This window comes from Polistes fuscatus, unplaced genomic scaffold (assembly GCF_010416935.1).
Source record: "Polistes fuscatus isolate 324 unplaced genomic scaffold, CU_Pfus_HIC Scaffold5, whole genome shotgun sequence".
NCBI lineage: Eukaryota > Metazoa > Arthropoda > Insecta > Hymenoptera > Vespidae > Polistes > Polistes fuscatus.
The window spans coordinates 11,042,740-11,114,828 of NW_025113129.1; the positions used below are offsets into that span (position 1 = coordinate 11,042,740).

Here is a 72,089-nt window from a genome sequence, read left to right on the forward strand (position 1 = left end):
AACTCTTTCATCCTGAAAATAAAGAATATTCCTTTACACGCATATATATGTAAAATAAAAAAAAAGGAGCAAAAAAAGATACAACAAATATAAATTCGCATACGTATAAGTTGAAAGGGGATCGTATGTAATCGAACTTACAAAAAGTTTACGTAAAATATTTAAAAAAAAAAAAAGAGAAAAGAGGAAATATTCTTTTACATTCTTCTTCGCACTATATTACGTATATCGTTTTGCTTTGGAAATCATCTACGACGAAGTATACGATGGTAAATAAGTATTATACTTACTCGAACGCGTATGAACGTATATTGTGGGAGGGAGTTATATAGAATGTGGTCCAGCATGGATGATATCCAGTCCCTCGTGGCAATTTAATCGAATATTCACTTTCTCTAAACGACCTACGGTCTCTCGAAGATTTCTTCTTCTTGTTTTGTTTGTCTTCTTTTTAACTTGAAACTTCTTAAAAAGGTTTGCTCCCATCGCAAAGTGTGAAAGTATACGTTTCTCTCTCTTTCTTTCTCTGTGTCTCTTTCTCGCTCTCTCTCTCTCTCTCTCTCCCTCTCTCTCTTTCCGTTTCTCGTTTACTAGGAACAACAACGTGTGGTGGATATGTTATAGAACGAGTATGCGATCTCTTTCGCCCATAGCTCTCGCCACCACCCACGGAAGTGTTTTCGAGTTACGCGATCGCATGCGTGAATTACGTGGGCGAGACTGTTTTGTACGATGCAAGATCAAGATGGTCTCTCTTTATTTCTTTTAATTTTATTTTTACATTTTATTTTATTTATTTATTTTTTTATTCCCTCTCTCTCTTTTTCTCTCTATCTGTCTTCGTTGTACTCTTCGAATTTAAATGAGGTAACCGTCACGAAAATTTTTCGAGAGCAAAGCACGTGCGAATTTGCCATGCTCAATTTTCTTATGCTAAAAAGATAGAGAAAGAGAGAGAGAGAGAGAGAGAGAGAGAGAATCTTGCAACGTAACTCGATACGACTCGAATTTACGTAGGTCGATTTCTTCGTTAATATTCGTGTTGGTATAAGTATCTACTTATTTTTTTTTCGTAATCTTTTGTTTTTTTCATTTCGTTTGACAGATCCAGAGTGGGTTTAAAAATATGGGCAAGCTCGTATTTTCATTTAATATCTACGAGGTATTTTTATTTAACGTGTTTGTATATGTCCGAGGATTTAATTAACAAATTATACGAAAGATATTTCTTAGACATTAATAGCGATTGAAAGGTTACCGGACGATTTTCGAAATAGAATAATTATTTTATATAATAATAATAATGATATACATTTTTATTCGTTTACAAACAACAATTGTATTTCTTTTCGAAAATGATTTTTCATTAATTTTATAAATAATATCTAAAGTATAATATGATTCGTCAGTTTTCGTAATAGTCTAATGACTTTTCGGCCATTCTGTATTAAAAAAGTGTTTTATAAATTAATGTTGGATTTTTGTAGGATTTATTTTCTAAAATATTTACGAAAAATTTGTTGTTTCTAAAGATCAGAAGTTTTATGAATCCAGGTATCGTGAAATTGCCAGAAAGATGGCAACTCACACGTAATAGAACAAAATAGTCAAATATATTGCAGATTAAAGTTTATTCTTTGTACAAAAAATAGTTCTTTATTTTAAAGTTAAAAATTTAATTTTAAAATAGGAATTTCCCCAGACAATATAAATATATTTTTTTTGCAATGATTTCTTTTTATAGAAAGAGAGGAAAAAAAAAGTGTTGAATGCATCAATTTTGTAAATATGTGTATATAAATTACACGAATAAGCTGATATATAAGATCGATAACTGACATTGAAGAAAAAAGAGATTTATTTATTTATTTCTTTTTTTTTTCTTTTTCCAAAGAAATATCGTACGAAGTAAAATAAGAAGTTTCTACGCGAGAAAAATGAAGACTAAGCGTTATAAGATATTTAGTAATATAAAAAAGAATAAAAAGAAACCGATATCGACTCGGTTCGATCGTATTCGTGTGCTCGTATTATATATTTCTTGATATTTTTATCGTTCCTTGTTTTTTTCCACGACGACGACGACGACACAGTACTTTTCTTAAAAATGAAAGAAAAAAAAAATAAAAAACAATTTAATACGCGTTAACATAGAAATATTAACATAGATAGATCTTTTATTACATTTTTATGTCTTATATTCTATATCTATTTGTTCCAATTTCTTTTTCTATTCATCTAGAAAGAGAACAAGGAAAGAAACTGAATCGATATCGTCTTAGTGTTGGTTGATGATATACGTGATTTTTTACTTTAAATGAAAGGAGCAATTCAACGATGAAAACGTTCCTTTTAATTACCGTAGTAAGAAAAACACTCTAATCTGTATCGTTGGATTCAACACTGGTGTTGTTCTTCAGTTACGTGCGTTTTATTGAGTTTTGAAAAAATAAAAAAAGAAAAATAAAAATAAGATAATATGAAACAAAATGTAACATGTAACAGTTGAAGATTTGATTATTTGTTTATTCAAACATTTACGGGAATTACCCATTGTTGCATAGACAATAAATAATACAGAATAAATATTAAAAGATAAAAATAATATAAAGATAATATAAAGATAATATAAATATTATAATGATAAATAAAATATAAAAAAGAGAAGAAAAGAAAAGAGTATATACAAATAAATGTAAATAAATAGGTAATATATACATAGAAATTAACAATAAATAAAAAGACAATATAAATATATTTACAAAATTAATGAAGATTTAAATAAAAAATATACAATAAGTACTTAGCAATAAAAACGATTAAAGAGAAAAAATATTTTATTACTCGCATAACTAACGTCTATTTCAATTTCATAATCAAAATTACGTTTGTGTGTATATATATATATATATATATATATATATATATATATATATGTGAATATGTGTGTGTGAGGATGCACATTTCAGATTTTACCCATACAAACTGCATGGTAAATGCATATCTTCGGATATCGACACTTTCACGATGTAGTAACGATGTAGTCACGATGTTGCAAAGAAATCGTACCGTGAGATTTTTACGACTTATCATCCTATTCATCCCATATTTTATTTCGTCGAGATTATTTATGGGAAAATTTTTATGATTATTGTTCCTCGTTAGAAATAGATAAATAATGTTATTTTAGTTGCATTTATTTGTTTCGGTATTCTTTTTCGAATAAATAATTGACGTTATATATGCAGAATATATAATGGTGTGGTGTATATCTATATTGTTATTTTTTTATTCTTTTGTTTTCTTTAATAAAAATAATAACTTGTGCCGGTATATATATTTGTAACATTTGATTGAAAATAATGATCAATTTATCGACAAATATTTAAAGAAAAAAAAGATAATAGACAAAAACATCGAGCTGGATAAATATCGGCCGATATTTATACACATATTTTGACAGTAATTGGAACATATTTCTTTTTTCTTCCAAAAAATATTTTCGTTTTTCTTTCAATTCCCGAAGAGAAGAGGTTTGAATTATAGGGTTAAAAAAGAAAAAGAACGCACAACGTTTGCTGCTCAGGTGCGAGTTTTCTTACGGAGCGGCCTAACAATATTCACTGCGTAAGAAGTAAACGAAGGCGAATTATCAATTAGCGATAATTAATGCTTCAGATCGAGAAATAAAAGAAGAAAAAGACAAAAAAAGATGGAGGGAAGGATGGAGGGAGGGAGGGAGGGCAAAATGGCAATGACGTCACTTCCTGTCGTCTTTCGAACGGCCCCTTTCGAGTTTCAACGTGCGAATCCAGCCGGTGCTAATTAGCGATCGGCAATAATCAGCAACGTGCCCGTGCAATTTCCATTCTATGCATGTATACGTACATATATATGGGTGTCTGTGTGTGTTTATGTATGCATAATTACATACCAAAGTAAATAATATATATGTTAGAGAGTACCATAAATACATGCTTATGGTTAAAAAGCTCGTTGAGTACAAGACGACGAAGGTTTTCAGATCGTACCGTACGATTCGACGTTTATCGCCATGGTGGTCGATTAATTTTCTGATTCTCGTTATCCCATGCGTGTATAATATAATATAATACCAAAGAAGAACGTTTGCTACGCGTGTCTCTTTATCACCGATCGTTAGTTCAGTTTTCCTTTTAATTTCATCGTGCGCAAGTGCATAGCGTGATACGCTAACTTTAATGTCCTTTTCAATTATCCGATTTATACTAATGACAATTTTCTTTCATCCCCGATTATGTTCATTCGTTTTTATTGTTATCCCCCTTTTAAAATCACGACGATTATCGTATCCATTAAAATTTCTTTATTTTCTTTTTTATTTTTATTACTAATCAATTTGTTTTCTTGTTTTACGGCTGAATTATTTCATCGCAATAATGAAATATTTTATGGATTACATTACGAAACTCGTTATCATTTGCAATCGGTCACACGTCTTTTTGTAATGATATTAATTTGAATATTGTTTATATACCTGTTCCCTATACCTTTTTGAATATTTATTTTCTCTTTTCTTTACAAATTTTATTACGTGGATGCAACACCGTAACAAATGTAGAATTATGAAGAGAGATCATTGAAAATCTCAAGTAATGGGATAGAGAAAGAAGGAAACGTATGAATAAGAGAGAAAGAGGAAGAGATTGTTTCATTAAAGGTGACTAGAAGAGAAATTGCTTGATCTCGATCTAGATCGAAATGAAATTCCACATATTCTTCGTACCTTTCTCTTTCACACCTTTTTCTGTCGTCGACGTCGTTCGTTCAATTTCTTTTCTTCATTTATATTAACAATAAGAACTGAAATGTAAGAACAAAAATTATTCACGTGTTCAAATTGAAAAAGTGATCGATCATTTCGTCTCGTACATAAACCAAGAATTATTCGATATTTTATTAAACAATAAATTATCTACAATTATATTAATTCTTTCAAGAGAGTAAAAACAAACTAAAATTCGAAATTTGCAATTGTTGTTACAAATATCGAGAATAAATTAAGAAATTTTCTGACTACGGAAATTTGACTTTCATTTCACAAATTTATGATCGAATTACGAAGAAGTTACTTTCCAAATTCGAAATTCTCTTTAACGAAAGTTAACTTACTACCGATTAGAAAAACAAAAGAAAAATAGATGTTAAATTTTCTACGTGAATCGTACGAAGAAAAAAATAAGACAAAAATGCAACAAAATGAAGAGAGAAAGAGAAAGAGAGAAAGAAATAAAAGAAAAGTAAGACGAGAAAGAAAAAGAAAAGGAAAAAGAATTGAAAAGATTCGTTTCGCTTGGAACTCTTAAAGGTGAATTTAATGAAACGCCAGGTTTTATGATGGACGCGAGTAAGGATCAAGAAAAGGAGATATATTTTCCGTGTGTATAAACTTCTCTCTCTCTTTATCTCTCTTCGGCATTGTGAAAGAAGCAAAATAAAAAAGAATAAGCAAGAAAAAGAAGAATAAGTAGAAATGAAACATATACAAGAAGAAGAAGAAGAAGAAGAAGTAGTAGAAACCGATCGTGGGAACTGTCGGGTTAACGTCATAAATTTACTCGCGATGGTTCAGCTATCGGTGCATCCATATTCCACTTCCTGCAGTATAAGAGTTAACGTAGTCTTTAAGGCCATCTGCCATACTTCGATCACAGGATCACGTTCCCCTTTTTCTTTTTTGTTTGCTTTTTAGTTTTTTTCTTCTCGTTCTTATTCATTCTATCTATTCCTGAATCTTTACACAGAAGTTTCGCTGTCTCCGTTAACCTGCAAAATGATCCCAAGTTGGTATGTCTCTTCTCATGGTAGTCTTATGTGGTATATAAGTTTAGCTTTTGCCAGGTGAATCACGTATTATCCATGAAAAGTCCTTCTCTCTCTCTCTCTCTCTCTCTTTCTCTACGTTATACCGAACGAAAAGAGAAAGAAAGAAAAATAAAATAAAGAAAAAAAAAAACAAAGATAAAGAAAGAATCCTTATTTCTCTCTACTCGCATTGGTAACCACCGACATACCTAATACGGCTAACTCAGACGACGAGGAAGCTTTAAAGAAACAGGTAGAGGACGTGTTCTCGACCCAGTAAGGGCATCCTAGCCCTTTCCGACCTTTTTTTCTTCAACTTTGATCCTTCCACACCGGGAGACTGCAAGATCTTATCGCTTCCATTCGCGAACGGGAACGTTCGAGGCTTTCGTCTAATAAGATGGGACTCTAAGTGCGAAGAGATGTAGATAAGAAAATGCTAAATGCTTTAAACGAATTACATGATCAATAAAGAGAAAAACGAGAGAGAGAGGGGGGGGGGAGAAAGGATGCATAATGATATCTTTCAATCTTAAATTAGTACTGGTGAAAGCGATTATTCGTATAGATAATTTTCCCTCTATAAGTTGTATATATTTATTTTATCATAAATTACATTTATTTATTCGATCATTATTATTTATGTTCAAATTAATGATCTGTCTATATATTAAGTCGTCAGAAAAATTGGTTTCCATAGTATTTTTTTATTTTTATTACGTTGCTCGTGTGTGTTTCACGCAAGTTATTTTATATGTTACTTTATTGAATTATGTACAATACGAAAGAAAAGGTGATAGCAGCTGAATTGATGAATATAATTCAGTAAAATAAAATGAAAAATAATGAATATTATCGAAAGATAATTGGTTTCTATGTTATAGACTGGAAACTTTCCAGCTTATCACATTTCAATATTTTCTTTTATTCGGAGAGTAATTCGTATATGAATATTTTATTAAAAATAAAACACAGACCATACATTCCCCTATTAAAAAATAAATAATCTCTCGAGTAATGCAATTTTTGATACGACTATCATATTATATCAAACGATATAGTTAGAAGAAGAATGTAACAGCGTTTTGACGTAGTTGAAAGAAGAAATACGAAGGCGTGTATTTGTAAGAGAGTAGTTTAGTACGTGAGCGTAATCTTAAATATTGAATGATAGTAATTAGAAATTCCAGACGACATGGTCGTATCGTCAACTTTACGAGACATTTATCGACTTCGAAAGACGATCAACGTCGCCAGATCGTGATCCTTATTTTTGATTTTTGTTCTTCTTCTTATTTTCATTTCAGTCGTTCAGCCATGATAATATGACACTCGAGTGAAACGAGCTCTCTGTAAGCGACGGACAGCAGCAGCAGCAGCAGCAGACATCATGAGGATATTACTTCAGCTTCTGGCCGTCCTGCTGTTGAGCGTCAATGCCAGACGAAGGGACGGCGAAGGGCCTGCGGACGACATCTTTGGTGGACAACGTCGTATCACTCAACACAAAATTAATTATAACACCAATAATAACAACAATAATAACAACAACAACAACAACAATAATAATAATAATAACAACAATAATAATAATAATAATAACAATAACAATGGTCAAGCATCGAACTCTCCATACTTGCCATATCAACAACCGAGAGAAAGGAAACCCAATATCGTATTGATCCTAACCGATGATCAAGACGTCGAGCTTGGTGAGTTTAACATTATCATCTATAAATTTGATTTATCTTACGATTAAAAATCCCAATCCCATGTGTTTGGATAAACTTATCGTTCAATTTGAAATATATTTGGGATAAATTTGATATTTATTGTGAGATTACTTTAAAGAATAATATTACTTTTTTTTTTTTAAATATTAGACTTATGCCATATACTCCCTAACTCTCTGTTGTGTTGTTCTTTTTCTTTCTTTCATCTATCTCCCTCTCTCGTGCTTGGTCAAATCCCTCAGGTTCGCTGAACTTCATGCCACGGACCTTAAGGCGAATAAGGGACGAGGGAGCCGAGCTGAGACACGCATACGTGACCACTCCCATGTGTTGTCCAAGTAGGAGCTCCTTACTGACCGGCCGTTACGTTCACAATCATGAGGTCTTCACGAACAACGACAACTGCAGTAGCCCCCAGTGGCAACGAGATCACGAACCGCACTCATTCGCCGCTTACCTGAGCAACGCAGGATATCGTACCGGTGAGTTGTTGACTCTCTTGTTCTCTCTCTCTCTCTTTTTATCTTTCTTTGCGCTACCGTCATTCCCCCCGAGATGAAGAATTATTCTAACTCATCATTTCTTTCCGTGATAGAACTCATCTTACTTTCCATGCATTTCAATGAGATCGATTTTCAAGGTCTACATTTCAATTCCATCGTCGATCGATCATTATACCACGATCTTGCAAACTACCACATCAAATACTAAAATGAATCAATAATTTTCTATAATGTCATGATTTTGTTGTTTCTGTTGTTGTTGTTGTTCTTGTTGTTATTAAGTGTAACGTCGAGTAATCGTTCCATTAGCATTTGCGATTTTCTTCCTGTCACAATTCTATGGTGTTTGAACACGCTACGGTTGTTATATTTTACATTTTCATTTGAAAAATACAGCGAACAAAATTATTCGTTTTTTGTGTCGAATCGAAGATGAAAATTTACGTAAAAATTAATTTCAATTCATTGTGTATAATAATAATTTTCTGAAATTATAAACATAAAATACGAATACGAATAAATGAGTATTCGACTATACAGTTAATAGAACAAAAAAAAAAGAAATACTATGAAATTGTTGATAGTTGTAGACTTCATTAATATCGGACGCATCCTGAACGTGTTAGGTGTCTATAAAGTTGATCGTAAATTTTCTCTTTTAAAATCAATCTCTTAAGTGTGCTTCTGTTAGTCTCATACAAAAGAAATAAAGAGGAGGTAAAAAAAAAGAAGAAAAAGAAGAAGAAGAAGAAAAAAGAAGAAGAAGAAGTTTAATTGACACCGGACGTAAAGGAATAACGAGCGTAATTTGTATCGTTCTTAATGTTCTCCACTTGAACCCTCTCTTTCCTTTATCACCAGAGCACGTTCATCTCTCCCGTTGAAAAGAGAAAATGAATTTCTCTAGGTGGATTTCTCAGGTGCTTCTTACTTACTTAAAGAAAATAGAAAGAGAAAAATAGAAATAGAAAAATAGAGAAGCATCGTGATGAGGTACGCGAAGTTTAAGCACGCGGTTTTACTACACACGCGGAACGTCAAAGAAGATTTCTTCTGACGTGAAGAGCCGTGCGGGATTCTTACAACAAAACACGAGACATGGGGTCTCACGTTTAATGGTCGTAAGCGGTCATAGAGTTACTATTTGTTCCCTCTAACACACACTTACACATACACATATATATACGTACACATACACTACAAATACACGTCTCGAGTCATCCTCTTTCTTTTATCTGTCACATTCGCGTATATGTGTATTTTGTGTGTCTGTGTCTGTGACTCGAAGTAATCTGCGCGTTCGCCGTGACAAATCCTTGTTACATAAACAATTACCCGAGAAAAGGGGTTCTGAATAGGGTATTTTAAAGCGATAACCTCGAAAGCCTTTCGGCTTCGCTTTAAGGAAGCATTGATAATGCCCTTGAAAGAGACCCACGTAACGAATCGCTCATTTTCCGCATTAACGTTTGCACGATGCCTCCTTGTTGCTGGCTTGGTTAACTTCAGTCAATCGTGAACAACATCCTATTAGGATATCAATTAGAATTCACATATTATTTGTATTCCATAAAAAGCGAACGGAAGATAATTATTTCCAGTACACAAATCATTTTTTTTCTTCATAAGATCTATTAACCAACGTAGAAGACATAAAAGAGATTGCGTTAATAAAACAAGACTGTGTTATATGATATCGCGTTGATGCAAGAAAAGAAAACAAACAAAAAAGAAAAGGAAAAAAAAATTAATTGCAGCTTTTAAAGTATCGAATGTAAAAATTTACATAAGTGGCAGTAATTACGATAGCGTGTATTGAATCAAATAATTTTATGATTACATAATCTTGATATAAATTAAATTATAAAAGTCATGTTTTCTTTTTTTCTTTTTTTTATATGTACTTACCCTAGGTGGGTTGAAAAGTTTGGAGTCTACCATAGAAACCAATTTTATTTCGTCTCGAGACTCAATACTTTTCAACCGCGTGTGATTTAAATATCAAAAGAAATAAAAAGAATATTATTGTTATTGCACCGAGGTGATATTTGTAACAACGTTGGATACTTTGATTGCTTTATTATCCAAATATTATTGGAGGGAACAACTATCGGTTAGGATAAAATCGATTTCAATATCTAAAATGACTTTGGTCCGGGATGTATAGATACCTTCGGTGTCCTTTTCGTTATTTAGAAGGGTAGGGTATACATGCCAGAGAGTAGAAACTCGCGTTTCGTAGTACAGTTGGTGAAATAAGAGAGAGACAGAGAGAGACAGACAGACAAACAGAGAGAGATAGAAAGAGACTAATATGGGGATGCATTCCCTCGGAATTCTCCGAGATTCGATCTTGTTGGACGAGTTCGTCCGGCACGATCGACCACAATTGCACGATCCCTTCTTGCCAGACCACAAATCTTCGCCACTCTCTGACGAAGTCTCCTCCTCCTCCTCCTCCTCCTCCTCTTCCTTTTCCTGCACGTTTCTTCGTACGAAAGTCCAAAAAACATCGCTAGAGAGTCTAGAGCAAAACGTAGCTTTGGATCCAGGTAATCTCGTGTAACGTTGAAACGATCGATCTTCGAGCGAGAGAACAATGCCGATCTTTCCAGAAGACCTTTTCTATCTTTCTCTCTTTTTCATTCTATTACATTATACCAAAGTTATATCCTCGCGAAGGAATAGGATACAGAATTGTAGAGTTCTAGTTTCGTGCTTGAACCAAGAAACAAAGTCCAAGTAGCAGTCAGTTTATAGTCACGATCATCCCTGAGATACATTTTCAATGATTTCGGTGTAAGATTTGAAGGGACCCTTAGTTAAAATGGATAGTTTTGTTCAGTCCTGTCACGTTCGAATAACTTCTGTATTATTTCTCTTATAATAATCTTCTAACTTTCTACTATGGATTCCTTTGCACTATGAATCCATCGATCAAATCATTTAAGATAGCAAAGGAAAATGACATGTTATGATCAATGACGTAGTAGATGGTTGGATTATCTGGAGTATATGTTTGAACGAACATTCCATTGGGATTAAAAGAAAGAGAGAGAGAGAGAAATTCTTAAAGGAGATAAGAAAGTTAGTATTTTTCTGGTGTGAGTCTCTTTGATTTATCATTGGTCTATTTCGTTGACTTTTATTTATTTGATTGATACGTAAACGTTAACTTGTTAGTATTTTAATTAGGTGGTCAATATTTGTAGTAGTAGCAGGATCGAATTAAAGTTTAATCGGGAGAGAGATTATAATATATTAATAAAAGGTACATACACACACGAATATTGATCATCATGTTTAAAATACAATTCTTGCTTTAAAACTATTCGTAATAATTAATGATTTATTTAAAGCACTATTGATAAATAATGGCCCAATAAATAATTCTTCTTTTTTTCTTTCTTTATTTCTCTTAAACGTTTTTGCATTACTTACACGAGCACGTTCGTAATTTGGAGAAGAGGGTTAAAGGAAGGACATTGCTCCCTCTTTCCAAGAGAGAAAAAGAGAGAGAAGTTCAGCCAGGTTTCTTCTTCCTCTGTACTCCGCATCCGGCATTGGATTGGCGTCCTTCCAAAATTCGGAACGCAAAGAGACACACGAGATAGCCTTCTCTTCTTCTTCTTCTTCTTCTTCTTCTTCTTCTTCTTCTACTTCCTCTTCATCTTCTTCCACGTTGTCGTCCATGAACATTTCCTCCGAAGAGGCCTTTCTATCTTCCACAACTCCAGCAGTCTGTTTTTCGTCTCGAATGAACAGACATCTCGAATCGTTGGTTGAATAATTAACGCTCAAATAGGTTTTGCTTGTTCCGTTCGAGCGAACGTTTGACTCACAATCATTACAGAAGTATAGCTAATGGATATATTTTTTTCGAGGAGTATAGGTCAAGGATAATAAAAAGATGATATTCCGATTTTTAAGATACCTTTTTTTTTCTCTCTCGAGAACGTAAAGGAAGATGTCCTTGAATACAAAAAAAAAGAAAAAAAGGAAAAAAGAAAAGAATCTCTTACCAAAGTTAATTATAACTCAAAAGGAATGAATATGTAGGGATATATGTATATCGATGTGACGAGCGTTAAGATACTTTGTAAAGTATATACCCACATGGGAAGATTGATATCGTTAATTACTCTAACGTCGATTAATCTTCTCTCGATCCTTTCAAGGAAAATTATAAAGATCCAGTTGAAGTGGTCGTTAAATATTCAAGCCTGGGCTAACTAATAACGTCGATGAAGGATGAGACGATGAGTTGTCGGATGCTAGTACTATGTAATAATTATTTACAAAAGTAAGTTTAAGCTCGTTTTATGCTCTCTAAACGAGAAGGGATTCGCAAAAGAGAGGAAAAGAGGCAAGGAGATCGATGACGAAAGGAAGGGTACAGAAGGAAAGGGAAATGAAAGGTAAAATGAAATGAAAGGAAGGGAAAGGATAGGGATGAAAAGAGAAGAGAAGAGAACTGGTTTCTTCGTTATCGTTCTCTCTGTTCTACTCTTATCCGAGTGGTGTCCCTGACCAGAATACTGGGACTGGTGCACACAGTCCAGGCGACAAATTTTCTTTCCTATCTTCGCGAGAGGATCTTGTCACGCGCGCATACGTTTATCAAGTCTCACCTTTAAGCCGCGTTCGTGACCCTTTCTTTCTTTCTTCCCTTCCTTCCTTCCTTTCTTCCTTTCTTAGCCATACAATTCTACCTAACATCTAACAAACTAATAAAACATAACAAACCAACCGAATATATTAGTACCTTCGAAATTCCATTATTTCCATCCTCTTGTGAACTTTGTCTTTCAATAATTTTCATATACTAAATTTTATAATATTTTTGCATTTTTATATTGAAATTGAAGAACACGTAAATTAAGATTTCGTATCAATATTTAATAAAATAATAATAAATATAATAATATTTAGCACAAGACGCTACATCTATTTTGGGATACAGTAGGTCTTTGATTAATCAACGTGATCAAGGTACAAACGATTCAATTAAATCAAGTTTCCTAACAAACGTAAGACGACAACTGATAACCCAATACTTTAATCGATATAAATAAGGTAACGTTAATCAAAACATATGTTTAAAATTGAGAGAGAGAGAGAGAGAGACACACACACACACACAAATATAATAATATATTATATTATTTATAATAATCTTCGTCATCGGGTCGTCGCATATACTCGAGACGTTTAAAAGTGCACTCCAGATAAATCTTATCAGAATGTATAGACACGATTCATAAATTTTCGATCGATGGTAATAAAAATGGTAGGTAGATAGATAAGTAGGAAGTTAGGTAGAAAGGTAAGAAAGGTAGGTAATATAAATACGCTTAGATAGGATAGGATGAGAGAATCGGTTCGCGTCGCGCTTGCTTTTCTCTCTCGTGCAGGTGAGATTATCTAAATTTAAATCGTGGCTCAGCCTCCGGTGCTTGGAGGAGCATTGTTCGGCTCGTCGTTACGCCTCGAGAGGACTCCGCCGCCAGTTTTTCGAGTACTCGTGGGATGGTTGTGGCAGTAGTTAGGTAGGCAGGAAGAAGAAGGAGAAGAACAAGAACAAGAACGAGAAGGAAGAGGAGACGGGGGTGGGGGGGGAAGAATGAAACAAAAAACTTTAAAAAAAAAAGGAAAAAAATAAAACGAAGACCAAAAAGAGGGAGTCGCGAGACGATCGTGAAGGGGGACGCACGATACCACCACCACCACCATCACCACCATCATCACTAATACCAGTACGCACCCACACACGTTGAAACTAAAAGAGCCAAAAAAGGGTTACAAAAGGGCACCGATAGAGACTGCAGGTGCTCTCCGAGGATCGCTGCATTTTCATCGAGAGTTGTTGCGACCCTCCTCAAGATGTATTCTCTCCGAGAAGACCCTTCTGATTACTTTCGAACGAGCCGACGAGTTTTATGCAAACTTCTAACTATCTCTCTCTCTCTCTCTCTCTATTTCTTCCTCTTTACGTCTCCTGTTTGGATTTTTAAACGTTTCTTCTCACCGATAAGAAGAATACTTCTCGAGAATCTGTTGAAGTTAGTTTTTTAAGATGTTTATTTATATCCATTTAATAGCATTTTGAATTATTTTCATTTTACGATTAAATACGAAGATTAAAATTCGTTAAATAATTTTAAATCCTCATTCTTCTAAATTATCGTAATTATTTTTTAAAGAAAAATAATCATCAAGTGATGAAACTAGGTATATGTAAGTAGTTACTTTAAAGATATTTTATTCGCGTTCCACCAGCATCGTGTTCTAGATGATCACAAACGATCATAATTCGTTTGAAATAGAAAGAGAGAGAGAATAGAAGAGAAGAGAGTAGTAGTAGTAGGAAAACTCGTGCCGATCGTTAAACGTTTCGTGCTTCGAAGCGTGCTATGATACGCGTTTGAAATCGTGCGAAGTAAGAACGAGCTCGATGTACTTAACCGAGGAACCAGGGCCCCTGTTTTAAACCATGTGCATGCAAACGTATAAACGATCGGCGGAGAGAAGCCCCCGTCGAGCGTTTTAGAACTCGAAAAACGGGTTAATACCCCTGCTGCACGAAACAACTTCCTTTAGAACTTCCTCGTGTAATCCGGAGTACTTCTAATATAAACTTTTGATCCTATAAATATACACATATTATACATTAACTAGAAATTATTAGTTCTACAAATAATACTATAACGTTAGAATAACTAAATATTCACGAATAATAACAATTATTAATTATATTTGTTATTCAATGAATAATATCCAATCGAATTTGTAAAAGGGATTGGTTGAAAAATTTCGAGTCTAAAAATAAAAATAAAATATAGAAAAACTTTTATTTGTTTATATATTATAAATAATTAATATGATACCTTTTTGTAGTTTATTATAATCACATAAATAAAATCATACATCCGAGACGCGTAATAAATAATAATATTCGTTTTAATATGATTAAATAGAATTATTTTGGGATCATACATTTACGTAGTAAATATTTTACAATTATTTATGAAAAATGATCATTGTCGATTGGATCGATGATCGATCCTCGTGATTATTCGACTCGGAGGATTCGCGTTCCGGTCGTTGACACTATGCAGCTACACCACATTGGTAGCAAGAGTGCACTTTACATGGCGCTGATTTAGCGCCAGCCTAAAAATAAACCCGTGCCACCACCGGGCCGGCCGTAAATATCAATTAAATTCTTATCGCGCGACGCGTTGCATTAGGAAGAACACGAATCGATCAAAGCGTAACGGGCCTCGGCTAACGATCCATGTACATATTCCATTTATGTATTGAGAGAAAGAGAGACAGGGAGAGAAAGTTAATGGATTTATTTGAAAGTGATTGGTTAAACGTTACGTCGACTTAACAAACTTTGACCGATTTTATTCTTCTCGTTGAAAAAAGTTGACCCCAATCAAATTTTCCAAGACATTATTTTTCTCTCTTACTTTGACGTATTTTAAAAAATAAAATAAAATAAAAAGCTTAGAACAAGCAGTATATTGTAAAACAAATTGTGAATATGTTATAACAGAAACAAACAGAGAGAGAGAGAAGTGCATTAGTAGAGTTGCACATTAACGCATGATAATATTTTATTACAAAACACACTGAAACAAATTTATTTAAATTCGATAAAAAGAGAAATCGTATACTCAGAGCCTTATACATAAAAACAAATTATTTGTTGGATAAGTATAGGCTCATAACTTTTCAACCCACCGATTATGCGAGAACAATTTTAACGAAAAAGAAACAAAAAAAGATAATAATATATGATAAAAAGATTTTAACACTGTTTGGCATTCGTGAATTGTAAGAACGAATAATCCTGCCAAAAAGATCGAATATCACTCGATAGGAATCCACCAATGACGTGGCTTCGTTTTTGGTGGATTCGCTGCAGTGACCTACATATGCATACGATATATGTGTACGTAAGTACATCCGCATCCGTATAATCCTCGAACGTTGTCATCGTCGTTTTATACGAGATATTATTCGTTTTGTTCGTTCCAACTTTTGAGTTGGTCCCGCGACTGGCGCCAGGACATCGTGGCTCCTTCACAACATCCTTCATCCTCTTCTTCTTCTTCTTCTTCTTCTTCTTCCTCTTCTTCTTCTCTTTTCATCTCTACCTTTTTTTTATCTCTTTTGTTGGGACCGGGGGATAAATTGTTTGGCTTTAACCTCTCGCAGATTTTATCTTTTTTATATTACTTTGGAATGAGTAATTATCCTTGCATTTTAATTCGGATCTCTCCATCTTTCGCATTCTCGTTCACTTTGATCATTTTTATTCTTTTTTTTTATCTTTATTTCTTTATTTCTTTCTCCTTCTTTCTTTCTCATTCTCGTTTTAGTCACGAGTCTCTATCGTTTCGTAAAGCAACAGGTGCGTCCAGAGATCGTTCGATTAAATCCCATTATAACACGAGATTTTGATTTTATTGTCAAATTCCATGAAGAAACCGGTCTATCATCCCGATCCTGTTAAGTGAATTTTTACAAACCTTTCTTTCTTTCTCTCTCTTTCTTTCTTTCTTTCTTTAAAGATTAATTGGCAAAGAATGAAATTACGATGTAAAATAAGATGCCGAAGAATCATCGATCGATCGGGAACATCGATATTGAGATGTCATCGTTAAAAATAAAACGACAAGTTAATACGATCGTTCTGCCACGGTGGTCCACCTCTTCCTCCTCCTCATCCTCCTCCTTCTCCTGTTGACCACCCTCTCGCAACCCTCCGTCGTTGTAAAAAGTTGTCTCGACCGAAATCCCTATCCCGTGTAATTTTGTCGGCGAAGAAAAAAGAAAAGGAAAAAACAAAAAAGAAAAAATACATACACGCACATACACACATGTACACATATTATCGATACATACATCGAACATACGTTATACTTTCGAGCGTATATAGGTACAACGAAGCCTAATAAATATATACGAGCGGTCGTTGCAACCCAAAAGAGGCGACCTCGCGTACTACGTTTGAATTAATTATTTCGTAGCGATCTCCCTTTCTCAGCCATGAATAATTCAATTCAATAAACGAGAGAGGAAGAGAGAAAGAGAGAGAGAGAGAGAAAAGTGTGGGAGGTCGATGATTATTCTCTTGACCAGTTTTATCGATGCCACTAACAATAAGTGCCAAATTAAATACTCCTTTTTTATTTTAATATACCAAAAAAAAATGAAAAAATAAATAAAGAAAAAGACAAAGGCGCAACCCTGACGCGACTTAACGAACATTTTTTAAGAATATTTTTTGTCGATAATAAAAATTAATTGTCAAAATAATTTAATTAATATTCTCGTTTTTTTCTTTTAACGCAGCATTAATTTTTCTATTTATTTATTTATTTATTTATAGGAAGGGAAAGGTATTAATAGTTGATTGAAAATATCATTGATAATTATAAATGATAAATGATTGATATAATAGTGACCTAATAAAGAAGAAACATTAATTAACAGTGTTTAACGCGTGTTCTCTCTAATACAAATTCTCTATCTTCCTTTATCCTGTTGCAGGATACTTCGGTAAATATTTGAACAAGTACAACGGCTCGTACATACCGCCGGGTTGGCGGGAATGGGGTGGTCTGATAATGAACTCGAGATACTACAACTACAGCGTCAACATGAACGGGAAGAAGATAAAGCACGGCTTCGAGTATAGCAAGGACTATTATCCAGATCTAATAGCGAACGATAGCGTTGCGTTTCTACGGCAAAGCAAGCACAATTTTGCCCGTAAACCGGTAATGTTGGTTGCAAGCTTTCCGGCGCCACACGGACCAGAAGATTCCGCACCACAATTTTCTCATCTCTTCTTCAACGTCACCACTCACCAGTAAGTATACACGTGCATATATACAAATATATGTGTGCATACAATGATCTTTCTTCTTAAAGTCAACACCGAGAAGTTCAATCTTAGCAGGGTGGTCGGAACCCTGATTTTGCAAACATTCGTGTGTGCTAACAATTTTACTGATATTTTTTTTTCCTTCTTTTTCTTCTTCTTCTTCTTCTTTATTTTTTTTCCGTTTCTTATTGCAGTACGCCGGCTTACGATTACGCGCCGAATCCAGACAAACAGTGGATTCTTCAAGTCACTCAAAAGATGCAGCCTATACACAAACAGTTTACAGATCTCTTGATGACTAAGAGACTCCAGACTTTGCAAAGTGTCGACGCAGCGGTCGATAGAGTGAGTAATTTACATATGAATACGGAAAAAAGTACAAGCAAAATGATAATGAATTCCGAAGAAAATTGAGTTATTTTTAAATCTATAGATTTATCAAGAATTAAAAGACTTGGGTGAATTGGATAATACCTATATCATTTATACGTCCGATCACGGTTATCACTTGGGACAATTTGGTCTTATCAAAGGCAAAAGTTTTCCATTCGAATTCGACGTGAGAGTACCTTTCCTCATCAGAGGACCTGGTATAGAACCTGGATCCGTGTAAGTTAGATCAAGCAATTATTTCATTCCTTCCTTTGTAATTTTATTAACGATACCAAGCTGGAAAAAGAACAAGAAAAAGAGCAAAATCTGAACTCTCCTTTTTTGATCATCGAACAAGATTGTCGATCGTTAAAGGCGTAAGATCTATTTGTTCCGTAATTCGTTAGGTCGATCGGATTGCCAGGCACACAGTATACATTGTATATATATATAGACATACACATCGAGAAGTACAATCTGCTCGTTCCCTTAAACCTTTAGCAAGATTTCACGGCAATAAATAGAGCACTTGCACGTAAGTGCCCGTTGTCTGGAACGTCTTCTGGAATTACGGTTTCGCGGTCCGCCATAAAGAGTCTTGGTACGCTATAAATTATCCTGCTGGACCGTGAAACCAAGCGATGAGAAAAGTGGTCAGCGACTGGTGTGTGTTAGTAGTAGTAATCGTAGTAATAGTAATACCCAATATACGTACACATATTGGGTTCAGATGCAGTAGCATCAGCAAGAATATCGTTTAACTTGTTACATATATGTATATACAGATACATATATACTTACATCCTTTGAAGTATAAATCCATGTCGAGTTGGACTCTTGGATTCTCCTTGTGTCGCGTTGTGTTACTCCTATCTCCATCGGTTTTTGCAACTAATCGTTGTGGAAATTGACTGAGAGAAAAAGAAAGAGTGATAGAGAGATAGAAAGAGAGAGAGAAATTGAGGAGAAATGGATTCAACGCACGTTCATCCTCTTCTTCATCTTCTTCTTCTTCTTTTTCTTCCTCATCTTCTTCCTACGATTGAGTAATGGATCTTAGTATATAAAGCAAATACCCCTAAGTGCTACCTTTAAGCATCGAGTCGCGATAGAAGGTCTATGTAACGTTCCAGAGTAGACGACATAGTTTTAAACATTGATCTGGCGCCGACTTTCCTGGACATCGCTGGTGTTGAAACACCACCCCAAATGGATGGACGATCTTTCAAAATGCTATTTCTTAAGTGAGTGATTTTTTTTTTTGGTTTTTATATAGATGATTTAATTATCGTTTACGCGATGTGTTTTGGTTGGCCAATAAATTGTGTTGCGGAATTTGAAGTTGTTTTATATTGAAATAAATTGAACTGTTAAGTATTTTTTAATTGAAACACTTTTTTAGTAATTTATATCTAATTGTATTATAAATAAAAAGCATTAGTAATTTTGTATATTGGCCAACTCCAATACGTCAAACTTTATTCCCGTCTTTTAAATTATGTTCGTCGAAGTAAAAATTGTATAACAGAAATTAGAATTGTAGATGAGATCTATTAAAAATATTTTGTTGTTTTATTTTTAGTAATAAACGTAGTAGAAGACCAAAAATAAAATGGCCAGATACATTCCTAATCGAGTCTTCGGGTCGTCGCGAGACCCCAGAATCAATCGCGGAATCAAAAGCACGAGAAGCGAGGAAGCAGAACGCGACGATGACTAAGCATCAAACTCATAATTCACCGAACGAAGAGGTTGATGACATCGCCGAAACCGAGGATTCTGAAACCGGTCGATTTATAGAAAATGATACGGGAAGTGATCAAGATATTTCCGAGGATGATTTTGACGAATCGATTATCGACGAAACAAGTATACAACAACATTTTATTCTAAATATCATTTTTATATATATTCTAACAATAATTTTTCTATTTATTATATTTCATTTTATTACACGACGAACACAACAGTCACCAAAATTCGAATATTAATCTCTAATCAATAAACTTTGTGTTTAAATCAAAGCTCCGGATTTGCACTTGGACAACAGAGTGCATCCAGTTCAATCACCATTTGCTTCGAAACACGAACGTCTCGCAATCGAATGTTCAAGACCGGAAGCTCAGGCCGATTGCGTGCATGGTCAAAAGTGGCGTTGCGAGAGAGACGGTCATCGTTGGAGAAGACACAAATGTAGATACACAATGCCACCACCTATACTAAGGACATCGAAAAAGTGTGCATGCTTCACACCTCAGGGATTGATTTACACGAGGTTGGAAACTAACGATTACGATATGTCGAGATACGGGTTTGGAAGAGATCGAAGACCTTCGGATCCTTATGGTGAAACGAGTGGATATTTCATGAAAAGAGGTCAGTTTTATATCAAATATAATTTTAAATATTAATAATTAATTTTTAATATCGAATAATTACATAATATAATTTACTAAATGAACAAAAATGAATGAAGGTAAAAGAGAAATATCCGAGGATGATGAACTGGAGGAAGAGGAACTGGATGATACGAGAGATCGACGTGCGATAGATGAAGAAGATGACGAGGAATTCTTACAGGATTTACATATGCTTAGACAACATTCCCACGAGGGAGACATGTTATTCAGGTATCTAATTAGACGCTAAATCAAACGATAATTGGATTATCCTGATCTTTCGTTATGAAACGCAGGTAAACGTTGCTTTCAGAAATGCCTATTGTAATCGTACGTCGGTAATGCGGATCAATGATGATGATGACGATGATGATGATAATGATGATGATAATAATAATAATAACGAGCAAAGAAGCAATGAAGAAGAAAACGAATCGGATGATCGTTTGATGTCAAGTTACACGATTAACGATTTCGATCCTAGTTTAGATAAGATCGTAAAAGGTCGATTAAATGTCGAAGATGTGATCAAGAGACATAGAAGAGTTAGAAGAAGTGCAACGAAGAAAGATACGATTGAACATGTTACACAAATAATGGAAAGTATAGAAGAGGAATTAGACGATTTAAAAGTACGTTGTTAATCATTTTTGTATTTTTACTTTAATTAATCTTTTAGCTACTACGCACCGCTACAGCGCGATTTTCTACTAATTTATTTTTTAAACAAATCGTCATATTGGTTCACTTTTGGTTTCTTTGTTCATTTCTTATCAGAAATTTCTAAAGTATATTCTACGGAATTTTGGAATGCTACGAAAACAAATGTAATTTACAAATGTAATGATTCCATGCGATGATCTGAATTGTTCGTTATTTTTTCTTTCTTTTATTTCACAGCAAACACACGCACGTCATTCAACCTCACCGCGAGTTACTTTGCCATCAAAGTGTTCGGTGCTTCCCGAAGGTGGAGTTAATTGTAGCGAAGCTATTTATCTGGATCCCAACGAGTGGAGACTATCAAGGCGAAAGATCGAACAACAAATAAAAGAGATGAGAATGCAGTTAGAAACTCTAAAGGTGTGTTAAATTTCAATCATTTTATAGTAATTTAATATACATTTATTATGAATATTAATTTGTAATTAATTTTGAAGGAAATACGTCGACATTTAATGATCAAACGTCCCGTATTTATTCCGGATAACGAGGAGGAGCCTTCCGAGTCGGAGGACCCACATGTTTCTCATAAGCCACATTATCATACTTCTAAGAATCACACCAGTAGGCATCATAAAAAACACGAGAAAGGGTCTCATGCGAATTCGATTAACGTTACCACTACTACGACCCATCGATCTACTTCAAAGTCGTCTCAGTTCGCTACTGTTGAAAAAGACTCGACGATTCGGGAAGATAATTTCAATAAGTATAACGTTACTCGTCCCGAACTTTCGACTCATGAAAGAGAATCTACTTTGGAATTATCCAGCACAACGACCACTATGTTACCGAAAGCCAAAAAAAATCCACGTCGACAAAAAATCAAAGAAACATTCAATAATACTACAGATACTGAAGATAATAAACAACAAAGACGTAGAAAAATTCCTTATAATCGAAAGAACAATAATACTCTGCTTACAAACAGCGTTCACGACGACGTCCCACCAAATCATAGCGTGAATGAAAATACTGGAACTGCCGCTCCTACTCAAGAAAACGTAACTTTCAATCAAAAATCACAATATCAGACAGATAAATCAACGAACGTTCCAATCGTTTTTACCACTGTTCACGATAACACTCAAGAAGATAATTATAGAAATAACAATGTAAATAATAAATTAACGACGACCGAAGTAACGTCGCAGCATGTTTCATCGTTCGTAACTGAGACACCAGATTCAATCGGAACCGTCGAGTTTGGTACACCAATTTTCAAACCAACTGTATCTACCACGGTAAATCATCCGATTCCAAGTAAAAGCGAAACTAATACAGCTAGTTCAACGATACAATTAACTGTACCAACGACAATCCCTCCTGTTAAAAAAATACCCAAAGTACAAAGGAACAAAACAGGTGGTATTCTGGGACCAGCTAGAATAGACGTCACCATATTGGAGACTCCAGATAGAAAACATAAGCAAGGTATACATTTGTATAGTAATCATATAGATTATTATTATTAAAAAAGAAAATAAATAAAATATATTTTACATAACAGGTATAACAGCGACAAATAACAATGGTCGTTTACCACCATTATTAAACAGTCCTTTAGAAGCACGTCACAAGTGCTACTGCGAACCTGACTCGTATTCCAAAAAGGATGAGAAAGAGATAGCTAGAGAGGAAAGAAGACGGTTAAAAGAAGAACGACTTAAGAAAAAAGAACGCAAACTTAAGAAAAAGGCTAAACTTGAAAAGGATTGTTTGACTGAAAAGATGAATTGCTTCGAGCATGACAATGATCATTGGCGTACTGCTCCATTGTGGAATGCAGGGCCGTTCTGTTTTTGCATGAATGCTAATAACAATACCTACTCGTGTATTCGTACTATTAACGTTACGCATAATTTCCTTTACTGCGAATTCACTACTGGTTTAGTAACTTTTTACAATTTAAGAATCGGTAAGTTTAAACATTAAAAATGATTTTTTACAAATACGTGGATATATAATATAAAAATAAATATTTATATTTTTTTGTTTGTTTATTTATAGATCCGTTTGAACAATGGAATAGAATATCGATGTTAACACCGTCAGATAGATCTTATCTTCATGACCAGTTAGAACATTTGAAGGGTTGTAAAGGAACGCGAGATTGTACAGTAGGAAGTGCAAGAGAAACAATGCCTCAAGTTCAGCAACATCAAAAATATATATCTAAGAGAAAGTACAGTAATACGTTTGGTATGTAACAACATCTTCGGAACATATTTGTTATACTCACTTTATTAAATATCTCTCTATCTCTCTCTTAATTTTTTAACAAAGTGGTGTTAGTTTTGTTTTATTTATTTCTTTATTTCTTTACGTAGAGGATTTATTTGTGCCATCAGCCTTACAAATTATTCGAGAAAGTGAACTCGGTAGTCCGCCTAATAAAAGACGGAAAAAATTACCAAGGTAAGTTTTATTTGTATCATTTGATTTTCTTTTTTTTTTCATAATTCAATGAGAGATTTATTTAATATCTTGTAGCATTTGGAGCAGACGAAGTCGAAGTTGGCAAAGTAGTTTCAGACATCATGAAGATGCATCAATTTCGCGACGTCACAGACATCAGTATTGGTAAATTTATTTTAGAATTTTTTTTTCTTTTTTAATTATTTTTTTATCTATCTCAAATTTATTTTTCTCTTCACAACAGTGGAGCAAATTGCCACAGAATTTCAAAATACAATTGATAATTTATGATAATATAAATTATTTCGTTATATTAGCGACGAGTATCATGGAGAGATCAATTACAATTATTTAAAATTTATTTAATTCGAAAAAGAAAAGACAAAAAACTTACGTTTAATTTATGTAGAAAGTAATTTGTTAAATATTTGACGTATAAAACTTGGAATACTATTGAAGTCAATCTCTAATAACTTTATTGTATTCAACAAATTTTTAAAGAGAAAGAAACAAGCAGCTTTCGACTATAAACAATAAATATAACTATTTAAAGTTAGCTAGGTCACTCATACAAATGTTTTACCTAAGATTTGATTCTATTGGAAGTAACAAACACTCTTATAATGCACTGCCAGGTTTTCTTGAATACAATCATCTTTTATTAATATTGTGAAATGAATATTTAGAAAGAGGATATGTATAAGAATTAGATCACCGCAGCGCAGCTGTTATACTATCCTAAGACTGTGTACATTTATTGATATATATAAGCAAGAAATGTTTTCTACAACTAGCTTCAAACGGAAACGTCGGCTTTCTTACTTCGATTATATGAGATCGATCATTTTTATGTTTTAATAAGTAGAAATAAATTATATCGTTTGTATACTCTAAACTTCTTTTTGTTTAAAAAAAAATAATGATATTACTACAACGGATGAACGTTTAATAAAAAGTTAGGATACTGGTATGTACTAGGAGAATTTAAAAAGAAAAAAAAAGAAAAATACATAAATAAATAAATTACATAAGAAAAAAAATAGATGTATTATATATATGTGTTAGAAATGCATGTATTATATATATATACATATATAATACACATATATATATATATAATTCTTTTATTAAATTTTATTTTATTTATTTTCTTATTCTTCATATTATTATACAAAGTCTTATATTAATTTTTCTAATAAATATATGTTGCTGTAACTTCATTTGATCGAACAATACTAAAGGTTTATTTCATAGTTGTTATTGTAACAGATTCAAATTTTAACGAGGACAATGTATTCTATTGTTATTATTAAAAAAAAAATATTTAAGAATGTCAGAGAAACCCAGTCAATCGAGTAAGTTGACATACTACGTCGCGTAGAACAAAAAAGTTTTATCGTTGTACTTCATCCAGTGCTTATTCTATCTTATTTCATAATGCGTTACAGATATCATTTAGCTTTCAGGCTTGCACCTGTGCATATGTAGATAATAACAAATAAATAACTTATTTATATTTTTAATTATTGATCTTACGACATTGTAAAGCTTGTAAAAAGATAATTCAAAAAAAAAGGAAAAATGAAAAGGAAAAGAAAAAGAAAAAGAAAAAGAAAAAGAAAATGGAAAAAAAAATAATAGAAATTTTTTGAATTATTTTTATGAATCTAATTCTGTAATAAAAGTATTACTTTTTTAGACACAACTGTCCTTGCCATGAAATACTTATTTAAATAAAAATCATTTCTCATTTGCCAATGAATACATATAATTGTCTTTATTTAATTTCAGAAATATAATTCTATAAATATGAACGATGAGTATTTTTTGTGATCTATTATAAATACTAAAAGTTAAACGTTTCGTATTTTATAACTGGTTGGATGAAATCATTCCAGTGATGAATAATCAAAAAAATCATTTGTATTAAAAATCAAAAATTATATCAATATCTTTTAAATATATTTTCAACTTCTACTGTATTAGAGATGTAATTTTAACTTCATTATTATTAATAGAAATTTAGTCAGGACTCGTAGATTTTGGTTCTTTTTATTTTAGACTATATGCGTAATCATTTATTTAGATTTCATTAACTGGATCATCTCTGTAATGATCTATTCTGACTTTTAAGTCGTTATGTAAAACATACTGCAGTAAATGATGGGGCAGTTTTAAAGTTGAGGCACATTCTCTGCGTAAACAAACTCCTCCTCAACCAATTCTTAGCCAATGAACTGTTAATTAATAGTGTTCAGAAGCTTCTAAAAAATTATCTTTTGATGCCTAACTGCAATTATCATTATCAGAATGAGTTGTTTCCGCTGACTCAAGATCTTTTAATTTCTGCAAGTTTAATTCCTGCACATGAGAACGACAATCTTTTCCTGATCCTTGAAAATAAACCTAATCACAGTAATCATTTTCTGTACTATAATTAATCTACATATGATAATAAAATTAAAATTTAAAAGAAATAATAATAACATACTCGCCGAATAGATTGTTTTTCATTACAAACTTTGCACTGCCATTTTGGTTCTTTTTTCACGATATGAACCTACGTGAATGTTGCAATTGCAACAAATATAATATAAACAATAATATATAAAAAAATAAAATAAAAAAAATAAAAAATAGAACTAATTAACTTACTTGAAACATTTCACAGGAATAACAGCAAAGTACATTCATTTGTTGCGGCATTTTTCTTTTCAATAAACAAATACTCGAGCTCTTCCTTTGAATTGTATTGCGTTATTAATTACCTTGAAATGTATTATATCCTATCTGTCAAAATCACTTTAATAATTATAATTTTTATTATAAATATACTTGTTTTATTTTATCTAAAATAATATTTAAATGTAGAGAATCGTAAGTACAGAGTTTCAGTTTGCCACTATTATTTTGAAATACCGTTCGATTTGTCGTCAAATTTGTAATCATAGATGGCTCTTCGAACAGCGCAGGTATTCTACCAATAGCGTGAGAGAAGTAAAGTAACTTTGCATTCTATTATTATTATTCTTTTGCAATATTACAGAAATGTATTTACGTATTTACGTAAATAATTAAATAAATGTGGAATAAATTGATCGAAATAATTCACTATGATTAATAAGGTTTCAATCGTTCATTTTGATCTCGTAGATCGTAGATAAATGTTCTATTTTAATATCTGTTTCTCTTTTTTTACAGATTTTAAATGGTAGACTTATTTCTTCCCTAAGACAAGAAAACAAATTTCAACAAAGATCTTTGTTTTATTGGCTGACCAAAATTTTTAATAGGTTTGTTTAACACAAATGTTTCAGAAAATTAATATAATTAACATTACCTTGATTTTCCTTTATTGAAACATTAATTTTCATATTATTAATTGAAATATGCAGTTTCTTGTAATAGTTGAATTGTTTAGTATTTTTGTTTATATTTAACAAAATAAATTATGTACTCAAAGTGTTAGTAAAGAAAGGATCAAAGAAGTTGGCCCTGATCGAGCTTGCGCTGAATGGCTTTTAAAAAATGGAGCCTACGTTAAGTGGAAAAATTCATCTGATTATTTGAAGGATTATAATGTTTTGATCGCACAGAAAGGGAGTAATTATATACAATCAGTTGAAGCTGTAAATGCAGGCATAACATATGTAGGATTTCCATATTTTGGTTAGTACGACGTAATGAAGATTAGTTTAGAAAAGAGATAAATGAATCGTTCATTCTTTTGATTTAATTTGAAAATTATTTATTTAGAAGGTTGCAATCATATAGAGGAAGTTAAGCTTATTCGTTGTCGATACATTTGCAATAAAGCGATGTTGAAGTTATTGTATTTAAAAAACTCTCTAACTCATCTCGAAGTTATAGACTGTCCAAGTGTAACCGATGAAGGGTTGTATAAATTAGGAAAACTTGAGTATGTATAAATATTTAAAACCTAACAAACCTGTATTATCTTATGATTAATTGCTAAATCCAGTTTCTCGTTAAATGATTGTAGAAATTTGAAAAAATTGAAACTTGAAGGACTGACATATGTAGAAAATCCAAATGATGTTAAAAAACAATTAAAACATCATTTACCAAATATTCAAATTGAATGGACATAAAATTGTTATGAGTGAAATGTATATTTTATTATTATATATTTACTAATATTATATATGAATAAATTGTATATATGTAGAGAACTAGTATCAGTCATATTTGAATTGTTGTGTTTTGGCGCTATACGTCTCCATGCTTGATGTCAATATCCTTTTTATTTATTCCCACATAAAATGTACGATTATGCAATTACTAAGTTATATCAATATTTAAAAGTAGATGTTATTGGAATAGTAGATAATTTATATACTTTAATGAAATGCAGATATAATAATTAATACTATTCCTATCTTGTTTTTGGTGGTTATGTTGTGATATCGTAATAAATTCTATTATATATGATATTGAATTTTAAATACAAAAAAATAAAATAGGTTTTATATGCTTGTAAATCATGATTACTAAGCAGTTACGTTTATTATAATTTAAAACATTATTACAATATTAATAAAACAATGGCAGAAAAGGGTGCACATTTAACTGGAACAACATGCACTAAACCTTCAATTTTTGAAATTATTGCACAAGAATCTCTTGCTCATATACTTGAACCTGCTTTTAAAAAGATTCTATCAGTATGTAACGAATATTATAAAGTTGTATTCTAAATGATAATTAATCATTAATTGCATATATTTATATTTTATTTTAGTTCCTTGTATCTTTTAATTTAGAAAGATATGGACATTTACTCGAATGGTCTGACGAAGGATATTTGATTTTTAACACATTTCTTCAACGATATTACCTCAACAAATATTGTAAATATATTAGTATTTGTTTTATTTTAATTATAAACAATATTTAATGAGATTACAAAAGTTATTCTGATATTAATTTTATTTATTTTAGCTGGGTCATTTTCTGAAACGTTTTATGGATTAAAGCGTATCGCATTAGTAAACCAAAAGTTTCATGATCAATTATCACAAAAACAAAAATATTTTTCTTTAATGTTACTTGTTTTACTACCTTATTTGAGAGGAAAGTTATTTAAACTTAGTTATCGATATAAATTACAAGAAGTTGACAATTATATACCTAAATCGGTAAGTTCAAAATATTGTATTTAATCAATTCCATAAATTGGATTATATAAAATTATATATTATTGTTGTTATAGAAATGGGAAAAGCTTTTCAGAAAATGTGTTATCGAAGGACATAGTACTTATTTCACTTTATACGAATTTATAATGTTATGTAATTATATACTTTATGTATCTGGAAGATCAATGTACGCAACACCGTTGTTAAGGTTTCTTGGCATTGTACTTACATATTCAGAAACAAGAACTATTGTTTCTATTACGGAATTATTGCATAAAGCTAGAAGCAATGCTTTCACTATTAGTGATGGATTGGATATACTTCAATCGACATTTGCTAGATCTCTTGAAATTGGAGCCTTCTTTCTACAATTTTTATCTTGGTGGAGTCAAGAGAATTATTTTACAGATATAATGATGCTTCCAGCTCCTTCAGCTCCAAAGGTACAAAATATAAATTTAATAAAATATTCCTAAAGAATCTAAAGTTTACTTCATTAAAAAATGTTTAATATTTTAATTTTTGATTTTAAGATATCACCATCGGCAAAGAAATATAAAGGACTATGTCCGCTTTGTATGAAAGTGCCACATATACGTACAGTACTTATGGTGTCAGGGTACGTAAGTTAATTTTAAATACCATTACTTGTTTTGCGTTGCATTGAAATTATAATTATTTTTGATTTATAGATACATATTTTGTTACCAGTGTATTTTACCCGAAGTACGAGATAAGAAATGTTGCCCAGTTACAAATTTTCCAGCTAATGAGAATGATTTAATACGTTTATATATCAATTAAATATGAAAGATGGTGTACATATTGAAATATTGAAAAGGCAAGTATATAATGAATAAAATATTTTATTTATATATATTATTCATACAAACAAATTGTTGGAATATATTGATAATATGATTATTATCTTAGTATTAGATTGGAGAAAAAGAAATCTATTATTTTCACGTTTATTTCAAGACAAAAATAATGAATTTCTTTTTTCCCAACTTAATATAATGTTTTTCTTGTAAACTATATATCTTCGTATATTTTATACTTTTAATATTGCTCTTAATGTCATAATATAAGAAAATGTTTTATACATTACCTATTATATACAAAAAATAAGAATAGGTAAATAATATAATATAATGTTTGATAAAAAAGAGAAAATTAAATTTATTTACCAATCCACAAAAATTGAGAGATAAAGCAGGTATAATACCGTTTACCGAAATAGTGATAGGTTTTTGACATCTTTGTATGATAAAAAGTATATTTTTATGCATCGTCGATGAAGATTCTAGCCAGGAGGATACGGTAATTAATGAAATTAAATTGGAAGCCTGAAACAGTGATTATTAGTATTTAAAGTGAATTAATATGTGTTTATTTAAAAATATGTTTTACGATGTCAGTCATTGATTGAGCCACGCAGCTGCATACGAGAAGTCGTGTGAAAGATAATATTGTTACTGCAGCAAACTGTGTTACATGTAGTAAAGGTACATCCTACAAAAATGATAATACTTGTAGAAAATATTATTTAAAAAATTGAAATCAACAAAAAACTTACGTTCAACAACAACAAACTACATGTAATTAAATAAGTGCATGCTGCTACTATGGATTTAACAAGGATAGGTGTAACAGTATTATCTATTATTGTGACGTATCTGTCAACAAAAAAATATTTATCATATCATCAATTATTTGAATTTATAGCAATGAACAAAATTATTTACTTTAATTAATACCTGATAGCATCTTGATGTTCAATCACAAAACTTTTCAATTGAGTCTCATTGGTAACGTTTTGCAATTTAATCCCAAGTATGATAAATTTGAAACCTGCGTTACTTAATATTGCAATTACCAACAAGTCTACACTGATAGCACAAAATGCTTGCATAACTGTATATGTGTTTAATATATACACAAGATACATCGCCCATTTTTTTGTTAATGGAAATGGATACATTGTATTCAGTGGTATCTCTCTGTTGTGTATTATTGACGGAGCAAAGACAAAAATTGAACCACCACTGAAGAAGAGGGTAAACATAAATCCTAAAAATAAGCTCGTCGTTTTTATATAATTACGTCTCAGAGCTAATTCTGAAGGAGTTGATTTTGCTGAAAATTGTTTCATATCATCTATGAGTATCTATAAAAAATTTTTATTAAATTTCAATGTATTTTAATAATGTATATAAATATTTTTGAGGTAGATTTGCAACCTTGAAATTTGATTTTTGCAATGTGCAGTAGCATAAGTTGAAAAGTGATTCGCATATGTATACGAATTCTACTATTGATTTCATCATATTTACGATATCTTGACGATAATAAGAAAAACCCATCAATAACGCCATTATGGAAGTTGTACCATTAACAGCATAACTGCACCATAATAATCCATAGAAAATTTTTTTTAAAATGTTAGTGCCTGATTGTAATGGCCATGTTGCGGTGCTAATATTTAACAATTGTAAAAATATAATTAAATTATCGTTATCAGCTAAACAATTCATTTCGAACGTTTTCTAATTTTTCAAAATTGGCTCTTACTCCATACAAAATTTAGTAATTAAAATTTAGTATTCCTAATTAAATTTGAGAAAAATTTAAACAAGTACTTTTTATTTGTTTTTTTTTAAACTGTTATTTGAAGTTAAATTTCATTACAGACTGATCTAAAACTGACTAAAAGGGTGTTGGAGTCTTTTACGGATAAGAGTAATTAAAGTGATAATCGTTAAGCAATGTAGGACATTTTTAAAATATTAATTTCATTGTTATGAGATATTCAATTATTACCACTCGTTAGCGTCATTTAAACGTGATGATTTCATAGTTAACGAGGTCTCATAATTACATTTTTATTTACGTAATATTCGCTTTATTATCACATAGTTAGAATATTGTTGATTCCTGTAATATGAACATCGAGAGGATTTCCATAATGCATTTAACGTTTTGAATTTACCGTCATATATGATACCTAAAAATTTCTTTTAAATATTATTTAATAATAATTATAAAATTATTGAATCTCTCTCGTTAAAAACAAATTATAATAATTATTGAAATATATTTTAAGAAAAAAATGTAGAAATATACAAGAAAATAAATGTACGATTTCAAATTTTTAATAATAAGTAAGAAGTTGAAAAAATGTACGGTTGGCGGCGCTGTTGTCGATCGTTGTTAGCGCCACCAAGTTGATTACAATCTATCTGCTTTTTCGACGTCTATGTATTAATCCCCTAATGCCGCCGGTTCAAAGAGTCAAAACAAACCCGTGTGATTATTCTCAACAATATTTTTATTTTACCTAGCAGTTTTCAAATCCGTTCGAGATGAGTCGAAGAAAAAGAGCTAAGGTATGCAACGAATTTATTAATTATTGTATAATTATTGTTATTCTGATACTTTATCTTACAACTACTTAACTTAAATGAGATTAATCATCGAACTCTTTCAAAATTTCTCGTGTTTATTTATCTTGTCACTTTTGTTTGTTAACAAATTCATTCGAATAATCTTATTTGATGTTTTATTAATTAAATTTTAACATTACACAATGTCTTTGTTTAATCAAAGCTTCTATTAATCGAGTGAGGTTATGTTTTGATTATAGATAGACATTGAAATATCAGTGGCATCTTATTTTATATAATTACATCCTTTTTTCTCGATGAATCATCAGTATTATTCAATATTCGAATAGATTAATATCATGTAACAATATTATCATTCATAGTATTCTTTTATTATATGAATTATAATATTAGATGTATTATTATATCTATAAACAATTGTTTTAATTTATTTAAATTGTTAAAGTATCATAAAATCATGTAGTAACGTTTTCATGTGTGTATATACATTCTACAGGTAGAGTATAGGGAAATGGAAGAAAAGTATAATCAATTGGAAGATGAAAATGCTTCGGATACTTCAGAAAAATCTAAAACCGGTCTTGTTACTCCAGAGAAAAAAATAGTCAGTGATGTGAAAAAAGAATCTGATCCGGTGTTATCCGTGCCAGCATCATCTGCGCCTAAAGTAGAACCAAAAGAAGAAGAGGATCAGGATAGCGACCACGAAGATCCGCATGGTAGATACAAACATTTTTATGAATATATTGAAAAAATAATCCTTTCGAAGGAAAACTCTCATTGTTTCTTTATAATGATTTCAGTAAAAGAATTATTAAATGGTTTGGAAGGTGCAGCTTTCCAAAGCCGTCTTCCATTTGATAAATTAACGTCTACAGAAGCGGCATGTTTCCCAGATGTATCCGGGGGACCACCACAAACACAGAAAGTATTTCTACACATTAGAAACAGACTTGTAAGTTTTATTTGTAAAACTATCAACAACGTTGTGTCTTTCACTGTATTGTAATAACTTATTAATCATTTTTTCAGCTACAATTGTGGCTTGAAAATCCAAAGCAACAATTAATTATTGAAAATGCTCTACCTGCCATAGAACCACCGTACAACAGCGATACTTTACTAGCTCGTCGTATTCATTCCTTTTTAGAACGTCATGGTTTTATAAATTTTGGTGTTTTTAAACGTTTAAAGGTATGTCAAAAGAGATCAATGCATTATGTATATATAGTTTCTTAAATTAGTATAATATTGAGCGTAATTATTTTGTATATTGCAGCCATTACCTACTAAAAAATTAGGTAAAGTTATAGTGATAGGTGCAGGAATAGCTGGTTTAGCTGCAGCTCAACAAATGCAACAATTTGGCTTAGAAGTAATCGTACTAGAAGCAAGAGTACGTTTTAATAATTTTTTTCTTAAGAAATACAGTATAAATTGTTGGAAATAAAAAGATTTTCAATTTTTTTTATTTTAGGATCGAGTAGGTGGAAGAATTGCAACATTTCGTAAATCATCTTACATTGCGGATTTAGGAGCCATGGTGGTCACAGGATTAGGAGGTAATCCAGTAACAACTCTTAGCAAACAAATTAACATGGAGCTTCATAAAATACGACAGAAGTGTCCTTTATACGAAAGTGACGGCCAAACGGTACGTATTGTAAATAATTTGTAATTAAATTCCTTTTATTTAATACAAACATTTGTCAAACAGGTTCCAAAAGATAAAGACGAAATGGTCGAACGAGAGTTCAATAGATTATTAGAAGCAACGTCTTATCTCTCACATCAGTTAGATTTTAATTATATAGGCAACGCTGGAACAGGAAGCCAAGGTGCCAATACACGGCCGGTATCGTTAGGTCAAGCATTAGAATGGGTTATACGTTTACAAGAACAGGGCGTTAAACAAAGACAAGTTGCACATTTACGTTCGGTTCTTTCTTTACAAGGAAGATTAATTACCAATCAACATAGAGTGAGTATTGCTTCCAAAATATATTTCTTTTGTTGTTTATAACATACATTTAAATAAATATAAATTTATTTTTTGTTTTAGATGATACAAATTATGAGTCGTTTAACAGATTTAAATAAACAATACAAAGAAATGTCAGAAAATAAATCACAAACAAGGGATATCACACAAGAATTCGTGCTGCGTTCGAAATTACGCGATCTTCACAATGCTTGCAAGGTAAACGTTTAATAAAAACCTTGTGTTCTTTGTACAATAATAAATAACGATAAATTAGTATACAGAAATTGACAGTTGTCGTTTGATCTTCTTAGGAATGGGATCAGCTAGCGGAACAACAGAAAGAAATTGAAGCGAAGTTACAAGAGTTGGAGGCATCCCCACCAAGGTATATACATTAAATAAAGACAAATGATAATTAATATAACGAACAATTTATTTATATATATACAATTGATTACAGTGACGTGTACTTATCATCGAAGGATCGTCAAATACTGGACTGGCATTTTGCAAACTTGGAATTCGCCAACGCAACATCTCTGTCAAATTTGAGTTTGAAGCATTGGGATCAGGATGACGATTTCGAGTTCACCGGAAGTCATCTGACCGGTGAGTCCAAATATTCGATACAAAAAACCACACTTATTTATATAAATATTGAATGTTAAACAACCTGATGATTTGAAAAACGTGTATGGTATTTTTCGATCTTCCATCGAAAGGAAGATGAATTTTGTTATTTCTTATTACCTGAAAAGAATGGCCAGTTAATTATCTATATGGGGATATTTAACGACGTCTATTAGAAGTTAATCGAGAACGGGGATTCCGCGTATCGAGATTGTTTGGTATATGCAGCGTTGTCGAGGGGAAGATTCGTGTAGGTTGTGTAAAATATGTGGACGCAGGAAGAGGATCGTTGGGCAAGTGTGTAGCGTAGTGTACCTATCGGTAGTCTCGAGAGAACTTGCTGAACCAGGAGAAGGAGATGGTGTAGATAATGCGTGAATTATTCGCGGGTTGCATCCCCTTTTCGAAGTATCCCGATACTTTCTTTCCCTTTACCTTCCAACCCGTAGCCCGTTGACTTTATCAAGCTTATTGAAAGCCGATAGCATGAGATCCCGTGTAGATAGTCGGCCTATCCTACCACGGATCGGAGTACCCTTACTTTTTTCTTTTTTTTTCCTTTTCTTTATTTCTCTCTCATTATAAGAATACCGTACCGCGATTTTGTACTTCTTAACGATGATTGGCTTTTACATAAATGTTGCCGCAAAAAGCAACAACCGATCCTCCGCTGACCATACACTTTCGACAAATTCCAACAACGTTCACTCGATCATCCAAGATTCGATCTTTCTTTATTTCTTTGTGCAAGTGTATATTAAATTGAGAGTCATTTAGGAAGCGTTGTTCTTATCATTAAGAAATAGATAAATCAATCGAGAAAGGAAGTAGGAAGAAGATAAAAAGATGATAAGATGATTCATTTCAAGATTCGATTTCGTATGACAATCGGATCGGATTTTATTGTCACGAAGGGATTTAATATTTTTCATGCAGTCTAATTAAATTTAGTCCAATTAAATGCAATAAGACCGATTTATTCACTTTGTGTATCCACCGATTACGCTGGTTAATCAAGATCTTTGGAAGACAAGACATTTGAGAGCAATTTAGAACATCCTTCCATCAATATGGTAGAATAATTTCTCTCTCTCTTTCTCCGTTGTTCTCAATAAAGAAGAAGGATACAGTTGAACGCATTCAAAGTGGTGTTCCTTTCCAATCTTGTAGCATATATTCGGGTAGCATAGTTGAAATAAGAGACGCACGCGGCGGCGGTCTCTTCGTTCTTTGTAAAAAGTTCACAAAGTAGTCAGGCCGAAATTAAAGCGATGGCCACGGGCCCATGACTGACTTGAATGACGTGCATCGGTGATGATGATCCTGATTGTCCTACCATTGCCGCCGCCGCCGCCGCCGCCGCCGCCGTCACCGCTGCCGCTTCTATGCATCTTTCTCTCTCATTCACTCATTCACCCTTTCTATCGCGATTAATGAGATGTAAACAATTTAACGGTAAATTAAGCACGACAATGGCTTCTCATTCGAGGAGAAAAAGAAAGAAAAATAAGAAGGAAGAAAGCAGAAAGAAGAAAGAGAAGAAAGAAGGTTTCTCTTCTAACCAAAACTTCTTCTTCTTCTTTTTATTATTCTTGGGTTGGTCGTCGATGGATTCTTCCTTATAATCTCCATGGATGCGCTTTACGGACCATCGATTCCATCCTTTCTCGATCCCTCGAACGAAGCTGACCCGTCGCGTGCTCGATCTTTTGGATCACCGCCGAAAAAATTCGTGCGTAGTTAAAGCAGAAGCAATGCCTTTTCTCTCTCTCTCTTTCTCTCTCTCTCTTTCTTTCTATCTTGATTTTTTTTAGACTCCCTTTTTTCTTCCCTTCTATCTTCCTTTCTCTTTGGCATCGTAACGACGCCGGACGTTGGGCTTATCGGACGTAGCAGTCGATACGTCGAAGAACTCCTTCTTTGCCTTTTACTTTCGTCGTACGTAATTGGAGTACAGAATCCAGTTTCGCGGTAGGGGTATGGTCGTTAACGAACTTTACGGACGTATTTCCGAGAGAATGAGAGAGACAGAGATAGGTGCAAACATTATATACCCTTAGTTCTTCTCTTTGCTTACTTAACCCCCTCTTCCCCTACCTTCATCGGTCCTCTTTCTTTCTTTCTTCCTTTCTTTCTTTCTTTATTCAACAAATTATCGAGAGATTACCGATCGACTCTCTCTCTCTCTCTCTTTCTTGTCGGATGGTATTCTCGAAGGACTCCTCGAGAATTCCTCGACGGTATTTCATTGACAGAACGTAGACACGACCCATCGATATTTTTCTCTCTCTTCTCTTCTCTTCTCTTCTCCTATCTTCTTTTCTCTCTTCTCTTCTCTTTTCTCCAGATTTTGTGCATCCATTGGAACATTCGTATGCGTAAACATGGTACACGAGTGTTGTACGACGGCCCGACAGGACCACGGGACCATTTACGAGCTATCGAGAGAAGAAACTTTCTTCCCTTCTCCTTCTTCTCCTTCATCTTCATCTCCTTCTTCTTCTTCTTCTTCTTCTCCTCCTCTTCCTCCTCCTTTTATTCTATAAACGTTCGTTGACTCCACCGAATCGTCGCATTCCATTCAATCTCCGCTTTCTGTGTCGCTAACCAAAATTATATTCTCGTAAAGTTGAGTTCGCATGGATACCTCAACGCCTCCTCGGTCGTCAAAAATTTTTTCTTTTTCTTCTTCTTCTTCTTCTTCTTCTTTCTTCGATGAGATAAAACAAGAAAAAAATGTACACGCGATACACGAAGGAGGGTTAAACAACAGCCACGACACAGAGGAGGGAGGTTTCTTTTTTATTTGCGAATTTGAAGGAGACAAAAAAATATATGTTAAATTTTAATCAGAATTGAACTTGGCACGCTTCGAAATTGAAGGATCGATCGGGCGCTTTGGTAAATTGAATTTTATACGAAAAAAATTAATTTGTTAGATACGACGTGCGAAGTGTGAGAAAGAGAGAGAAAGAGAGAGAAAGAGAGAGAGAGAGCAAGAGAGAGTAAGAAGATCTTGGAACCATGGAAGAACCGGTTCCCCAAAAGCTACGCGTTTCTCGCGGTGGACGCATATCGGTCGAATGTTATCTGGGAAACGACTGGCCATTTCTTCACTGCCCGATTAGCTCCTCCAGATGAAAAAGACCAAACGAAGTATCCCTCTTTCGAAAAAAGGGGGGGGGGATGCGCTAATAACGCGTCGTCGTTAATTAAGAAGAAACAGACGAAACTTTTCTTTTCTTTCCTTTCCTTTCCTTTTCCCCTTCTCCGTATATTAGTTATAAATTTATTAACTTTGATACTCTGAAATAATTTCATTGCAGTTTTTTTTTCACGTAAATTAATCTTGAATTATTTCTATCGTTTTTTTTTTTTTTCTAAAAAATCCGCGGATTGTTTATATTTTGAATATTTTCTAATTGTTTTACATTCAAATTTACATTCGCACGAATTTTCTTTCTCTCCCATGATAAATTAACGAATTTGAAATTCGTTAATATTAAACCTCAATATAATTGGCCGTCGTCGAATATATAATATATGTATAAAAAAAAAATATCTCTCTCGCAATAAATTATCACGCGGACCTAACGACAAAACAAGACAAAACAAGACAAAAAAAAAACTAATCGATCAATCAGTCAATCAATCAATCAGTCAATCAATTAGCATAAAAATTATTTCTGTTACGGTTTTTACTACTTCGTTTACCTTGTGTCTTCTTACCATTCTTTTTCTTTTTTTCTTCTTCTTCTTCTTCTTCTCTTCTTCTTCTTCTTCTTTTCTCGAAGAGAGAATTGAAAGGGCAGCATCGTTTGCTTTCTACTTTGCCCTTCGGTCGAGATCGAAGAGGACGAGAGGAGCCAAGCATATCGAGGCCTCTTCTTTCCTCAGGACGAAAACGTAGGCAGTTTAACGTTAGTTGAACGCCAAAAGAGAGTAGTACGTGAGAGAGAAAGAGTGCGTGAAAGAGAAAGAGTGAACGAGTGTGAGAGAAAGAGTAAGAAAAGGATGGGAAGGAAAGGAAAGGGATGGGAAGGGAAGGGAAGGAGTGAGGAATTGGAGGATGAGGAGGAGGGTCGAGTGGTAATTTACGAGGTATCGAAGACCTTGTACACTCCTACCCGCCAACGAGCCGGCCTCGCCCCGCGGAATCCAGTCTTGCTTGGCCTTAACGCACCGATACCTTTCCCATGACCACTTTCGGCATATACGTGAGTACACTAACACACTTAATAAACGTCTCTCTCTCTATATATATAAACACATACTAACCCATATGTATACATATACATATATACATGCATACATGGAAGGTAGATGTATATAAATATGTGTCTATATATATATGTATATATGTGTGGGTATGTAGTTACATATACATAGAAGAAGACGATTCCGCCTTTACCATTTACAGTGTGCCCCCTCGTGTCGGCAACGCGGTAGGGTACCTTGTCGATAGTCTATCTGGGGTACAGTCCTCCTCATCACGATCCACCACGTGATTTCGCTTCTTAACGTCGCTTCTCGCGCGCGCCGAGTGTCAACAAGTAGATTTCTTGCCGCACGACCAACCAGAAAGAGACGGAGACAGTAACAGAGAGAAAGAGAGAGAGAGAGAGAGAGAGAGAGAGAGAATTTATGTGTGTATGTGCTCGAGAGAGAGAATGATAAGATCGTGTGTGGCTGTTTAAAATTCATTATTACTATTATTATTATTACTATTTCTTATATATTTCACAGAGCGAAGGAAAGTTAGAACTCGAGTGATTAATAAGTAAAAACTAGTTTCTCGAGTTTCGTTTTACTATAGCGAGATGTCCTTTGCGAGATTTGCGTCATTTGTTGCGTATAAATTTGTCGAGAGAAATGAAAGGAATTTAATTTCTTTCCCTTTTTTTTTTCTTTTCCTTTTTCCCCCCTCCCCTCTTTTTCCTCTATTTATTTTTTCACTTTAATTTAAATGTACAAGTATCGTTTCGCTGGGTTTCTTTTTTTCTCTCAGATGTCGTTAAAGGTTTTATCAATTTCTCTCTCTCTCTCTCTCTCTCTCTTTTTTGGTGTTTTTTTTTTTCCCCCGTCCCCCCGTCTTTTCGTGAATTCTTTTGAGAGATCGGAAAATCCAGGGCACCGATTAGTAACTAAAACCTTTCTAACTCGTGTGCTCCTTTCTAATAGGTGTCTTTACCACTACCAGCACCATCAGCACCACTACTATTACTACAAGTACTATTATTCTGGCTTAAACGTGGATTTCGTGACGCTTCGTAGCGCTTTCACCTCCGTTTTTTCGATCCTATTTCTTCCTTCTCCATCATTTAATTTCTCTCTTTCCCTTTCTGATTGTCTTGTCCTTGTCCTTTGATCTCGGGTGGTAAAAAATATAAGGAGAGAAATTTTTCCTTTAGTTGGTGCAAGCCAGGGAAGGCCAACTTTCCTCCTTTTACCGTAGATGGAATAATTAAGATATGAAGGTTCGGTGCAGAGTGCGCGCACATACAAACACAGACACAGACATACACACGTATGTCTCACAAATACATAAATATACGTACGGTGCGAGTCATATGGGTTAATAAGTTTTATACGGGTTGTTGGTCGTACCCCAGTATACCAAAAAGAGAAAAATATATGTAGAAGAATAATAAGAAGAAAATAAATGGGAGAAGAGAAGAAGAAGGAGGGGGAGGGGTGGAGAATGAGAAAGAGGAGGAGGAAGAGGAGGATATAGTTGTACAGATAACAAAGCTATGCGAATAAAGAAAGAGAGAGTAAGTACAAGTCGAGGACGTCGAACGTTTTCTCTGCTCTTTGCATGGGGTAAAGTAAACTAGAAGGAGAGATGAGAAAGAACCGAAGGATGGGAGGATGGAAAGGAATATGGTGTGTCCTCCTTCTCCTCTTCCCCTCAATGAGAGGCACCGCTGGATTTCCTCGGCGGGGCGTTAAAGTCGCGGATAGATGTACTATAACGTCGTGGAAAGTAACTTAGGGGTCATGAAGTTGTCCGGAGAACGAATTATTTCCCTCTACACTTTGTATAAACCGTGTTGCCAATCTGTCATCGGTTATAGTCTCTCGACCGAGTATGCCAACCCGCGAATACTTATACCTTAGATCTTCAAAGTACAATCTACGATTCTACGTGTATTTTACCTGTAGAAGTTAACTTGTATATAAAAGAGGGAAAGAACACGAGAGAGAACGTCTCGCACAACATCGTAAAGCATTCACTCTGAATTTAATTCCTAATCTGTTATGGGGTTGCTTTTTAACGGCGTTTTATTCCGAAGAGAAAAGAGACGGTTAAAAGTAGAATGAGAATTTAATCGTACTATGGATAACTTATGATCTCTTTCTTTCTTATTATTATTAGTTTTTTTTCTTTTTTATTTTTTGAAGTTAAAGCTCGACAACGTTCGCCCAGCGTGTAATATCGTCATTCCGTATCGTGCGAGAGATAAAAGTTGTGTTTATCCTTGACAATGCAGTTTTTATATTGATGCAATATCTACGTGTAAAAAAAAAAACAATATTAAAAGATGACAAAAGATAATATTACTGCACGCTACACTCGATTGTTTGATTTTCTAGATGATTTATAAATATATTTTATTTTCATTATTATTTTTGTGTTTTGTTCGAGTGTTTAATTAATTTATTTGTATTTCTATACACACATATATATGCATATAAGCACACCTGTCGGTAAATACGTAATCCGCAATGTCGTAATCAGCTCAAACTACTATTGACATTCGATAGCTCTAGTTCCATGCCATTATCGAGAACTTTGAACTAGGAAAGCCATGCTTAGAAACTGGGAATTTGAATTCGTCGTAGAGTTATACGTGTGTATGAAAGAGAGAGAATAGATAGAGGGACCTAGGGATTCGGGGTGCAATTTGAAAGCGTGTAACTTGAATTGGTAGTTCGCTAATAACGTATAAAGCTTAAAGAGGATTTATACGAATTACTTTGACGGACTTCGATGTTTCAAACAACCCTTCTTCTTTTTCTCTATAGATTTATCTCTAACATATGTGTGTATATACGCGTGCATCCTAATCCTTAAAATATTCACTATTAAAGTTGATAATAGTCAGTTGATGAACATTATTTCGTGTTTCGAGTTGTAAAGCTTATAATATATTACACACAATCACTCACAGTATATTCCAAAAATCAATTTACCGAGAATATACAAATATAAGAAAAATTAAAAAAAAAAATAGTTTTAGAAATAATCGCGACGTAATTGAAATACTCCGTTATTTTTTGTATTTCTTTTTGTTTCGAGATATAAATCTACGAGATAATATGTCGTTAAACAAAAATACGTATACATCCACTCCGAATAAATTCAAAGAAAATTTGTCTAATTTTTTTTTAATTAGGCGTAACTACTTTTAAGACACCCAGTATATATAAATGTACTACCCATACATGTATTTCTTTTTTAAAATGAAACCTTTTCTCTTATCCTCCTCTTCTATCTCTTAGTCGATGCATTTTTCAAATTAATGTACGGTAATCTTTCTTAACAATCGTACGGAAAAGGTGTGCGTGGGGGATGCGAGGGGGGTGGGTGGTGGAGGATTACGTGACGGGGTGACCAAGAATGATTAAACGGGGTCCTCTACGTGACGGTGAGAAGAATGACGCTGACCATTATATGTTAATGCTCGGGCACACGCTATACGACGATTATGCAGCCTTTCAAAGTGTCTCGTCTCCGAACGTTTACCAGAAGTGCTGGAGGAGCAGGAGGAGAAGGAGGAAGAGAAGAACAGAAGGATTTGGGGAGGGGAGGAGAAAAAAAGTCATGTTACAGTATTTCTTTCTCTTTATTTTTCTATTCTTTCTCTTTCTCTCTCTCTCTCTCTCTCTCTCGCTCTCGCTCTCTCTGTCTCGTTGCCGCCGATTTTCGTGATTTTGTCCTCCCCTTTTGCCACTTTACTTTCTCCTTACGGGTCAAATAATTGCCTGGACATTCGTGAGCGATTTGTTAGACTCCCTTGAGAACTTGACGCCTCATACATCAGCGTCGAACGAGGCTTATGTGTTCCTTTATCTCTTTGTCTCTCTCTCTCTCTCTCTTTCTATATCTTATTGTCTGTCTTTTTCAATTTGTTGTATTACTTTTGTATTTTTTCATTTTTTCTATTCCTTTTTTTTTCTTTTTACCTTTAAAGAAAGGTACTTTTATCTTAATAATTAATTAAGGAAATATTATTTATCTTTTTTTTTTTTAAATAATTCCTTGGATTAATAGATTTAGTAAGTTAATATTTATTAATTATATGTATGTAGCTTTTATTTATCGGAATAGTATTTATAATAAATAATTAAATGTTTAATATTATATCGATTAATGTATATATATATATAATTCTGTCAGTGTGTAAATAAATTATCAGGATATAATACGATATTAATATTATACCGATAATTGCAAAAATAAATCAATGTTTTAACTGGATAATCAGTATATATAGATATAATGTATGTATAATAAAATATTATCATACACACCCCGTTTATCGATGCACAAACCAGGATGCAATTTTCTCTCTATTATAAATATTGACAAATTATTATTTACACACTGCTATTTATTTATTTTATCCCCAAAATACCGTTCAAATAAATACAAGCGTACACACAAACACACACACACACACACACAGAGTAGCGGTAAAAAGTAAAATAAAAAAAAATAACATACCAAATCGGACATTTAATCTTCGTTTAAGGATATAATCTCGATAAGATTGAAAGATCGGTTTCGGAAGATCGACACGCAGCAAGTTCTCCATCGACGTGTACTTTTTTAGAATTCTACTCGTAAATACGTTAGGATAGAGAAAATAATGGGTAACATCGTGTTTGTGGCACGACACCAGATGGCTTGGTGGACCAAGGATCGTCTTCTGAAAACGTCACCTGGTTGCCAGGCGCCTCCAATCTGCCACCCTGTGTTCGTCCTCGTTAAATTTTACTTCCCCTCACTCCTCTTCCCTTCTCTTCTCTTCTCTTCTCTTCTCTTTTCTGGTCCCCCTTTCTCTGTTCACTTCGTCGTCGATGGTCATTAAAACCGACGATAGAAAAGTTTCAGAGGTATATCATTAACAGTAATTAACGATCAACCAGGGAGACTATGGTAGCGTATACATATACCAACATAAAACGTGAAACGTTATCCAATGATATACCGATGTTTATCTCGATCATGGATTCGTAAAGAGAGGGAGGGTCTTGTAAGGCCATAAACCGGGTGTAGGGGTTGGGGTGGGGTGGTGTTAGGAGGGGAGTCCATATTTTCTTCTTTCTCTTTCACTCATTCTCTTTTGCTCGTTTCGAAACGACTGATATATGTGTGTGTATATACACACTTACCCCGTTAAAATGTTTTTTGTTTTTCATTTTTGTTAGGAACACCTAAATTCATTGGATAATTGCGTTCGACTATAAATTTTCGCCCAATAATCGCATTTGCATTACACTCGTGACCAACTGTTGCCGAGGAATAACTACGATCGGAGAGAAAGAGAGAGAGAGAGAGAGAGAGAGAGAGAGAGAGAGGTCACCACCCCTGTTCGTGTTTTCTCTTTTCAAATTATTCCAGGCTCGACAATAAACCTTTCTTGCTTTTCTCTTTTCTTTTTTTTTTCTCTACTTCATTTTCTTTAGAATTGCGGGAAGATTTAGGGATTATTCGGTGACTCGTTAGTAATCGAGTTAACTATTAACTCCCTTTTTAAGGGCTACTATTCTTTTCTTTTTATTTATTTATTTTTTCATTTTTCGATTCGTTTTTAATTCTCTCTCTCTCTCTCTTTTATGTTGCACACGTAATTCGATTTTCAATCGTGTTCCGCAAAACGAGCAAGAGTAACGGTCCTGCATGGTGTCTATAATAAAATGTCTATAAAGAAGGAGCGTCTCTCGTTGGGGCTCTCTCTCTGCCGTGTTCCTTTGCTGTTTACGAGGATGGGTATCGAGTAACTTCAGCGCCTTTTCTTTTTCCAAGCTTCTTCTTACCTTTCGCCTTTTCTATACCTTCTTAACCCAACTCTCACCCCCTTCTCGCTTCCCCCCCTCCTCCTCACCCTTGTACCAATTTTATCATTTTGTTTCATCGCCATTGTCACCGCTTTCTTTGCTGTAAGATAATTTTCTATTTCTCTTTATTTCATCTCGAAATGAATCATTTTCAACGATAATATATTTCTGTTATAAAAATATTTTATTATCTCGCACCGTGTTTCTTTTTTATTCTTTTTTCTAATTATTTAATTAATTAATCATTATACGCGATAGGATGATAAAAGAAATATAGGAATGAGTTTATTTTATTTAATTTTATTTTATTTTATTTTATTTTATAAGATAAAAAGAGATATACGAATAGGAAGCAGGTGGGTAGAAGGAAGTAGGTAGAAGAGATAGTTAAAATAGTTCGAATAGATAGAAGAGTATTTCCGGTTAATAGATAGAGGATAGATCGAGGCTAGTAAGATAAGGGAGGATTATAAGAACTAAGAGGGTAACAGGTGACGATGAATTACCGCATAAGGTACAGGTAGTATAAAGCGTGTACCGTGCTAAGAGCGTTTATTCAAAGTGAAACTCTATCTGCCGATAGGTTAACTGCTTGTTACAGGACACGCGGCGTATCTCGCGAAGGACTCGCGGGCAAAAGGCGGTGGTATAACGTAGAATACTATACTATAGTATATACCATAGCATACCATAGCATAGCACACCATACCATACCACACCACCATAGCACAGCACAGCATAGCACAGCACAGTATAGCTGGGTTTAAACTCTAGCTTCGGTTTAGTTCAGAATTTAGCTTTAACTTAGGTTTCTGCCTTAGCTTTTAGTTTAGCAACTTGACTAGTCTTCGGTTTGCTTCCTGGCTCGTACGATTCGATTCTTATTAGGTGCGATCCTCTCTCAGAGATCTGCGTTTCTCGCTTCTTCGCTACTCCATCTTTCTTTTTATCCTTTTCTCTCTCTCTCTCTCGATCTCGGTATCTAACTTTTTCGCTTACAATGAAAACGTGTACATGCCGTACGATCCCGCGAATTGTCAGTGATAAATTGTCCATGGAAACGACTCCCGATCTGTTTGTCCTTTCACAGAACTTTACCAGGTATATTGAATAACTTCGACGTCGCGTGTGCGTTTACTTTTGCTTTCCCTTCCCTTCTCTTCTCTTCCCTTTTCTTCCCATCCCTTTTTTTCAACCCTTTTTTTTATCTATTTCTCTCACTCTCTCATTCTTTATTTTGTATTTTTTGTTTCTTTTTCTTCTTTCTCTTTGTTTTTTTCTTTCCATCCCCCTTTTAACGCGTGAATTTTTTATACGGTTAATCGATTAGACGAAAATGGTATCGATAATCGTTACAATTGAATTGTCGCGATGTTTAACTTTATATTCAATTTAGGAAGTAATTCTCGAATTTTAATTATTTTGGAAAAAAGAGGAAAGTTTCGATTTCATCACATGTATTGAGAATTACGATAGTGGTTAAAGTAAAAAAAAAAAAATTAAATAAATAATAAATATCGTGTAGAATTATTTTACGATTTTATTTAATATAAAATAAATCGTAGAATTAATTTCTCTAATTTTCTTGTTTATCTAATCCACTGATAAATTATTTTTCTTTTATTATTATAAACTTAACAAACATACTTACGATCGTTAAAAGCGTTCAGAAATGTTCTTTTAATTTCGTTCAAATTTCTGAGAATTCAGTTACGCGACTACTCCCCCTGCGGGGTCGCCAGGATTGCATGCGCGAATTCACTGGTGTATGTAACATTATACAAAATTTATGCGTTCTCACACGGTCGTGTAAAAATAATACGAAAGGTAAAAAGGCAAACAATTATCGACAAGAGAAAATATCGTCCTTCCATTTCCTTATACGTTGATTTAACATAACAGATAAATTTTGATTTAGCGTTTGAACATATTGGCGAATGAGATGAGAGGAACAAACAGCAGCTTCGTTGTAATGGAATCAGCAAAGACATTCCGTTAGGCTTGTAGAGCGCATTTAACAATCGTTCCACGTAGAGTAGTTCCTTTCACTCGGCAAGTCTCACAATAAGTCACTGCTGACTTGATAAGAACTCGTTCTTTCTCTCTCTTTCTCATTCTCTCTTTCTCTCTTTCTCTTTCTTTGTTCGTCGCGACGACGGTGTTAGTGACGATATTAACGCCAGATCAGGTATACTCAGTCACTATGTGAAATTCTATCCGTCGATAGCTTAACGGCCTCTCTTTCGCCGAGGTAGCAGTCAACGATATCTCCAACGACAAAACGCGAGCGAGCAAAGTGCAACACAACCACCACCACCATGAGAACTACCATTACCACCACCATTATCATCACCACCAGACAACAACCATGCGATCCCTTGTCTCTCTACCAGCTCATACGATTTCGATTCTTATTGGCTACGATGGCCTTACGATATTCTCTCTTGGTTACAACAAAATGAAATTCACGACAATTTCTTCCTAACTTTCTAATGGTTCTATACGAAAGCTGTAATCTTCCTGGAATGGTTTAACATAAAATGTCACACGTTGCAACATTTTTATTCTTCACTCGTATTTCTTCTTACGCGAATATGTGAATTTATATATTTTTTTTTCTTTTTTCGGTTTCGATTAAAAAATTTCCAATTTCAAATGATTTTGATTGGACTTTCGTTAGGATCGTTTTGTTTCATTACAAAATATGAAATAAAACTCGTAGAGAGAAAATCAACGCGAATAGTAAGGAAATTTCATTTACTTTTTTTTTTTCTTTTTTTGAAAAGCATAAATTTATATAGAATTCGATGAAACAATTGTAGGAAAAGGAAGAGACCAACACACATAAACACACATACCTTCCTTTGACAATAAGCAACGCGATCCGAGGACAAAACGTGCCGAAGCACGTTCTCTCACAGCTCGTACGATTTCAATTCTTATTAGGTGCGATTCTCGAGGATGCTTTTCTCGTCTAATAAAAACGAACCGAATTGCATAGAACCGAAGTGGCTTGCGCGAGTGAAACGAACAGTAGGAAAGGGAGAAAAAGAAATATAGACAAAGAAAGACAGAGAGAGAGAGAGAGAGAGAGAGAGGAATAAGAAAAGGGAATAGAGAGAAAACGGTGGTGATAAAGAATGATCTTGTGAAAAAGAAGTGCTCTCGATCGTTTTCTCGCGTTTTCTCATAGCTTTAGTCGAACGAAGGGATCGAGTAACTTGGACCCCTGTCCGCATCTTTTTCTTCTCTCTCTCCTCCTACTCTTTCTTCTTTTCAGCCCCTCGAGCTCCTCAATTTTCTTATATTCTACCTCATACTTGTGTCCCCCCCCCTCTCTCTCTCTTTCTTTCTTTCTTTCTTTCTTATTCTTTTTTACCCTTGGAAGCTACGCTCGTGTCCAGCCCCAAGAAAATACCAAGCAACGAGTACTCCTTTCGAGAGATCGAGCCGAAAGGCAAGAAAAGCAAAGGAGAAAGAGAGAGAGAGAAAGATCGGCTGTGAGATGTAACTGGAGAGCACATTACCTGGTATTAAGTCACCGAGATAACTACCTGCGTGGGAGGCACCGAGCACGAGACACTGCTAACATACGACGACGACGAAGAAGAGGAGGACAACAACAACAACGAACGAACGAACGAAGACGATCAAACCTACGGACGATGACGTAGACGATGGTCAAAGTTTCACCCTCTCTTTTATCTTATTTTTATTGTTTTTGTTTCAGACGATTAGTCTATCAATAAGTAACGTTGCAATTATTTTCCTTTCGTATGGGTTACTTTAAAAATCTCGACAAACAACAAGAAAGAAAAAAAGAAATAATTTTATTTCACGTATTTAGATTGAAACTTAAAAGTCTGAAAGGACAATTTTTTCTTTTTTTATACGACGCTCGATTTAAAAAAATCTTTAATTGATTTTATTTAATTATTTTTTGGTATTATTTTTTTTTATTTTTGTACGTAGGTCTGAGACTAGCAAGGAACATTTATTAGAATTTTAACAAATATTTGAAGGGAAGACCAATTGATTTTCAAGATGATCCCTCCTCCCCCCGCTCCCTCCTCACCGGTAAAGGATATAAGAAAACAAAGAAGGGAGAGAAATAAAACCGAAGGAAATTCTCCTCCCCTCCGTTCGTATCTTTTCTTTGTTTCTTTTTCTTTTCTTCTTTTTTTTTTTTCTTCTTCTTCTTCTTTTATTATAGCTCGAGCAAAGAGATAAGCGAATTACGCTCGAATGGTGATTAATTAAAAGGGTACGACTTGTTTGAACGTTTCGATCGATATTACAAATGATAAGGGACGATCGAGCGTGTAATCGAACCTAAGGGCCAGTTCGCGAGATAACATTTAACATTTGATATAATAATCATTATTTCGAATAATTAAGAATTTTAATTAGGAGCGAACATTTACATTATTCCGCCCTCTTCTCCACCCGCTTCCCTCCCCCTACACCCGCCTCATTATCATCTTCGATATCGTACATGGAAAATTGTATCGAAATGTTAAAGGATATGGAGAAAAGTATACGGGGAAAGTGTGAAAGACGGGGGTGGAGTGGGAGGAGGGAAATAGAAATAAGAAAAAAAAAAAAGGAAAAAGAAATGAGAAGGATCTCGAACGTTAGGAGAAACGAGCCGTCGATACGTTCGGAGACGTATCGGAATTTGCACGTTTATTGTCGCATTAATAATTCATGGGTGTTGCGCAATTTTTAATCAGTTGCCGTCTGCCATTGATTGATGCTGCCCTTGCGCCCCCACGGGGCTCGAATTTACATACAGAACGAAAAGGAAAAGTATTGACGGCGCGCGATACATACACACATTCTATCTTTCTCTTTCTCTTTTTCTCTCTTTCTCTTTCTCTTTCTCTCTCATTCAAACGAACAGCAAAATCCAATCGAGCATCATAACGCCGGGCCTGTTTTCTTTCTACCACTGTCAAAGTTTTTCCCCCCACCATTAGCTTACTCTTCAACCATGATTTCTCTCCCTTTTTTATTTCTTTTTCTTTTTTTAACGATATTTTTCTCTCTCTCTCTTTCTCTCTCTCTTTATCATTATCTTTATCTTTTCCTTTTCTTATCCCGTCTCGTCTCTTTTAAAATGATCACACGAAGAAGAAGCAAACAAATCGGTTGTGGATATCGCTAGAGTGAGGCTTTTTATTAAAAAATTTTTATTGCATCTTCTTCCTTTTCTTCTTTCTTCTTTCTTCTTCTTCTTCGTCGTCGTCTTCGTCGTCGTCGTCTTCTTCGTACGCGAGAGCAGCGTTCGTCCATTCGGTCGAAAAACCTGTTTGCTCTTGCCACCACCACTACCATCGCCACCATCACCACCATCACCACCACCATCGCGCTTCCTTTCACAGGAGATATTGCTTTACAATACTATATTATATTGCACGGTATGTCGAATTTTGCCTGTTTGGATTTAACGAGACTCGCCCGGGGATTGGCGATTATATGTATGCGCGCACACACATACACACACACACATATTTATATAATATATACATAGGTATACATAAAGTTACGTGTATTTACTTATTACACACATATGATAGAGACACACTGACGCGCGTATTATAAACCATGAGTAGAAGTTAAGCAGTGTGTATGCATGTACGCGCGTGTGTGTGTGCGTTACGACGAGTCTCTCTCGTTTGAGGAACGACTCCTACCGAGAGACCTTTTTCCTCTTTCTTCCTCTTGTAAGCATTACTCATGCCTCAGGGATGAGTAATTTTGAGGGATGCCGCGCAAATTTTTGTACCCTTTCTTTCTTTTTTTTTGTTTCCTTCTTTTTATTAACATTTCATTTTACCCGAATATTTTTCTAACCGATCGACCGGCGGCGCGTTTCTTTTTATTGAATTTTGTTTGTTTGTTTTTTTTTTTTTTTAAATATCTTCTCCCTTCTTCTTCTCTTTATTTCTTTTTTTATTTTGTATTTTTTAATCGCAATTGGTATTACTTAATAACGTATGATAATTAGAGATCGGGGTAGGGGGGAAAGAAAAGAACAAAGTAAAATGGTAGGACATCATTCGGTAGTAGTTCTTATTAATGTTTAAGAACTCGTTCGGTCAATTAGCCGGGACCAATCGATTCTTTCCATTCGTTTACACGTAGAAATAAATCGAGAATTCTGACGAGTCCCGAGCCAAGCAATCATCCGAAAACCAACCGGGACCGATCCGATTGCTTCCACTTATTTACACTGAAAAGTGACTGGAGAGGATCGACCGACGAGTTGCACCGAGGCGAAAACTAAATAAAAAATACTCAAAAAAAAAAACACTAGAAAGTGAGAGAGCGAGAGTGAGAGAGAGAGAGATAGGGGAAAAGATCAGAGCATCGATCATCGCTCGAAAGTCATCGGATTCAAATCTGCTAGTGGTTTTTTAAAGAGAGCTCGTTTCGCCGAGCACTGCGGGAGCCGAGGGAAAGGTGGGTGGTGGTGGTGATGGTGGTGGTGGGGGTAAGGGTAGGGGTAGAAGAAAGCAATAGTAGAGAGAGAGAGAGAGAGAGAGAGAGAGTCAGAGTCAGAGTCAGAGAGAAAGAAAAGGAATGGAAAAACAAAAATAAAAATAAAATAAAAAAGAAATGAAGGAACGGCAGTTAATTGTCGGTTAGACTTCTTGCCGGAGCTTTAATTTTTTACCTACCCCTTCCTGAAAGATCGTCGATTCGACGGAACGCACACGGTTGGGCTTGAAAACTATCCTTCTTCCACACTCGGACATATGCTCTCTCTCTCTTTTTTTCTCTCTCTCTTTCTCGTCGTTTCACAGCGCAAGCGGTTCATTATCATTCGTTTATTTGCGGTAGTATCTCACGAGTAAATGCCTCGCGGGTCCCGTCCCTCTCGATTTTTCTTCTCTCATCGACAGTTATCGTTTGTCTTTTGCACCCCTTGTGCACCTACCTATACCCTTCTTTTAGCAAACCTACATATACATGCATACATACGTATGCATATGTCAATACATGTGCGTCTCCCCACCTATATAATCCTAACATAATAATACATACATACATATATCTATTTATCCATGTATAAAGAGATATGTAAATAAATGTATTGTAAATACGCATAAGTGTATACGTATAAACGTATCTATGTATATACACATACACACGTATATTTACTACTTATATGTATATAATACATCTGTATTTCGAACTTCTTTTTCACGATATAAATATAAAGTGCATGCTTCGTAGGTGTAGACACCGAAGCATTAATTCTCGACAAGAAAGTCAAGCGTACGTTAGTTGTCCGTCGTTTTCGCAGTGGTTCGGTTCCCTTTTGCAAAAACATGTTGGAATTCTAGCACGGGATCGGCAACTTTTTTCCTCCTTTCGTTGCTTCCCCAACTCTTCTCTCTTCTTTTATTCTCTCTCTTTCTCTCTTCCTCTGTGTTTCAATACGTTCGTACTCTCTCTCTCTTTCTCTCTCTCTTTCTTTCTTTCTCTCTCTCTCTTTCTTTCTCTTTCTCTCTCTCTTTTTCTCTCTTTCAGCGATCCAAATCACCGTTAAAGCGAACGGCTAAGTCCTTAAGTTACTGAACATAACCGTCCGAACGGCGTGTACGAAGGAAACTTTATGGCACGGTAAATTATTGTTTCGGGATCTCATTGTGCGAGAGTTCGCGAACGCGAACGCAAACGCGAACGCAAACGCGCAATGCGCAAACGCGCAAACGCGAGCGCGCACGCGTGTATGGTGGTGATGCTGGTGGATAGGGGGGGATACTTTGTTATACTTCGCGGAACGATACGGTTCACCATTGGATACCGTTATCGACGGAAGCTCGGATAAACTTGGCGTTCGATTAATTTATATTAGAAATATAAAAGCTTTACGGTTACGATACGAATAATTTTACTCGACAATGTAACTCTTAATACGTTATCGACAAAAAGTCGAATATACATATTTCCAAAGAGTTACGCAAATTCGGACTAACTGGATATTTGTAAGGGAAAAAACAAAACAAAAAAGAATTAATGAAATAATCGAGGTAGATTCGTTTACTTAAAAGTAAATTTATTTTGCATTATTTTTAGTCTTTTTTTTTGTTTATCAAGCAACGAATATTTTGTTTAAAACTATTCTTTCATCGAAACAAAACAAAAAGAACGCCTTTATTTTTAACGACAATTTCAGGATATACCATGGTATCCTTGTAATTAATTTTTCAAGTATTTATAATCAAATATTCTTCTAAGTTTCTCATAGAAATTGCCAAAGATGTGAAGTAGGAAAGTTCATTCCGAGTCATTGCCTTAAACTGGTTGTAGAAGCTGTACAAGATTATTATGGACTTAAGAAGATGCTGAAATTTTTTTCAAAACATAATTCAACTTGTTAATGTTGGATGTAATAATTATAAATCGTTTCAAAATTTATTTTTTTTTTTTTTTTACGGAAATTAGCAAGGGATTTTAAATTTTTGGTCGCGGTAATGTATTCATGTAGACATACACATACACATTTTTACTTAATAAACGTGTCTATTTGTGCATGCATGCGTTTATGTGTGTTTATGTTTGACAACGTTACACACGTGTTCCGCGTCGTTGAACCCGTTGTATTTTTAAAGCGGATTCTTTTGCACCACCTGGAATGGTGGAATGTCTTTTGAGACGAGTTTTCACGTACCTACGTGTACATAGATAGATAGATAGATAGATAGATAGATAGATAGATAGATAGATAGATACGTAATTTACTTTTCTTAAAAGAGACACCAGAACGGAATCCGTCCTGTCTGGGCGTGTTTTTCTTCACAATTTCTTGTCCAAAGATAGGGGAAATATTTCTTCGCTTTAATTCTTAGATTGCATTGAAATATGTCGTTCACTATTTCAGTCACGATAAATATTTTATAATGGTGTTAGAATTTGATTCAGTTACGAACGTTCTCTACGATGTTAAAATTAAATTCAATAAGTTTGTTAAATTAATTAAAAATTATTCTCTCATTCAAGTTTCAAGTACAAAGTTCAAATATTCTCGTTGATATATTTTTTTTTAAACTAAAATTGATTAAACATAAGTGATATACTTGAATGATATTGATTGATATCGTAAACTGTGCTTTTATTTTCGTTAAAAAAAAAAAGTATATAGAATCGATAGATAGTGCAGTGAAATATTTTCGTAACTACTGCGATGATTAATGTTTTCTTTACCTTTTTCTCGAAATCTTGTTAACGTACCATACGGTCCTGTTGGTCAAATCAATACACCTGCATATACATATATATATAATATGTATGGGTATAAAGGGGAGGTACAAAGTGTGCGGAAAGCCATGTCCACGTTCGAAGAGAAGAACAGTAATATAAACCCAACGATGTGCCATTGGTGCTTCGGACATCAAAGGTGATACGTGCCCACTGCACCAACTCAATTAATTATCCTAACGATGTATATAGAGTTCTGCGTTGCAGCTTGTAACGTCCTTCGTCCTTTCACTTTAATAACGCTTTTGCTTGAAACGTGGCAAGCAAGCTCTCTTGGGATAATCCCGAATCTCGATCATCAGTCCCAGTTACTCGATAAACTCTGACGAGAATACGTAAAATTAAAGCAAAAAGATAAACTACTCTTTAAATCCTATTTTCAAAAGATTCATCATCCTTATCATCTCAATTCAGAAAACTAACAATAAAAATTAACGAAATAACGAAATCAGAAAAACTTTTCTTAATCTTCTATTTTCAAGAAAACGTTTAGCATTATTCTTCAACGTTTTTTACACGCGTCTTGCTTACTTTTATTAAAGATTAGATATTTATGAAATTATTTTAAATAATTTTCAATCATATTCATTCAACAAAATATATTCCAAAATACCGACCGTATGCATTTGTATCGAAACAATCATTTTTCAAAAAAAAAAATTAATAAGAAAAGAATCCTATCGAAATAACTAGTAACGGTATCCTAAAGATACCGACTTAGGATTATTTGTACGCAATCTGTATGAATAAAAGGTAAACTAAAGGAGAAGAAGGGTTGCTGGAAGAATGAGAATAGAAACAATTTCTCTCAGAGGTGTCTCGCATTTGTATCAGTGCGTATGCCTAGGCCTTGAGCCGCATATCTATCTATCTATGTATATATAGAAGAGAAGAATAAGAATAAGAAGAATAAGAAGAAAGATGGAGGGAGGATAGGACAGGGAGAAGGAAGATATTTCTCGTATAAAAAGAAGGAAATAGAAGAAAGAGTGGAAGACTTGGGAAGGAAGGGTTTTGGGATCGGGGGAGGTTGGTTGGGGAGAGGGGTACAGCGGGGAGGGGGTGGGGTAAAGAAATATGTACACAAGAAACAGAAATTAGAATAAAAAATATGTGAAAGGAACCACGAGTATTATGGTGAGAATAGATAAGATAGAAAGAGATGAAGTATATATTCTCTCTCTCTCTCTCTCTCTCGCACTCTCTTTTCATCCACGCGAACGCATACATTGGCTCGCGACTATGTTCGTTCGAAACGAGGAGAGAAACGAGGAGAGAAACGAGAGAGAGAGAGAGAGAGAGATTCTCTCCTCCTTCTTTTTTCTCTCTCTCTCTCTCTCTTCTTCATCTTCTCCTTCTTCTTCCTTCTCTTCATTCTCCTATCTTCTTCTCTCTCTCTCTTTTTCTCTGGGAGGCTCGAGGCAGGTTCTCAGAAGCTACCGGTGCTGGTGGAATCCGCGTGGAGCTGGATTATACTGCCAAAGGGTATATTTATCGGGCGAGAATGTATGCAGAAGCGCGGACATCGGCACAAAGGGGCCGCCCTTGCGGATTTAGCCTTGACGCAAACTTCGAGGGGGACTCACGGATTCAAACCCGGCCGCGCATCCACCTCTGCTTCGAAGGAACCTCTTCTCCTTTGGTAGATTCGCTCGCTCTCTACCCCCCCTCCCTCCCCCCAACCCCCATCCCTCCTCTACCTCTCTTCTTTTTCTTTCTATACTTATATTCTCTCCTCCCTTCCTTTCTCTTATTTTCTCACTCGCTCTTTTCCCTTTCTCGAGTAATGGATTGCCCAACTTTACTTCTTGCAAGTATTTTCATCCCCGTTTCTCTTCTCCACCCTCTTCTTCTTCTTCTTCTTCTTCTTCCTTCTTCTTCCTCCTTCTCTCTACCTCCTCCTCCTCCTCGTCCTCTTACTCTTACTCTTATTCTTACTCTTTTTCCCCTCTTCATCTTTCTTCTTTACGTGAACGTTGGTACCGCTCCATTCGCATGGAAGATCTATGAATCCTCTCTCTTTCATATTGGATTATCGAATACGTTTGCCTGTTGCAAAGGTGCGCCCCGACAAGCACACGCGACGAATTAATATTTTCGATGTTTCTCTTTTTTTCTCTTCCTCTTCCTTCTCCCAACTCTTTCTCTTGCTCTCTCTCCCATTCTTTATCTTTTTCTTTTTTTTACACGAGTAAGCTACTTTTCTTCTTCCTCTTCTTTCTTCTTTTTTTTCTTTGATAAAATATTGAAAAGTTAGTAAAATGTTTCTCGATTCTAGACGATGAGTATCTCTCCAACACGCACACACATACAAACACTCATATTCTATCAAATAAGTCGAATTTTCATGTAGTATCCTGTCCATTTCACTGAAAATATATTCTCGAAAAGTAGAAGAAGAAGAATAAGAGAGAGAGATAGGCGCACAAGTTTCTTTTTCTAGATAATGCTACCGTTAGCGATCAAAGTTTCAGTGGTAGGGTATATAGTAAATGTATAGCGACGTTCCGTGTATCTTCTTTTACAGATTGAAATCCGGATGAGCATTCGGTGCACTGCTGCTATTCCTGCAACTCTTGCTACTGCTGCTGCTGCTGACTGTTTCCAGAGTAATGGATTACCTAACTTTCCTTCTTACACTTGCCTACACTTACACGTGATCGTTGTTTTACTTTACTTAGTGTGTATAGATATACACAAAAAGTGGTTGGTAGCAGCAACGGGGCAAATCATCCCCTTTTCCTTTTTCCTTACTCCCCCTTCTTTCCTTTCCCGTTCTTCGATCCTTTAGTGGATCTTATTCCGTCGTTTGCTCTTCTCGATGCTAGTTAACTCTTCGTCTTACTAATATTTAATCGTTTGAACTCGCGTAAACTCGATTACACCGATCGATAAACTTTCCCTTCCCAACCCTTTGCTTCTCTCTCTCTCTCTTTCTCTGTCTATCCGTCCGTCTGTCTGTCTGTCTATCTTTCAACGAGTTGGGAATAAGTTTAACGTTTATCAGACCCTCCCCCCTTCCCCTAGCATTAATAGTTTAACGATGGTACCGATGAGAGACAGTAACTGATACTCACCTACTTCAGTTCTCCCTTTTCACCACTCTCCCCCTCTCCCTCTGCTTTTGAATTAACCAATCCTCGATATACGAGACTTTTTTTTCTTCTTCTTCTCGATCCACAAACCCTCCACCCCGCCCCCTCGTCTCGCCTGATTCCTTTTTTTTCTTTTCGTTTTTTTTCTTTTTTCTTTTTCTTTTTTTTCATTCGACCAAGCTTTCAACTCGAAATACTTTTCGATTCGCAACTTCGAGAACGACTTTGCAAACTCTACTCGGTTCTTACAATCGATCCGATCGAGAGTTACTTCGACAATGGATCGACACTACTTTCTTCTTCTTCTTCTTCTTCTTCTTCTTCTATTCGAACTTTGCTCTCTTTTCGCTTATTCTTTTTCTTTATCTTCTTCTTCTTCTTCTTCTCTCTCTCTCACTCATATTCTTTTTTTTTGATTCTTACCTTCCCTTTTTACTTCTTTTTATACTCTTTTTTATTTTGTCTTACAACTTCTTTGTAGAACCATCAAGGAAAAAAGTACGTCGAAACTTCTTTTTCCATTAGTTCATCGAACATTTACGTTTGAACTGTCGTACGTCTCTACCTTTCTTTTTCTTTTTTTAATGTCGACTACTACTATCGTCTGCAACTACTACTACTACTACCATTACGACGAAGACTATAAGAGAAATTAAAATGTACGTTTCAATCTTTCAAGACTTATTTTTATCTCTTCCTTCCTTCCTTTCTTTCTTTCTTTCTTTCTTTTCTTTCACGAGATTGAACAAAAACGACTTTACTTCGAAGAAAAATATTTTTCAAACAGTGTACCTAAAACCACCATTCCTATTTCCAACGTTATCCTTGATAACCGATAATATCGTTTGAGGTGAGGGTGGGGGGTAGGGAGGGCTGGAAAGCTGAGTTCACGAATTCGGTAGGGACTTTCAAACGCTTTTAGTCCTTCGCGTTCTTCATCTTCCCTCTCTCTCTCTTACTCTCTCTCTCTCTTTTTACCCCTTACTGTTCCTCTTAAACTCCATCAGCCGAGTACATCATGGCAGTACACAGCACGAGCTGGCACTCTTCCTCTCGCATACCACCTCGCTAAAGGTGATCCACTTCTCCTCTCAGCACATTTGACCCCGTGTACCTTTAAGAAGCACTCCACCTCCCCCTCCTCCTTCCTCTCCCTCTCTTCCACCTCTTTCTCCTCCTCCTCCTTCTCCTTCTCCTCCTTCTTCTCCCGTCCCTCTTCTTTCCTTTCTTCTTCTTCGTCGTCTTCGTGTTTTAGTTCGAAGATCGCATCGAATACTACGCGTGCGTCCCTTCTTATTTCTTTTCCCTTGGACGCCCGTAGGCTACCCCTTTTAGCAGTTAATCCCAAGGACAAGCTCGTTTCGGCGCAACGATTTAGCGATCGTAACGGATCAGCCCAAGGTTTTACAACGATCTCCACTCTCACCATTGATCCACGATGATCTCGGAAAAAGAGAAATACCAGAGAAAGGAAGGAAGGAAGGAAGGAAGGATGGGTGGAAGGGAGGAAGGGATGGATGGATGGGAAGATCACTTGAGTGCTTCTTTCTTTTTATTCTTTATTCTTTATATTCTTTATTCTTTTCTCTCTCGTTCGATTCTTTCCTATACCAAGCGTCATTCCGTGTCCTTACGAAAAAGAGAATTTATATGTATGTGTATGTGTGTGTTTGTGTGTGTTCAAACGCGTGCACACGCGTATGAGTCGAGTTCGTGTGGAAGGATATGCTAAAAGGATCGGCAAATCTTTTCGAATAGGATAAAATCGGGGAAAAGGTGAATGTTCTAGAAAGAAATAAAAAATAAGAATAAGAATGAGAAAGGAAAAGAAAAAGATACTAGATTTTTCAAGGAGACGAAAAAGAAGAAGTTTTACGTACGTAATACACGATCGAGTTAACTTTCAAGATAGAAAAAGATGCAATACGTGTCGTCTATTTCTCTGTCCTTTATTTCTAAGATAAAAATCCTTATTCGTTTACCCTTGAATCTTTGGTATATCGAAACCATTCAAAAGTTCTCGCGGTACAATGGGAAATGTGGCCTTTTTTTCTTATATTTTTTAAATGAGATACAGGGTAGTCCAAAAGTCGTCGAGTCATTTAAACATAAGAATCGTTAATAAATTTACATTTATCCATTTACAAACAATAAGTATATTTTTTTTTTTTTAAAAGAATAAATGTTTTTTCATTAATTCCATAGATTACGTTCTTAGAGTGATTGCTATATTGTTTTATTTTGTTTCTTTCTAAAGCTTGTTCCATCGTTTCTCGCAATGGTCTAACGACTTTTGAGCCACCCTGTAACTTCGTAAGATTTGATCTACCCTGAAAAGGAATATTATCTTCGTTCGACAACCCTCCCTTCCCCCTCCACCTTCGAGTTTTCTCGCTAACACTGCAAGAATTTGTATTAATATTATAATATTCTCTGGCGTGGGAATAAACGCGCGTCTCTAACGTTTAAACGCGAAAACTCTTGTTTCAAAAGTTGCTTTTGATTTACGAGTTAATACAGAGAGAGAAAGAGAGAGAGAGAGAGAGAGAGAGAGAGAGGAAGTGGCTCGGAATGATCTTCCTTCCTTCCATTCCACATTTTGAACCCTCCGTTTTTCGACGGAACACTCGTTCGTATACAAACAGTTATAATTGTGAGACCAAAGTTTGTAAAATCGAATGAAGTTTCGTTGTTTGCTTCCTCTTCTCTTCGCCCCCCCCCTTCCCTGACTCTACCCCTTCTATTTTACACTCCCTTTTTCACGTGCTATGTTTCCTTTACTTGTTACTTTGTAACCACAGAAAATGATTCATTTAAACATTGTACCTATTGTTTTCACTCGAGAGATAAGCTTATCTCTTCTTACGTAGTATACATATATATATATATACACATATACATATAAGTGTTTCTTACTCAGGTTCTCAGGTTCTCAGGTTCTCGTGTTTTCTCGTAAACGCTTTTAATATTTTATCGTATAAATAATTCACGTCGTTCTGAATGCGATGACTCGATAAAGAGATCCGCGTTTCTTACTCGGCGATTAATCCTTAATAAGTTTCCCCCGATCTACAAGAAAGATCTCCTTTTCGTTAAAGTACCGTTCTATACCGAGGAGGTATACCGGAGATATTTCTTTGTTCTTTTATTTAAAAAAAATATAATATGTGTATGAGAGATATTTCATCGAATGAGAAAATCGATTAAAATTTTTATCAAAACAATTCGTCGTAATTCGAATACTAAAAAAAAAAAAAAAGTATTGTATAATAAATTATATATTGGATCGTATCGATATTTTTTAAACGTCAATTTTTAAATCTAATTAATTATGTGTTTTTTTTTTAATTTTTTTGTTATTTGAAATTGTCGTAATTACTCGCACGTAAGGATACGCATGTTGTTCGACAATCGAAAGAAAATCGATTAAACATTATAAATGTATTGTATTATCTATTAAAATTAATTCTAGAATTACGAGTCGAAAACATCGTAAACTCCTCGCGTCAGTGTTACTCCCACGTAATTAAAAAAAAAAATAACGAAATAAATAAGAAAATAAAATAAAATAAAATAAAATAAAGTTGACGAACAACGAATTCACGTAAACGTGTTTTAGGTATTTCGTGATTCTCTTTCTCGATTTACGAGATATAAGATGCGAGAAAGGATGCGGGATCGTGTGGATAGATGAGATAAAAAAAGAAATGATGAAGAAGAAGGAGAGAATGAAAGAGAAACGAGCGAATTAATCGTAGAAGCTATAAATTCGCGGTTAGGAGGTTCTAGCTTGCGCATATTTCATGCCTACCTGGCGCGGAAGGGAATTCGAATGGTTTTTGGGTTGGGTTTAACGCAGCCAGGACAGTCAGTCTGTGGTGGGACTATGAAGAACGATGACTCGATCGAAGGGACTGTCGTATGGTTAAACCAAACTCGTAGAAACAGAAAAAGAGAGAGAGAAAGAGGACCAGTTAAAAAAAGAGAACATATTCTTATAAGAAAACGACGCATATTTTCTTTTTTATCAAAATTGTAATACCCGTTACGCTTTATCGTATTAATGCAATATTTTTTTTTTTTTTATGGTAAAAAAGTTTCCGTGACTATGTGACTATTATACTATTATTCAAGGTGTTATATTCGCTTAATATTTGATTCGACTAATATATACGTTTATCGCATTAACATATTTTTCTAATAATTATTCTTTTCTTATTTTTTTTACTGTTTTTCTTTTTTTGTCAAGATAATGAACCAAGCATATTTATCTTTTTTCGTTACTTCATTATGCGTTTATCGCGTTGATATATTTTTTCTAATAATTATTCTCATCTCTTTCTTCTTATTATTATTATTTAATATATGTATGAAAATAATTAGCACGTATATTTCTTACTCAACCGTTATGTATTTATCGTATTAACATATTTATCCCATAATCGTTCTTCTTTAATTTCATAAGATTTTTAAATCGAGTATCCAAATAAATCGCGAATCAATCTTCTACCAACTACCAATTATCTAATCGCATTAACACATTTTTCTCATAATCTCATTTCTCCTCGTATTATTATTATTATTCTTATTTATTATATTATTATTATTATTATTATTCTTTTAACTATTATCAAAATAATTTTCCGAAGGAACCGAGGTAAATATTCAAGCAACCCGAAGTATAATAAACGTGTAAATTTGTCGAAAGGAGAGAGAGAGAGAGGGTGCGTGTCTAACGACTAGAATGACTCTCAGGGAATTTATACGCGCATTTATACTTAAAACATTTATCAACGACGAGAACGACGACGACGAGATGGAGAATGAGAAAGAGGAGGTGGAAGATGGAGATGAGTATGAGGGATGGGGGATGAAGATGAGGATGAGGATGAGGATGAGGATGAGAAGGTCGACGAAAATGACGACTACTACTACTACTACTACTACTACACTACTACGACTACTACGACTATTACGAATACGACGACGACGACGACGACAAAGTGGTTGGAATCTTTCGCTCGAAGGATCAAACGGCACGCCACGCCATGATCGTACGTGCGATCATCTTGCAACCGCGTGCATCTTGCCAGACGGTTTTCCGTGTCGGTGCTTAATGCTTCTAGAAACCGCTAGACATCGTCGCTTGTCGGTGTTACTACCGGAAACTCTGATAAATCCTTCTCTATCTTCATCCGTCTATCTATCCATCTATCTATCTATCTATCTATTTCTATCTCTCTTTATCTCTTTCCTCGTGTCTGTTTGTTTCGCTCTGTCACGCTCTTAGTGTTTGTGTCTAAAATGTCTTGAAATTGAAGCGTCAAAGGGGCTAAGACGCTCGTTGTTTACGCTACTACTCTCTTAGTAATAATTAATCGTGCTTACTATCTGTTTAGTCTTCATGAATCTTAATAGCCTTTTCTTCACTCTACGAAGTATTCGTTTTTGTTTATTTTCTTTTTAATTTAATTTAATACACAAAATATTCGAAATAATTATTCAACGTTTCTCTCTCGCGTATGAAGTATCGTTGTAATTTGTTTTTTCTAGTGTGATTTATTTTTCTAAGTTGCGGAGTTTATAGAATGGTTTAATTGAATAGTTTCATTGAAATTGTGAAATTTATTTTTCATTTTTCCACTTGGGTTTGTGCTCTTTTTTTCTTTGTTTTCTTGTCGTTTCAGTTTTCACGCTTAATGAAATGAAATATGAAAAATCTAGGATATGAAGTATTTTACTGATTCAAGCACATTGTATCATTTAAAATTTACCAGGATTAATATAGAATTAATTTAATGCTAGATTGAATCATTTTCATTAGGTGTGTTTCTACTTTCAAACTTATTTTTTGTATTATAATTACAATAAGTTGGTGTTATTGTTTTAACGAGTAGGATTACTTGAGAAATAAATGATCATGCGGAACGATAATAAAAACTTTCTACCTACCATCATCTATTCGTGTTAGTGTAAAACTGTAGTAGAAAACAAATTAAGATAACAGATATATATATAATAGAAAGTAGAATGCTTTAACAATGGCAATTTTCTTTTCGTCGCACAATTGGTAAACTTGTAATTACTTATTCATTCATTCGTTCATTAGGGTACCATTTGTAACCAGTTTGAAGAAGAAATTTCTTAAGGCCTTAAACTTGTCGATCTATCACGACAGAAAGAGAATGAAAATACGGATAGTTGGAAAGGAAGTGAGAAAGAGACAGAGAGAAAGAGAGAGACAGAGAAAAAGTAGAAGTAGAAGTAGAAGTAGAAGTAAAAGAGCAGGAGGAAGAGGAGGAGGAAGAGTATCCACGCGAATTAAACGCGATTTTACTTTCTTTCGAGAATCCAGAAAACGGGAGGGAGAGAAGAGTGAATAGGGGTGGGAGTTAAGAGGAAGCGGGTATGGGGGGAGGGGGTTGAAGATACGAAAAGAAGAAGAGGAGCTTTCTCGAAAGTAATATCGTCGTCGAAGAATAAGAATAAGAATAAGAATAAGAAGAGGAGAGACGAACCTCTCGGGGACGTCACAGTAGAAAGACAGAGAGAGAGAGAGAGAGAAAGAGAATGTGTGTGAGAGAGAAAGGAACGTTGTGTTCACCTTAAATATAAAATTCCGTTTACGTCGGTAGAACGATCCGTTGTCGAGATAGTCTGAGGGAAAAGAAAAGTCTCTCAACGTTAAGACAGACGGAACGAAGTCGAGTGGTACATGGTAAGTAAAGGAAACGAAAGAAGACGAAAAGAGACGAAAGGAGTGACGAAGAGAAAAGGGCAAAGGAAAGGAAAGGAAAGGAAAGGAAAGAGATCCTAAAGGCCAGTTTTTCGGTATCCTTACGTCCGAAACGTGCTTGGCCATCGAAATCTTACGATCGAATCGACCATCTCTCTATCTCTTTCTGGAAAAGAGTTAAAAGGCAAAACCTTCTATACCCTGCCCCTTCTCCTCTTCCTCTTCCTCCTCTTTCTTGATTCGTTCACATTGGTAGAATCGCAAAAATTTTCTTTTTCCACGTCCTCGTTTCTACCTACTTCTACCTCCCTTTCCCCTTTTCTCCTTCTGCTACTCTAACTTCGACGAATTCTTCTAGAAATACCAGAAATCTCGGCAAATCAGGAATAAAAAAAAAAAAGAAATGCTCTTTTCCTCCGCGAGAGGAATCCGCGATGTGCGTTCGATTCGAATTTCTTACGTGTAGGTGGAAAAGTCATATATTTTAGACAGACACATACACACACACACACATATATATTTATACAAGAGAGAAAGAGAGAAAGAGAGAAAGAGAAGATCTGTTCGTGGTAAACCTAAAAGGTTTCTCGATTATGTCGATATCAAATACCACGAGCCAAGTACACTAGCAAAAGCATTCGGTTCGTTGCATTCGTCGAGTATTTTCGTACCAGAGTCGTAACAGCAGCAATAACAGCAACAGCAATAGTAAAAACAAAAGCAATAGACAGTAGTAGAAGTAAGGAATGGTAGAAACAACAAAAGCAACTGCAACAACAACAACAACAACAGCAACAACAATACAACAACAACGACAACAACATAACGACGACGACAACGTCAGGAACGATGAGAAAGAGAGAGAGAGGGGGAGGAGGAGTAGGAGGAGGAGGAGGAGGAGTGCCGAGTAGAAGCTTCGGCATTGGTCTATTAAATTCCACGAGTAAAATCGTATTGTCTTTCCAACCGGGGGCCCGTCGGCTAAGAGGAGGATGCACGCGCGCTCAGAAGCACTTCATTACCATATAATTTCTAGTTCCCTCGTGGATTACCGGTACTGTGGAATCGGTTCTTACCTAGTTGTATATGTGTGTGTGTGTATGGGTATGTGTTGTATGCATTTATACACATAAGAAGACATATGCCATATGACCCATACGTTACACGTTTATTCCAACACATTGTAATACTTACATTAGTTTGTATGTTTTTCGTCTACCTATCTGTGTACTTTGCTATATAAACGTATATAGAAATGTATATACATGCGTGTAGAACGTCTCTCTCTCTCTCTCTCTTTCTCTCTCAGTTTCTGTCTCTCTTTCCGTGGTAACTTTGAGTACGTTTACTTAATGTATTCGCTCTCTTGGAGTACCTCGAGACATCGTAGCTCGGGGCATTAGGACGAGACTTTAAGGTCGGTGAAGTAGAGGAAGGTGGAGTATGAGGATAAGGATGAGGATGAGATGGAAGAAGAAGAGCAGGAATAGGAGAAGGAGGAGGAAGAGGAGGAGGAGAGATTGTCTTTTGCAGTCGACGTTAGTCGGGGGCTAAGGTAACTTCGTTTCCAACTCGCGCGCCTAGGACGGATGTCGTTGGCGGATGCATGCCCGTTTCTCGCTCGGTTCTCTCCTTCGCTTCGTTTATCCTCGAAAACGAACCCAACTACTCGCTTATTCGTGTTACACAGTGTCTCTCTACATGGTATATGTTCTTCTTTAGTGTTCACTCCCGTTAGAACTCGTACCTGTAGATATATTTATTTCTATTTGTGTTAACCTCTCTCTCTCTCTCATTCTCATTTTCCTTCTCTATCTCTATCTCTCTCTCTCTCTTTCTTTCTTTCTGTGTGTGTGTGCGCGCGCACTTATGTATGTGTACATATCTATCTCACTTGTTCTCACTCGCTTGCGTGCTTTTCCTGTGTCAATAAAGTTCGATAAAATACCATGCTAAAGTCAAGTCTCGTGGTATCGCATTGATCTGACATTTTAGCGCCCGGAGGTATTGCCATACGATTTTTCGCTCCCTAGACTAGGCGACACGCATACACACACACACATACACAAAATTACGTATACTATATCTTTAGGAGTTCCTTATCCCATGAACGACCAAGCAAGAGTATATACACGTATACACATATCTGAGAAGAGATTAGAGACCACAGAAGCAAACGCGTTTAATTTTACTTCCAAACGGAATTTCACTATCGCAGTAGCTCGATAATTAATTGTCTATACGGTATCGATCTATCGATCTATCGATCCATCAAATACGATTGACACGGTTTACGTTAGAAACATCGTAAACACCAAAGGGCCCCTTTACGTTCTCTGCCTCTCTCTTTCCCTCTTGGGCTGAAGTGAGAGGCCATTATTGTTGAACGAAAGTGCGGATTAGGTCGAACGACGAAACAGTATCTCTCTAGTGGTCTCTCTAGGTTTAGGAAAGCGCTTGACTATCGGTCGACACAGTGGCCCATTAAATTCCATGGAAACGAGTTTTGGGTGAAACCTTCTACTCCTCCTCATTCTCTCTCTCTCTCTCTCTCTCTTACACACAAATTCACTATCTCTATCTATGTTCGTTTGAATTTAGAACGAGGATCTCATGGCCCGACTGGTGGCATCGTTTTCCTTTAAACTTTTTCCGATAGTCCCTGTGCTCGCAATCTCCAAGGTTTCTATGCAATTTTTTTTTTATCGATTTCGAAAAAACCAAATATACTTTATTCTAGAATCAGAGAGAGAGAGAGAGAGGGGAGAGACAGGGACAGAGAGAGATAGGTAGATAAAAAGAGATTAAAGAACTATCATTCATTTACTTGATCATAAATTTAGATTAATAACATAATAATAATATATGTGCATTTAAATGAATGTTACATGAAAAATGATGTAAATTGATCGTATATCTTTGCATTAATAAATTTTCATGAAATATAATATATTTCTCGGAAATAATATATATATATTGGTATATATGGGACCATAACTAAAGCTCACATTAATGTTGATTTGATCCAAAAGTCAAACATAATTCGCCATTATCATTAGACGTACGAAAGGCATTTACATAAAATTTATCCAACTTCAATGCTCATCAAAGTAACAGAAGGTACCAACAGCAACTGCACCAGCAGCAACTATAATAGTCGTAGTAGTAGTAATAATAGTAGTAGTAGTAGTAGTAGTAGCCACCAGTAGCCAGGAGCTAGCTAGGCGAGTCCTGGGTATTTTCGTAATCCACCCTTTGACCAGGATCCCTAGAATTTTGTGAACCGTACCATGCATTCCACTCTCATACATATACATACATACATTCATATATATATAAAGGACTATACTTTTGCTCTGGTGTGTGCTTGCGCGCGGTCGCGTTGAAAGGACCGTGAAAGGATTTCAAACGCGAGCCCGAGTCTATTCACTCTCTTTCTCTTTCTCGTTCTGTGTGTGCCAAGCAGAAAAGTACACACGCGGGGCCGCCCTTAGACACGACATACTACATAATAGATAATTCATAAGCATTTCCTACGACGCGTATACGTGAACGAGAACTTACGGATTAAGTGGGAGGACGACGACGACGACGACAACGACGACGACGACGACGATATTTGCGTGTATTTGTCTATTCGCGTTTCTATTTCTATCTCTTTCTCTCTCTATCTCTTTCTCTCTATTTCTTTTTCTTTTTCTTTGAATATATGTTCCTTCGAGGATACGTAGTTTTAGTCGTAGAGTACTACGAGTTGTGGCTTCAACGACCATCACTTCTCTTTCTCTCTTTCATTCTTCATTTTTTTATAAGCATACACACATACACACAGACACATATGATCTACGAGATTTATATTGCACAGTTATATACCCCTATCATTGTATATATGTAATATTATAGTACAGTTTACACATTATGTACTTGTATGTGTGTTATTTTTCTCTCTCTCTCTCTCTCTCTTTCATTTTACATTTTTTTTTTACACACACATATGATCTACGAAATTTACATTGCACAGTTATATACCCCTACCACTTTACGTATGTAATAATACAATACAGTATGCGTTTAAAGTATAGACACACACACACATATACACATATGTATAAATATATATATATATACGTGTGTAATGCGTACGCGTTCTTATGTGACAAGTACATTCACAAGAGAACAAATATGCGAGGGGAGAAAAATAGCGGCACTTGCGAGATCTACGATAAACGAAGAAGCTTCAGGATGGGTACGGGTAACGATGTACGTGCGCGCGCGGGATAGAGAGAGATAGAGAGAAAGAGAGAGAGAGAGAGAGAGAGATATCACGTCCACCTCATCCTCATGTAAAAGTATATACACGTATATATCAAGCAACTATCTCGCAGGATAGAGTACGCTTTTCCACTCAATTTTTCGCGCTATCATGCTCTCGGTAATACTCGTTTTCACGCCCAGATTAACCGCCATTCATCGTTCTCATTATTTTTCTTTTTTTTTTTGGCTATCTCCTTTTTCTCTTTTCTTTTTTCTTTTTTTTTTTTCTAAATATTTTTCTTGTCTCGTTTAATTATTTTTTTCTTTTTTTTTTTAATTACTGTTATTAAAAGTATTCTCCCCTCGTTACTCGACTCTTTCATCTTATCTTTCCCTTTTCTCTTTCTCTTTCTTCATTTGATTTTTTAATTTTGTTTTGAAGTCTCTTTAGAAATCCTCGTCACACTTGAAAAGATTGCCGAAGTGAATTTCGATTCGTTTGCCGTTCCAGTTTTCCATCCTAGCTGCATCGGATGCATTTCGTTCGCAATTAAACAACAAACTAAATCGCGTCGCGAGCTTCGAGTCACGAAACTCGGTAGAGTTTGAAGAACAGTCCGAAGGTACTTTCAAGAGAGAGAGAAAGAAAGAGAGAGAAAGAGAGCTACTTACCCATTCATTACGCTTTAATCCGAATGACTTCGTACTTAAATGTCCGTCTGTTGGAAATCAGAAGATGAAAGAAATTAGAGCGTGTTAGAGTGGATGTTAAATGAACACCAGGCTTTGGTTAGTACTCTTTTGTAATAACTAAATTTATATATCGATAATAAATAATTAAATAAACGAACGAATGAATGAATAAAGGAAGGAAGGAAGGAATGAATGAATGAATGAATGAATGAATGAATGAATGAATGAATGAATGAATGGGTAGATTATTGAAAGTCTTTGAATCGAATGACATTAATTCGTATGAATTTAATTCTTATGAATTCGTATAAAAGACAACCACCGTATAATAATAAATAAATTAAAATGAGATGAGAATGAATGAAAGAAAATCTCCGACGTAACGACATTGATTCGGATGAAATTTGATCGCATCTATTATCTCAATAATCCAACGTATTCTCTCGACGATGATCACATGCCGATAATTTGGTAATTACTTACCGCGAGGGGGAAATAAAACTATTTTTTTCTTTTTCTCGTTTATTTTTTTTTTTTACTTTCGAAGATTCGAAGTGAAAAAAATTGAATGATATCCTTAGCCGGGTCTGGTCCATGCATTATCCTTACGTTATTCGATGATTATCGTTCCTCATACACGAACCGACCAATTACTCAAGAAGAAGAAGAAGAAGAAGAAACAGTGGTAACACAACACAACGCAACACAACAGCAGAAGTAGAAGCAGAGGTAGAAGCAAGCAACCGAGCAGCAGCCAACCATCAGCAACAACATCTTCGTGAAATTTTGATTCGTAGAATCCGCAACTACCTGGCTAGCGTTTTGCGGTGTAGAGAAAATATCTGCGAGAGCGAGAGAGAGAGAGAGAAAGAGAAAGAGAGAGGGCCCATTGCGTGCAGGATAATCGGTGCTTGCCTTTTCAAGCTGCCTGTACGTCGTCTTCGTCGTCGTTGTCGTCGTTCGTATTCCTCTTTTCGAGCTCAGAGACCTCAACGGAGACACCGCATGCGAGCGTTAGATTATTATTCGTTCGTTTACTCGTGACGACGGGGAATAATTTGAACGTGAAAGAGTCGCCGGAGGATGAACGTCTGCGTCTACTCACGTGAGACTGAGAATGGACGCAGGATAGAGATAAAGATGTGCGAGAGAGAATACGTTTCTTTTCTCTTTTTTGCTTTTTTCTTTCTTTTTTTTTTCTTCTTTTTTCTACCTTCTCTTTACTTACGACACCACCTTCTTTAACGATTTCTATCGATCCTTTGAGAATTATATTATTATTTCACTTTAAATCGTAAATCTCTGCTACAAAATCAGAGTGTGGGGGGGTTTCTTTTTTGGTTTCGCATATACAGGGTGTTTCACGTAACACTTTTTACAATTTTTCAAGTACTTGCGATAACCTGATAGAAAAGTATTTTAAACAAAAGTTGATCATCAGTTTTCGATTGGCTGTACATTGCAATATCCAACTACCGAACGTAATAAAACTGACGATCAAATGAAAAATAATAAAAATTGTCGATGAATTTTGTAGAGCATCATTTTAAAACTTAAATTGTATTTTACAAAATTGTTTGATCATCTCTTTGAATATCTTTTTAAGGACGTTTAAATTCGATCGAGAAATTTGAATACGGAAGAGGGGATAAAGGAAACATAAACTGATCTATTACTATTGGACATGGTACCACGTATGTATACGTATAAAGATACAATACGAACTATAAAAAGAGAGAGAAAGAGAATTGCTTTGGAGGTCATACTTTCCAAGGTGCTGCTGGTGCTGCTGCTGCTGCTGCTGTTGCTGCTGTTGGCTTTGCGAACAATGGCCAGTTGTGTCTCATTGTCAGAATGCACCACGCGTCTTTACACAGATGTATATTCTTTATACGTAAACCCCTTAAAAAAAAATTGTTCTTTCTCCTAGGGGTATTATATTCTACATGCTGTGATTTCGACGTCGACGACGTAGGTAGTAGTATTCTATAAGTATAGTAAAGTACACACATGTACGAACGAATGCACGCACGTGTGCACGCACGCATGCATATGACATATACACGTCATAGGAAGGTACAACATCATTCGAATTGCTTGTATGTGTGTGTGTTATTTCCCGAATATCTCTCGGTGTACTTACAAAATCGATCGAGATTTACTCGATATCTATCCGTGTGTGTGTGTGTTTTCTAGTAGCGCGTATTCGTACTAACTTCAATCCATTTTTCTTTTTTTTTTCTTTTTTTTTTGCGGGAATCAGAGTGTCTAGACCGTTAGGATGATACCATCGTGTAACAACCGTGCCTACTACTATTGGAAAAAATGTTCACAGTGGAGGAGGAGGAGAAGTTAGGTTCGTTTCAATCTCGGATGCATGCACTTCTCGATATCGGCGTAGAAACGAACAAATGGGTATGCACCGATCCGACAGATGTACTCTTCTTCTTCTATTTCTCTCGAGTAGTAATGGACGAATAGGGGAGTAAAAGAAGGACGATTGAAGAGAGGGTTAGAGAGGTAGAAGAGGAAGAGGAGTAGTAGAAGAAGGCAAAGAGAGTGGGTTCAATCGAGACATTCCGATCCGCATTTCCTTATTGCCGTTCGACCAAAGGATGGATGAATCTATCGGTCATTATGATAATAATTTTCCGGTTCGACGGTTAACCGTAAAGATAACCCTAAGAATGTTTCTTTTAAATGTTAAACTCTATGTTTCTATTACTCTTTCTTTTGCAGGGCGGGAGGGGAGATCGATTACTATTGGATTATTTTTATACTCTTTCATTTTATTTTATATTATTTTATTTTTTTTTTTACAGAAGAATATCTAGTAAGGTAGTTTGTTATTAATTTTTAAAGTAGAAGATTTATTAATTGAGAAAATATTTTTGTTT

General features: G+C 34.9%; 5 protein-coding genes across 7 annotated transcripts; 4 read left to right on the top strand and 1 right to left on the bottom strand.

The window, feature by feature from the left end:
• Positions 1–7,234: 7,234 nt before the first annotated feature.
• Positions 7,235–24,936, top strand: LOC122522568 (extracellular sulfatase SULF-1 homolog). Of its 2 annotated transcripts, none has more exons than XM_043643757.1 (17): positions 7,235–7,556; positions 7,820–8,059; positions 17,648–17,969; positions 18,179–18,329; positions 18,418–18,593; positions 19,490–19,600; positions 19,939–20,225; positions 20,382–20,732; positions 20,833–20,986; positions 21,069–21,387; positions 21,656–21,838; positions 21,916–22,912; positions 22,989–23,396; positions 23,489–23,680; positions 23,809–23,896; positions 23,972–24,061; positions 24,141–24,936. In XM_043643757.1, the coding sequence occupies exons 1-17, from the start codon at positions 7,235–7,237 to the stop codon at positions 24,175–24,177; spliced, it is 4,428 nt and encodes a 1,475-aa protein (XP_043499692.1). In that variant the 3' UTR covers positions 24,178–24,936. The 2 variants fall into 2 exon arrangements, with proteins under 2 accessions (XP_043499692.1, XP_043499693.1); XM_043643758.1 differs by having other exon boundaries at positions 23,984–24,061.
• Positions 24,937–26,890: 1,954 nt separating this feature from the next.
• On the top strand, positions 26,891–28,214 carry LOC122522377 (ATP synthase subunit s, mitochondrial). The gene is made up of 5 exons (XM_043643452.1): positions 26,891–27,021; positions 27,098–27,189; positions 27,360–27,565; positions 27,653–27,815; positions 27,900–28,214. The coding sequence occupies exons 1-5, from the start codon at positions 27,010–27,012 to the stop codon at positions 28,006–28,008; spliced, it is 582 nt and encodes a 193-aa protein (XP_043499387.1). The 5' UTR covers positions 26,891–27,009; the 3' UTR covers positions 28,009–28,214.
• A 247-nt stretch (positions 28,215–28,461) lies between these two features.
• On the top strand, positions 28,462–29,904 carry LOC122522376 (peroxisome assembly protein 12). Its single transcript, XM_043643450.1, has 6 exons — positions 28,462–28,581; positions 28,659–28,767; positions 28,859–29,055; positions 29,130–29,498; positions 29,589–29,674; positions 29,748–29,904. The coding sequence occupies exons 1-6, from the start codon at positions 28,462–28,464 to the stop codon at positions 29,857–29,859; spliced, it is 993 nt and encodes a 330-aa protein (XP_043499385.1). The 3' UTR covers positions 29,860–29,904.
• A 449-nt stretch (positions 29,905–30,353) lies between these two features.
• On the bottom strand, positions 30,354–31,975 carry LOC122522378. Of its 2 annotated transcripts, none has more exons than XM_043643454.1 (4): positions 31,879–31,975; positions 30,816–31,128; positions 30,635–30,734; positions 30,354–30,570 (listed from the first exon to the last, which is right to left on the bottom strand). In XM_043643454.1, the coding sequence occupies exons 1-4, from the start codon at positions 31,892–31,894 to the stop codon at positions 30,448–30,450; spliced, it is 552 nt and encodes a 183-aa protein (XP_043499389.1). In that variant the 5' UTR covers positions 31,895–31,975; the 3' UTR covers positions 30,354–30,447. The 2 variants fall into 2 exon arrangements, with proteins under 2 accessions (XP_043499389.1, XP_043499388.1); XM_043643453.1 differs by lacking the exon at positions 31,879–31,975 and adding an exon at positions 31,299–31,494 and having other exon boundaries at positions 30,816–31,225.
• A 998-nt stretch (positions 31,976–32,973) lies between these two features.
• LOC122522128 (lysine-specific histone demethylase 1A-like) lies at positions 32,974–35,454 on the top strand. Its single transcript, XM_043642939.1, has 10 exons — positions 32,974–33,181; positions 33,266–33,417; positions 33,495–33,656; positions 33,742–33,858; positions 33,940–34,116; positions 34,180–34,443; positions 34,525–34,662; positions 34,758–34,831; positions 34,907–35,055; positions 35,402–35,454. Exons 1-10 carry the CDS (start codon positions 32,974–32,976, stop codon positions 35,452–35,454), a joined length of 1,494 nt encoding a protein of 497 aa, XP_043498874.1.
• Positions 35,455–72,089: the final 36,635 nt, after the last annotated feature.

Bases quoted from the DNA above. Each gene is read 5' to 3' on its own strand.
- LOC122522568 (XM_043643757.1), top strand. From the start codon at position 7,235: ATGAGGATATTACTTCAGCTTCTGGCCGTCCTGCTGTTGAGCGTCAAT. The intron at 7,557-7,819 runs GTGAGTTTAACA...CAAATCCCTCAG, and splicing joins TGATCAAGACGTCGAGCTTG to GTTCGCTGAACTTCATGCCA. The intron at 21,839-21,915 runs GTGTGTTAAATT...TTAATTTTGAAG, and splicing joins TGCAGTTAGAAACTCTAAAG to GAAATACGTCGACATTTAAT.
- LOC122522377 (XM_043643452.1), top strand. The intron at 27,566-27,652 runs GTTAGTACGACG...TTATTTATTTAG, and splicing joins TGTAGGATTTCCATATTTTG to AAGGTTGCAATCATATAGAG. The intron at 27,816-27,899 runs GTATGTATAAAT...AAATGATTGTAG, and splicing joins TATAAATTAGGAAAACTTGA to AAATTTGAAAAAATTGAAAC.
- LOC122522376 (XM_043643450.1), top strand. From the start codon at position 28,462: ATGGCAGAAAAGGGTGCACATTTAACTGGAACAACATGCACTAAACCT. The intron at 29,056-29,129 runs GTAAGTTCAAAA...TTGTTGTTATAG, and splicing joins ACAATTATATACCTAAATCG to AAATGGGAAAAGCTTTTCAG. The intron at 29,675-29,747 runs GTACGTAAGTTA...TTTGATTTATAG, and splicing joins ACAGTACTTATGGTGTCAGG to ATACATATTTTGTTACCAGT.
- LOC122522378 (XM_043643453.1), bottom strand. From the start codon at position 31,433: ATGGCGTTATTGATGGGTTTTTCTTATTATCGTCAAGATATCGTAAAT. The intron at 30,735-30,815 runs GTATTAATTAAA...TTTTGTTGACAG, and splicing joins GAACATCAAGATGCTATCAG to ATACGTCACAATAATAGATA. The intron at 30,571-30,634 runs GTAAGTTTTTTG...TCATTTTTGTAG, and splicing joins GTAGTTTGTTGTTGTTGAAC to GATGTACCTTTACTACATGT.
- LOC122522128 (XM_043642939.1), top strand. From the start codon at position 32,974: ATGGAAGAAAAGTATAATCAATTGGAAGATGAAAATGCTTCGGATACT. The intron at 33,859-33,939 runs GTACGTTTTAAT...TTTTTATTTTAG, and splicing joins TAATCGTACTAGAAGCAAGA to GATCGAGTAGGTGGAAGAAT. The intron at 34,663-34,757 runs GTAAACGTTTAA...TGATCTTCTTAG, and splicing joins ATCTTCACAATGCTTGCAAG to GAATGGGATCAGCTAGCGGA.